General features: G+C 40.9%; 3 protein-coding genes across 7 annotated transcripts; all 3 read left to right on the top strand.

The window, feature by feature from the left end:
- The first annotated feature begins 33,382 nt into the window (after positions 1 to 33,382).
- Positions 33,383 to 45,441, top strand: pdik1l (PDLIM1 interacting kinase 1 like). 4 transcript variants are annotated; one of them, XR_009206214.1, is made up of 5 exons: positions 33,383 to 33,529; positions 36,934 to 37,224; positions 39,596 to 39,880; positions 40,146 to 41,648; positions 41,727 to 45,441. XR_009206214.1 is itself a non-coding variant. In XM_058404601.1 (5 exons), exons 2-4 carry the CDS (start codon positions 36,940 to 36,942, stop codon positions 40,584 to 40,586), a joined length of 1,011 nt encoding a protein of 336 aa, XP_058260584.1. In that variant the 5' UTR covers positions 33,383 to 33,529; positions 36,934 to 36,939; the 3' UTR covers positions 40,587 to 40,604; positions 41,485 to 45,441. The 4 variants fall into 4 exon arrangements, 3 of the variants coding, with proteins under 3 accessions (XP_058260584.1, XP_058260583.1, XP_058260585.1); XM_058404601.1 differs by having other exon boundaries at positions 40,146 to 40,604; positions 41,485 to 45,441; XM_058404600.1 differs by having other exon boundaries at positions 40,146 to 45,441.
- A 138-nt stretch (positions 45,442 to 45,579) lies between these two features.
- LOC131362545 (replication protein A 32 kDa subunit-A-like) lies at positions 45,580 to 54,541 on the top strand. Its single transcript, XM_058404603.1, has 9 exons — positions 45,580 to 47,939; positions 48,079 to 48,137; positions 48,317 to 48,418; positions 49,634 to 49,747; positions 52,627 to 52,701; positions 52,885 to 53,004; positions 53,698 to 53,757; positions 53,951 to 54,045; positions 54,263 to 54,541. Exons 1-9 carry the CDS (start codon positions 47,927 to 47,929, stop codon positions 54,342 to 54,344), a joined length of 720 nt encoding a protein of 239 aa, XP_058260586.1. The 5' UTR covers positions 45,580 to 47,926; the 3' UTR covers positions 54,345 to 54,541.
- A 1,229-nt stretch (positions 54,542 to 55,770) lies between these two features.
- Positions 55,771 to 66,916, top strand: ppp1r8a (protein phosphatase 1, regulatory subunit 8a). Of its 2 annotated transcripts, XM_058404313.1 has the most exons (7): positions 55,771 to 55,889; positions 59,563 to 59,623; positions 62,404 to 62,557; positions 63,259 to 63,473; positions 63,559 to 63,703; positions 65,459 to 65,523; positions 66,017 to 66,916. In XM_058404313.1, exons 1-7 carry the CDS (start codon positions 55,840 to 55,842, stop codon positions 66,374 to 66,376), a joined length of 1,050 nt encoding a protein of 349 aa, XP_058260296.1. In that variant the 5' UTR covers positions 55,771 to 55,839; the 3' UTR covers positions 66,377 to 66,916. The 2 variants fall into 2 exon arrangements, with proteins under 2 accessions (XP_058260296.1, XP_058260297.1); XM_058404314.1 differs by lacking the exon at positions 59,563 to 59,623 and having other exon boundaries at positions 55,792 to 55,889.
- Positions 66,917 to 72,089: the final 5,173 nt, after the last annotated feature.

Raw genomic sequence — 72,089 nt, 5'->3', positions numbered from 1 at the left:
ACAGTTTTTGTTCAGCTGTGCTATTCAGGGTTTTTTTGGGGGTAATTGTAACCAAATATGCTATGCTATGTTAGTAGTTTTGTTGATTACATAAATTACCTTTATGTGTCTCAAGAGCCAAGTTTGTTTAAAGCTAACTCTTTTTCTTTATTCAGTTCCAGTCAGAGGCCATTTACAACTTTCTGCCTACTATGGAGCCTGAGTCCATGTCTGATCTACCACAGTGTCCATCTCCAGCTCCTGCAAAACTCACGTGGGGTGAAATCATGGACGCTGAGGACAATGAGATGGAGAATGTCGAGCCTTTCTCTTTCTATGTAAGACAATAAGCTTGTGAATATGTTGGGCATACATAACATAAGGATGTTGTGTCTTTCATCCTCTCATTCTCTCTCATTTTTTTTGTTTAAACCAGAATCCCTGGAGCATGGATACCATCAGCCAGGTAGAGGAGCAGAAGGTTGAGAAGCAGAAAGTAGAGAAGAACTTAGAGGAGCAGAAGGCAGAGGAGCAGAAGGTAGAGGAGCAGAAGGTAGAGGAGCAGGCCAGAGTCCAGCAGCTGCCTGTTAGTGATAAAAAGTTCCCAAAAGAACGCCTCTGCAAGAATAAAAAGGTACTACAGTAAAGTCTGTCTGCAGATCAAGGCCTGAGAGGACATGCTTTATTTCTAGCTTCATTTCCATATAAGGACATGTTTGTGTGTCTCTATTTAGCATACAGAATTTGTATCAGTTATTGTTCAAACTGTGCTATTCTGTTTTTTTGTTGGTTTGTTTTTAATTAACAAATTGGCGTAATTAACAGTCTGGATGTTGACTCTGCCCTGTTCTGCAGACAGTGAAACTTCTGTTGAGGAACCTTGACTGCAGTGTGGATGACAGACAACTACACGAGGAATTCCGTCCGTTTGGAACTGTCATCAGTGCAGAGGTCAATTTCAATTACTACCTTCACTTCCCCATACTCACTCTTTTAGGTTAAAATCACCGTGCACTTGTAGCACAAGAAGATGAGTGTGTAGCAGAGGGTTTTTTATTGCTAACTATTTAACCGGTTTATTTTCTGAATGTGGAAATCTATTATATTGTTCCCATATAGTGCACGTAATGCTCATTCTTTGCTTTTCGCATCTCTAAATCTGTTTCCTCTGCAGGTCAATATGGAGAATGGCCATCCCAAAGGCACTGGCTTTGTCATTTTCACATCTTCTGATGAAGCCAGAAATGCCATCATGAAGATGAACGGCAGGGTGTTGGGAAGCAGGCCAGTTTATATTAGTGTGGTCCAGAGCAAGGAGGAACATGGAGGAAGGCACAGAGAGAGGGCAGAGAGTAGCCTGAAACCCTGTCCAAATCCACACCAGGCTCAGAAGAACATTCAGGCACAGAGTAAGTCACACTTCTCAATTTGTGTTAAGTTTACAACATTGTTAAGGCCTCAGTAGGTCCCAATTATAATACTGATTGGATGATAAAGTGAAATGTTTGGTTGTGGCTACAGATGCATCTCCAGAATTGAGGAGAAACATGGACAGGAACATATGCAGAGCGCAAACCACACTGCAGTCCCAGGATGCACAGGTATTCTTCTGATTATATTACAGGACTTTAATGATATTTCCCATGTTTTGGTCAGACATTTTTAGCTTAATGATTGTCTTAATACTGAGTGATGGATTACTATAAAACACTAAATCAAACGCTGGATGTTGATTTTGCTCTCTGTTCTGTAGAAGTGTAAAGTCTTTGTAAAAAATCTGGACTACAGTGTGGACGACAGGCGCCTGCATGAAGCGTTCCTGCCATGTGGAAGAGTCATCAGTGCAAAGGTCACCTATAATTACTAAACCCTACATTTTATTTCTTTATTTTTTTACTTCTCCTTACCTGCTCTATTATGTCAAAACCAGTGTGCACAAGGAGAGGAGTGTGTAGTTGGGTGCTTTTTTCGAATGGTTGCTACCTCAAATTACTATTAACACTGAAGAGATTCATATTGAATGTGCAATACCAGAACCCTGATACTAACATATAGCTATTTTCATTATGTTTTGATGTAATGACAGTGCTAGTGTTTCCTCAAGATTAGCCACATCCAGTAGGTGTGTGTAATACCAATTTTTGTGCTTGCTGTATTTCCTTGCTGACCCCTACAGGTGACTGTGGAGAATGGCCGCTCCAGAGGTTTTGGATATGTGAGCTTCTCCTCTCCAAATCAAGCAGAAAAAGCGATCAAAGAGATGAACGGAAGGATGATGGGCAGGAAGCCACTGTATGTGACGCTGGCTAACAACAGTAAGCAGCGCAAGGCTTCCCTCACCCGGACTGAGCAGTGTACAAGAAGCAGCGGTCCAACTGAGCCACACACAAGACCTCACAGCTTCTTGCAGAGGGTCCATTCACATCGTGAGTCACAGCTGACCTTGTAATACTAGAAGATATGAAAAATATCAAGTGTAATGGCTATACAAACTATGATAAACAGTTTGAGAATTACTGTGATATATAAATGAATAGCTACACAATAATTCTGAACACACAGCGTGTATCTGTGACAGTAATAGAGTAATATGACTCTGCTTTTCTCTTTCAGGTCGTCCCACTGTTGCACCGGCCACCAGATGAACCATATACTTCAAACTTCATACTTCCTTTTATCTATCTATCTATCTATCTATCTATCTATCTATCTATCTATCTATCTATCTATCTATCTATCTATCTATCTATCTATGTATATATATTGATTTATATTTATCAATAAATTATTATTATAAATTTTGTTTGGCATGTGAAACTCATATATTTGTTATTTATGAAATGGTTAAGTGTCCAAATATTTATTGGTGCTACTGTGTGTATATAGATGTATGTGTATGTTTAAGGAAATGAATCTGAAGCCATCAAAGTCTCATCAGTAAAATAAGATCATTTGTCTAATTTGTTCATTTCTACACCGTGTGATCGTATTACAGCCTTGGGCTCTAGATCTGTATCCTGCATTTTACGCTTTTGCACCTTTTTTCTTAAACGCTGTGTTTGAAATGTTTATTGGGCTTTATTTATCAGATCCCAGATCAGAAAAATCACTGCACTGGATCACATGAACCGTCTGAATTTTTGGCATATAAACACACATAATGCTCATCCATGTTATGCTTGCATTTATTGCAGAATCATTATTGAAGAAAAATTCATTATGGAAGAACTCATTGCATGTAAAAGCAAATAAACAGGTTGGGGGCGGGGCTATTTCAGCAGTTGATAACATGCAAATATAAAGCACACCAACACCAAAACTCATCGAGCTGACAGGGTTTGATTCCTTTTCACACTGGAATCTCAAATCCTTCAAGGTATTCTGTCAATAGCGATAAAAAGAACAGGAAAGAAATTAATTATATAGTGTGGCACTTAAAATACCTTTCATACTGCGTGTACTGTATGTACTTGAGAACTGAAGTAATTCAGATGACAGATTTAAAAAAAAAAATATATACACTATATTGCCAAAAGTATTTGCTCACCTGCCTTGACTCACATATGAACTTAAGTGACATCCCATTCCTAATCCATAGGGTTCAATATGATGTCGGTCCACCCTTTGCAGCTATAACAGCTTCAACTCTTCTGGGAAGGCTGTCCACAAGGTTTAGGAGTGTGTTTATGGGAATTTTTGACCATTCTTCCAGAAGCGCATTTGTGAGGTCACACACTGATGTTGGACGAGAAGGCCTGGCTCTCAGTCTCCGCTCTAATTCATCCCAAAGGTGTTCTACAGTCATGTTGGAAGAGGAAGTGGCCAGCTCCAAACTGTTCCCACAAAGTTGGGAGCATGGAATTGTCCAAGATGTCTTGGTATGCTGAAGCATTCAGAGTTCCTTTCACTGGAACTAAGGGGCCAAGCCCAGCTCCTGAAAAACAACCCCACACTATAATCTCCCCTCCACCAAACTTTACACTTGGCACAATGCAGTCAGACAAGTACTGTTCTCCTGGCAACCGCCAAACCCAGACTCGTCCATCAGATTGCCAGATGGAGAAGCGCGATTCGTCACTCCAGAGAATGCGTCTCCACTGCTCTAGAGTCCAGTGGCGGCGTGCTTTACACCACTGCATCCGACGCTTTGCATTGCACTTGGTGATGTATGGCTTGGATGCAGCTGCTCGGCCATGGAAACCCATTCCATGAAGCTCTCTGCGCACTGTTCTTGAGCTAATCTGAAGGCCACATGAAGTTTGGAGGTCTGTAGCGATTGACTCTGCAGAAAGTTGGCGACCTCTTCGCACTATACGCCTCAGCATCCGCTGACCCCGCTCCGTCAGTTTACGTGGCCTACCACTTCGTGGCTGAGTTGCTGTCGTTCCCAAACACTTCCACGTTCTTATAATACAGCTGACAGTTGACTGTGGAATATTTAGGAGCGAGGAAATTTCACGACTGGATTTGTTGCACAGGTGGCATCCTATCACAGTTCCACGCTGGAATTCACTGAGCTCCTGAGAGCGACCCATTCTTTCACAAATGTTTGTAAAAACAGTCTGCATGCCTAGGTGCTTGATTTTATACACCTGTGGCCATGGAAGTGATTGGAACACCTGATTCTGATTATTTGGATGAGTGAGCGAATACTTTTGGCAATATAGTGTATATACATCACGACAGAAGAAAATAGTAAGCACTACAGCTGGACAGTCTGACTTGGTAACTCATAAAGAATAACTAATGTGTGCTGGACACTACTGTGTCCTTTTAAACAAATGACCAGCGAGGATCTAAGCAGCTTCACTTTAACAGAAACTTGCTGCTCTACAGATTCAGAGGAAAAAAGTTCAAAGTCAGCAAAGTCAGTATTTCAGTATTCAGTAACTAATGCTTTGGTGTGTGATGGGCAATTACAGTATTTGTGCAGTAATCTTATTCTGCTTTACATAATAAAAAAAACTATAAAAAAGGAATGTTACTTGGTGACTGGTCAAATATCAACAATAACAGTTGAGTTATTGGGTTATTGGGATGCTGTATAACATCAGTAAGGTTAATTATGCTGTATTACATCAGTAATAATGCTGTATAACATCAGTAAGGTTAATTATGCTGTATTACATCAGTAATAATGCTGTATAACATCAGTAAGGTTAATTATGCTGTATTACATCAGTAATAATGCTGAATAACATCAGTAAGCTTAATTATGCTGTATTACATCAGTAATAATGCTGTATAACATCAGTAAGGTTAATAATGCTGTATAACATCAGTAAGGTTAATTATGCTGTATTACATCAGTAATAATGCTGTATTACATCACTAAGGTTAATTATGCTGTATTACATCAGTAATAATGCTGAATAACATCAGTAAGGTTAATTGTGCTGTATAACATCAGTAATAATGCTGTATTACATCAGTAAGGTTAATTATGCTGTATTACATCAGTAATAATGCTGTATAACATCAGTAAAGTGAAGTATGCTGTATAACATCAGTAAGGTTAATTATGCTGTATAACATCAGTAAGGTTAATTATGCTGTATAACATCAGTAATAATGCTGTATTACATCACTAAGGTTAATTATGCTGTATTACATCAGTAATAATGCTGAATAACATCAGTAAGGTTAATTGTGCTGTATAACATCAGTAATAATGCTGTATTACATCAGTAAGGTTAATTATGCTGTATACCATCAGTAAGGTTAATTATGCTGTATTACATCAGTAAGGTTAATTACAGCACGTGCTACAGCTCTACATTTTCACAAAGATGATGTTAGTGAGACAGAGCAGGTATCTGAATATGAAAGAGTCTTTCTTCTGTTCTACATCTTAAAACAAATCCTGCAGGTCAGGTCATGGGTCATGTGTGTGCAGGTAGCGGGATGGGGTCAGGGTTTTTCTACCGAACCGTTAACACTCGCTGCATTTAATGAAACCGGAACGATACCTAGGTTCGAAAACACTGCGCGCGCTGTAGCTCGGTTTGCTGTGCTGTGATTGGACAACTGCTATTTATTTCTTTTTTTCTAATACAAGTAACGAGAGATGTGGGATAATGTAGTGGAATAAAAAGTACGATATTTTTACTTCAACATCTAGTGGAGTGAAAGTAAGAGGTCTCAAAGAAATGTTATATTTTAGTAAAGTACAGATACTGGAAAAAGACACTTAAGTACAGTAACGAATTACATTTACTTCGTTACTGACCATCACTGATAATGACCTTCTGATGACCCGCGAGGGGGGGGGGGGTTATGTTAGTTGGTGGGTGGGGGGGTCAGGTGACGGGTGGGTAGTGGAGAGATCAGCATTGCTATGGCAATGACGGAACACAACGCATCATACAAAGAATCAGAACATGACGTAGTGTTGGTCAGCCACAGTCCAGTTCAGAGCATCGGCGAGTTCGGCAAAAACAAGCAGCAGTTCACATCGCACCGCCAGAAAGTAGATTTGATTTCAGATAGAGCCAACAATTTTCTTGTTTTTATCATTCAGACTTGGTACAACGGTAAGTTGTAAACAAATATGCTAAGCTTTGTTAATTAATAGTTTTGCTGATTATATAAATTAGCTTCATGTGCCTCAAGAGGCGAGTGCCGCCTTTCTCTAACTTTTTCTTTATTCAGTTCCAATCAGAGGCCGTTTCCAACTTGCTGCCTACTATGGAGCCTGAGTCCATGTCTGAACAACCACAGTGTCCATCTCCAGCTCCTGAAAAACTCACATGGGGTGAAATCATGGATGCTGAGGATAATGAGATGGAGAATGTAGAGCCTTTCTGTTTCTATGTAAGACTATGTGAATATGTTGGACATACATAACATAAGGATGTTGTGTCTTTCATCCTCTAATTCTCTCTCTTTTTTCTGTTTAAACCAGAATCCCTGGAGCATGGCTACCATCAGCCAGGTAGAGGAGCAGAAGGTAGAGAAGAACATAGAGGAGCAGAAGGCAGAAGAGCAGGCCAAAGTCCAGCAGCTGCCTGTTAGACACACAAAGCTCCTTAAGGAACGCCTCAGCAAGCATAACAAGGTACTGCAGTAAAGTCTGTCCGCAGATCAAGGCTTAAGAGGACATGCTTTATTTCCATATAAAGACAAGTTTGTGTCTCTATATAGCATATAGCATTTCTAACAGTTTTTGTTCAGCTGTGCTATTCAGGGTTTTTTTGGGGGTAATTGTAACCAAATATGCTATGCTATGTTAGTAGTTTTGTTGATTACATAAATTACCTTTATGTGTCTCAAGAGCCAAGTTTCTTTAAAGCTAACTCTTTTTCTTTATTCAGTTCCAGTCAGAGGCCATTTACAACTTTCTGCCTACTATGGAGCCTGAGTCCATGTCTGATCTACCACAGTGTCCATCTCCAGCTCCTGCAAAACTCACGTGGGGTGAAATCATGGACGCTGAGGACAATGAGATGGAGAATGTCGAGCCTTTCTCTTTCTATGTAAGACAATAAGCTTGTGAATATGTTGGGCATACATAACATAAGGATGTTGTGTCTTTCATCCTCTCATTCTCTCTCATTTTTTTTGTTTAAACCAGAATCCCTGGAGCATGGATACCATCAGCCAGGTAGAGGAGCAGAAGGTTGAGAAGCAGAAAGTAGAGAAGAACTTAGAGGAGCAGAAGGCAGAGGAGCAGAAGGTAGAGGAGCAGAAGGTAGAGGAGCAGGCCAGAGTCCAGCAGCTGCCTGTTAGTGATAAAAAGCTCCCAAAAGAACGCCTCTGCAAGAATAAAAAGGTACTACAGTAAAGTCTGTCTGCAGATCAAGGCCTGAGAGGACATGCTTTATTTCTAGCTTCATTTCCATATAAGGACATGTTTGTGTGTCTCTATTTAGCATACAGAATTTGTATCAGTTATTGTTCAAACTGTGCTATTCTGTTTTTTTGTTGGTTTGTTTTTAATTAACAAATTGGCGTAATTAACAGTCTGGATGTTGACTCTGCCCTGTTCTGCAGACAGTGAAACTTCTGTTGAGGAACCTTGACTGCAGTGTGGATGACAGACAACTACACGAGGAATTCCGTCCGTTTGGAACTGTCATCAGTGCAGAGGTCAATTTCAATTACTACCTTCACTTCCCCATACTCACTCTTTTAGGTTAAAATCACCGTGCACTTGTAGCACAAGAAGATGAGTGTGTAGCAGAGGGTTTTTTATTGCTAACTATTTAACCGGTTTATTTTCTGAATGTGGAAATCTATTATATTGTTCCCATATAGTGCACGTAATGCTCATTCTTTGCTTTTCGCATCTCTAAATCTGTTTCCTCTGCAGGTCAATATGGAGAATGGCCATCCCAAAGGCACTGGCTTTGTCATTTTCACATCTTCTGATGAAGCCAGAAATGCCATCATGAAGATGAACGGCAGGGTGTTGGGAAGCAGGCCAGTTTATATTAGTGTGGTCCAGAGCAAGGAGGAACATGGAGGAAGGCACAGAGAGAGGGCAGAGAGTAGCCTGAAACCCTGTCCAAATCCACACCAGGCTCAGAAGAACATTCAGGCACAGAGTAAGTCACACTTCTCAATTTGTGTTAAGTTTACAACATTGTTAAGGCCTCAGTAGGTCCCAATTATAATACTGATTGGATGATAAAGTGAAATGTTTGGTTGTGGCTACAGATGCATCTCCAGAATTGAGGAGAACCATGGACAGGAACATATGCAGAGCGCAAACCACACTGCAGTCCCAGGATGCACAGGTATTCTTCTGATTATATTACAGGACTTTAATGATTTTTCCCATGTTTTGGTCAGACATTTTTAGCTTAATGATTGTCTTAATACTGAGTGATGGATTACTATAAAATACTAAATCAAACGCTGGATGTTGATTTTGCTCTCTGTTCTGTAGAAGTGTAAAGTCTTTGTAAAAAATCTGGACTACAGTGTGGACGACAGGCGCCTGCATGAAGCGTTCCTGCCATGTGGAAGAGTCATCAGTGCAAAGGTCACCTATAATTACTAAACCCTACATTTTATTTCTTTATTTTTTTTACTTCTCCTTACCTGCTCTATTATGTCAAAACCAGTGTGCACAAGGAGAGGAGTGTGTAGTTGGGTGCTTTTTTCGAATGGTTGCTACCTCAAATTACTATTAACACTGAAGAGATTCATATTGAATGTGCAATACCAGAACCCTGATACTAACATATAGCTATTTTCATTATGTTTTGATGTAATGACAGTGCTAGTGTTTCCTCAAGATTAGCCACATACAGCAGGTGTGTGTAATACCAATTTTTGTGCTTGCTATATTTCCTTGCTGACCCCTACAGGTGACTGTGGAGAATGGCCGCTCCAGAGGTTTTGGATTTGTGAGCTTCTCCTCTCCAAATCAAGCAGAAAAAGCGATCAAAGAGATGAACGGAAGGATGATGGGCAGGAAGCCACTGTATGTGACGCTGGCTAACAACAGTAAGCAGCGCAAGGCTTCCCTCACCCGGACTGAGCAGTGTACAAGAAGCAGCGGTCCAACTGAGCCACACACAAGACCTCACAGCTTCTTGCAGAGGGTCCATTCACATCGTGAGTCACAGCTGACCTTGTAATACTAGAAGATATGAAAAATATCAAGTGTAATGGTTATACAAACTATGATAAACAGTTTGAGAATTACTGTGATATATAAATGAATAGCTACACAATAATTCTGAACACACAGCGTGTATCTGTGACAGTAATAGAGTAATATGACTCTGCTTTTCTCTTTCAGGTCGTCCCACTGTTGCACCGGCCACCAGATGAACCATATACTTCAAACTTCATACTTCCTTTTATCTATCTATCTATCTATCTATCTATCTATCTATCTATCTATCTATCTATCTATCTATCTATCTATCTATCTATCTATCTATCTATGTATATATATTGATTTATATTTATCAATAAATTATTATTATAAATTTTGTTTGGCGTGTGAAACTCATATATTTGTTATTTATGAAATGGTTAAGTGTCCAAATATTTATTGGTGCTACTGTGTGTATATAGATGTATGTGTATGTTTAAGGAAATGAATCTGAAGCCATCAAAGTCTCATCAGTAAAATAAGATCATTTGTCTAATTTGTTCATTTCTACACCGTGTGATCGTATTACAGCCTTGGGCTCTAGATCTGTATCCTGCATTTTACGCTTTTGCACCTTTTTTCTTAAACGCTGTGTTTGAAATGTTTATTGGGCTTTATTTATCAGATCCCAGATCAGAAAAATCACTGCACTGGATCACATGAACCGTCTGAATTTTTGGCATATAAACACACATAATGCTCATCCATGTTATGCTTGCATTTATTGCAGAATCATTATTGAAGAAAAATTCATTATGGAAGAACTCATTGCATGTAAAAGCAAATAAACAGGTTGGGGGCGGGGCTATTTCAGCAGTTGATAACATGCAAATATAAAGCACACCAACACCAAAACTCATCGAGCTGACAGGGTTTGATTCCTTTTCACACTGGAATCTCAAATCCTTCAAGGTATTCTGTCAATAGCGATAAAAAGAACAGGAAAGAAATTAATTATATAGTGTGGCACTTAAAATACCTTTCATACTGCGTGTACTGTATGTACTTGAGAACTGAAGTAATTCAGATGACAGATTTAAAAAAAAAAATATATACACTATATTGCCAAAAGTATTTGCTCACCTGCCTTGACTCACATATGAACTTAAGTGACATCCCATTCCTAATCCATAGGGTTCAATATGATGTCGGTCCACCCTTTGCAGCTATAACAGCTTCAACTCTTCTGGGAAGGCTGTCCACAAGGTTTAGGAGTGTGTTTATGGGAATTTTTGACCATTCTTCCAGAAGCGCATTTGTGAGGTCACACACTGATGTTGGACGAGAAGGCCTGGCTCTCAGTCTCCGCTCTAATTCATCCCAAAGGTGTTCTACAGTCATGTTGGAAGAGGAAGTGGCCAGCTCCAAACTGTTCCCACAAAGTTGGGAGCATGGAATTGTCCAAGATGTCTTGGTATGCTGAAGCATTCAGAGTTCCTTTCACTGGAACTAAGGGGCCAAGCCCAGCTCCTGAAAAACAACCCCACACTATAATCTCCCCTCCACCAAACTTTACACTTGGCACAATGCAGTCAGACAAGTACTGTTCTCCTGGCAACCGCCAAACCCAGACTCGTCCATCAGATTGCCAGATGGAGAAGCGCGATTCGTCACTCCAGAGAATGCGTCTCCACTGCTCTAGAGTCCAGTGGCGGCGTGCTTTACACCACTGCATCCGACGCTTTGCATTGCACTTGGTGATGTATGGCTTGGATGCAGCTGCTCGGCCATGGAAACCCATTCCATGAAGCTCTCTGCGCACTGTTCTTGAGCTAATCTGAAGGCCACATGAAGTTTGGAGGTCTGTAGCGATTGACTCTGCAGAAAGTTGGCGACCTCTTCGCACTATACGCCTCAGCATCCGCTGACCCCGCTCCGTCAGTTTACGTGGCCTACCACTTCGTGGCTGAGTTGCTGTCGTTCCCAAACACTTCCACGTTCTTATAATACAGCTGACAGTTGACTGTGGAATATTTAGGAGCGAGGAAATTTCACGACTGGATTTGTTGCACAGGTGGCATCCTATCACAGTTCCACGCTGGAATTCACTGAGCTCCTGAGAGCGACCCATTCTTTCACAAATGTTTGTAAAAACAGTCTGCATGCCTAGGTGCTTGATTTTATACACCTGTGGCCATGGAAGTGATTGGAACACCTGATTCTGATTATTTGGATGAGTGAGCGAATACTTTTGGCAATATAGTGTATATACATCACGACAGAAGAAAATAGTAAGCACTACAGCTGGACAGTCTGACTTGGTAACTCATAAAGAATAACTAATGTGTGCTGGACACTACTGTGTCCTTTTAAACAAATGACCAGCGAGGATCTAAGCAGCTTCACTTTAACAGAAACTTGCTGCTCTACAGATTCAGAGGAAAAAAGTTCAAAGTCAGCAAAGTCAGTATTTCAGTATTCAGTAACTAATGCTTTGGTGTGTGATGGGCAATTACAGTATTTGTGCAGTAATCTTATTCTGCTTTACATAATAAAAAAAACTATAAAAAAGGAATGTTACTTGGTGACTGGTCAAATATCAACAATAACAGTTGAGTTATTGGGTTATTGGGATGCTGTATAACATCAGTAAGGTTAATTATGCTGTATTACATCAGTAATAATGCTGTATAACATCAGTAAGGTTAATTATGCTGTATTACATCAGTAATAATGCTGTATAACATCAGTAAGGTTAATTATGCTGTATTACATCAGTAATAATGCTGAATAACATCAGTAAGCTTAATTATGCTGTATTACATCAGTAATAATGCTGTATAACATCAGTAAGGTTAATAATGCTGTATAACATCAGTAAGGTTAATTATGCTGTATTACATCAGTAATAATGCTGTATTACATCACTAAGGTTAATTATGCTGTATTACATCAGTAATAATGCTGAATAACATCAGTAAGGTTAATTGTGCTGTATAACATCAGTAATAATGCTGTATTACATCAGTAAGGTTAATTATGCTGTATTACATCAGTAATAATGCTGTATAACATCAGTAAAGTGAAGTATGCTGTATAACATCAGTAAGGTTAATTATGCTGTATAACATCAGTAAGGTTAATTATGCTGTATAACATCAGTAATAATGCTGTATTACATCACTAAGGTTAATTATGCTGTATTACATCAGTAATAATGCTGAATAACATCAGTAAGGTTAATTGTGCTGTATAACATCAGTAATAATGCTGTATTACATCAGTAAGGTTAATTATGCTGTATACCATCAGTAAGGTTAATTATGCTGTATTACATCAGTAAGGTTAATTACAGCACGTGCTACAGCTCTACATTTTCACAAAGATGATGTTAGTGAGACAGAGCAGGTATCTGAATATGAAAGAGTCTTTCTTCTGTTCTACATCTTAAAACAAATCCTGCAGGTCAGGTCATGGGTCATGTGTGTGCAGGTAGCGGGATGGGGTCAGGGTTTTTCTACCGAACCGTTAACACTCGCTGCATTTAATGAAACCGGAACGATACCTAGGTTCGAAAACACTGCGCGCGCTGTAGCTCGGTTTGCTGTGCTGTGATTGGACAACTGCTATTTATTTCTTTTTTTCTAATACAAGTAACGAGAGATGTGGGATAATGTAGTGGAATAAAAAGTACGATATTTTTACTTCAACATCTAGTGGAGTGAAAGTAAGAGGTCTCAAAGAAATGTTATATTTTAGTAAAGTACAGATACTGGAAAAAGACACTTAAGTACAGTAACGAATTACATTTACTTCGTTACTGACCATCACTGATAATGACCTTCTGATGACCCGCGAGGGGGGGGGGGTTATGTTAGTTGGTGGGTGGGTGGGGGGGTCAGGTGACGGGTGGGTAGTGGAGAGATCAGCATTGCTATGGCAATGACGGAACAACGCATCATACAAAGAATCAGAACATGACGTAGTGTTGGTCAGCCACAGTCCAGTTCAGAGCATCGGCGAGTTCGGCAAAAACAAGCAGCAGTTCACATCGCACCGCCAGAAAGTAGATTTGATTTCAGATAGAGCCAACAATTTTCTTGTTTTTATCATTCAGACTTGGTACAACGGTAAGTTGTAAACAAATATGCTAAGCTTTGTTAATTAATAGTTTTGCTGATTATATAAATTAGCTTCATGTGCCTCAAGAGGCGAGTGCCGCCTTTCTCTAACTTTTTCTTTATTCAGTTCCAATCAGAGGCCGTTTCCAACTTGCTGCCTACTATGGAGCCTGAGTCCATGTCTGAACAACCACAGTGTCCATCTCCAGCTCCTGAAAAACTCACATGGGGTGAAATCATGGATGCTGAGGATAATGAGATGGAGAATGTAGAGCCTTTCTGTTTCTATGTAAGACTATGTGAATATGTTGGACATACATAACATAAGGATGTTGTGTCTTTCATCCTCTAATTCTCTCTCTTTTTTCTGTTTAAACCAGAATCCCTGGAGCATGGCTACCATCAGCCAGGTAGAGGAGCAGAAGGTAGAGAAGAACATAGAGGAGCAGAAGGCAGAAGAGCAGGCCAAAGTCCAGCAGCTGCCTGTTAGACACACAAAGCTCCTTAAGGAACGCCTCAGCAAGCATAACAAGGTACTGCAGTAAAGTCTGTCCGCAGATCAAGGCTTAAGAGGACATGCTTTATTTCCATATAAAGACAAGTTTGTGTCTCTATATAGCATATAGCATTTCTAACAGTTTTTGTTCAGCTGTGCTATTCAGGGTTTTTTTGGGGGTAATTGTAACCAAATATGCTATGCTATGTTAGTAGTTTTGTTGATTACATAAATTACCTTTATGTGTCTCAAGAGCCAAGTTTCTTTAAAGCTAACTCTTTTTCTTTATTCAGTTCCAGTCAGAGGCCATTTACAACTTTCTGCCTACTATGGAGCCTGAGTCCATGTCTGATCTACCACAGTGTCCATCTCCAGCTCCTGCAAAACTCACGTGGGGTGAAATCATGGACGCTGAGGACAATGAGATGGAGAATGTCGAGCCTTTCTCTTTCTATGTAAGACAATAAGCTTGTGAATATGTTGGGCATACATAACATAAGGATGTTGTGTCTTTCATCCTCTCATTCTCTCTCATTTTTTTTGTTTAAACCAGAATCCCTGGAGCATGGATACCATCAGCCAGGTAGAGGAGCAGAAGGTTGAGAAGCAGAAAGTAGAGAAGAACTTAGAGGAGCAGAAGGCAGAGGAGCAGAAGGTAGAGGAGCAGAAGGTAGAGGAGCAGGCCAGAGTCCAGCAGCTGCCTGTTAGTGATAAAAAGCTCCCAAAAGAACGCCTCTGCAAGAATAAAAAGGTACTACAGTAAAGTCTGTCTGCAGATCAAGGCCTGAGAGGACATGCTTTATTTCTAGCTTCATTTCCATATAAGGACATGTTTGTGTGTCTCTATTTAGCATACAGAATTTGTATCAGTTATTGTTCAAACTGTGCTATTCTGTTTTTTTGTTGGTTTGTTTTTAATTAACAAATTGGCGTAATTAACAGTCTGGATGTTGACTCTGCCCTGTTCTGCAGACAGTGAAACTTCTGTTGAGGAACCTTGACTGCAGTGTGGATGACAGACAACTACACGAGGAATTCCGTCCGTTTGGAACTGTCATCAGTGCAGAGGTCAATTTCAATTACTACCTTCACTTCCCCATACTCACTCTTTTAGGTTAAAATCACCGTGCACTTGTAGCACAAGAAGATGAGTGTGTAGCAGAGGGTTTTTTATTGCTAACTATTTAACCGGTTTATTTTCTGAATGTGGAAATCTATTATATTGTTCCCATATAGTGCACGTAATGCTCATTCTTTGCTTTTCGCATCTCTAAATCTGTTTCCTCTGCAGGTCAATATGGAGAATGGCCATCCCAAAGGCACTGGCTTTGTCATTTTCACATCTTCTGATGAAGCCAGAAATGCCATCATGAAGATGAACGGCAGGGTGTTGGGAAGCAGGCCAGTTTATATTAGTGTGGTCCAGAGCAAGGAGGAACATGGAGGAAGGCACAGAGAGAGGGCAGAGAGTAGCCTGAAACCCTGTCCAAATCCACACCAGGCTCAGAAGAACATTCAGGCACAGAGTAAGTCACACTTCTCAATTTGTGTTAAGTTTACAACATTGTTAAGGCCTCAGTAGGTCCCAATTATAATACTGATTGGATGATAAAGTGAAATGTTTGGTTGTGGCTACAGATGCATCTCCAGAATTGAGGAGAACCATGGACAGGAACATATGCAGAGCGCAAACCACACTGCAGTCCCAGGATGCACAGGTATTCTTCTGATTATATTACAGGACTTTAATGATTTTTCCCATGTTTTGGTCAGACATTTTTAGCTTAATGATTGTCTTAATACTGAGTGATGGATTACTATAAAATACTAAATCAAACGCTGGATGTTGATTTTGCTCTCTGTTCTGTAGAAGTGTAAAGTCTTTGTAAAAAATCTGGACTACAGTGTGGACGACAGGCGCCTGCATGAAGCGTTCCTGCCATGTGGAAGAGTCATCAGTGCAAAGGTCACCTATAATTACTAAACCCTACATTTTATTTCTTTATTTTTTTTACTTCTCCTTACCTGCTCTATTATGTCAAAACCAGTGTGCACAAGGAGAGGAGTGTGTAGTTGGGTGCTTTTTTCGAATGGTTGCTACCTCAAATTACTATTAACACTGAAGAGATTCATATTGAATGTGCAATACCAGAACCCTGATACTAACATATAGCTATTTTCATTATGTTTTGATGTAATGACAGTGCTAGTGTTTCCTCAAGATTAGCCACATACAGCAGGTGTGTGTAATACCAATTTTTGTGCTTGCTATATTTCCTTGCTGACCCCTACAGGTGACTGTGGAGAATGGCCGCTCCAGAGGTTTTGGATTTGTGAGCTTCTCCTCTCCAAATCAAGCAGAAAAAGCGATCAAAGAGATGAACGGAAGGATGATGGGCAGGAAGCCACTGTATGTGACGCTGGCTAACAACAGTAAGCAGCGCAAGGCTTCCCTCACCCGGACTGAGCAGTGTACAAGAAGCAGCGGTCCAACTGAGCCACACACAAGACCTCACAGCTTCTTGCAGAGGGTCCATTCACATCGTGAGTCACAGCTGACCTTGTAATACTAGAAGATATGAAAAATATCAAGTGTAATGGCTATACAAACTATGATAAACAGTTTGAGAATTACTGTGATATATAAATGAATAGCTACACAATAATTCTGAACACACAGCGTGTATCTGTGACAGTAATAGAGTAATATGACTCTGCTTTTCTCTTTCAGGTCGTCCCACTGTTGCACCGGCCACCAGATGAACCATATACTTCAAACTTCATACTTCCTTTTATCTATCTATCTATCTATCTATCTATCTATCTATCTATCTATCTATCTATCTATCTATCTATCTATCTATCTATCTATGTATATATATTGATTTATATTTATCAATAAATTTTTATTATAAATTTTGTTTGGCGTGTGAAACTCATATATTTGTTATTTATGAAATGCTTAAGTGTCCAAATATTTATTGGTGCTACTGTGTGTATATAGATGTATGTGTATGTTTAAGGAAATGAATCTTAAGCCATCAAACTCTCATCAGTAAAATAAGATCATTTGTCTAATTTGTTCATTTCTACACCGTGTGATCGTATTACAGCCTTGGGCTCTAGATCTGTATCCTGCATTTTACGCTTTTGCACTTTTTTTCTTAAACGCTGTGTTTGAAATGTTTATTGGGCTTTATTTATCAGATCCCAGATCAGAAAAATCACTGCACTGGATCACATGAACCGTCTGAATTTTCGGCATATAAACACACATAATGTTCATCCATGTTATGCTTGCATTTATTGCAGAATCATTATTGAAGAAAAATTCATTATGGAAGAACTCATTGCATGTAAAAGCAAATAAACAGGTTGGGGGCGGGGCTATTTCAGCAGTTGATAACATGCAAATATAAAGCACACCAACACCAAAACTCATCGAGCTGACAGGGTTTGATTCCTTTTCACACTTTAATATCAAATCCTTCAAGGTATTCTGTCAATAGTGATAAAAAGAACAGGAAAGAAAATAATTATGTAGTGCAGCACTTAAAATACCTTTCATACTGCGTGTACTGTATGTACTTGAGAACTGAAGTAATTCAGATGACAGATTTAAAAAAAAAAAATATACACTATATTGCCGAAAGTATTCGCTCACCTGCCTTGACTCGCATATGAACTTAAGTGACATCCCATTCCTAATCCATAGGGTTCAATATGACGTCGGTCCACCCTTTGCAGCTATAACAGCTTCAACTCTTCTGGGAAGGCTGTCCACAAGGTTTAGGAGTGTGTTTATGGGAATTTTTGACCATTCTTCCAGAAGCGCATTTGTGAGGTCACACACTGATGTTGGACGAGAAGGCCTGGCTCTCAGTCTCCGCTCTAATTCATCCCAAAGGTGTTCTATCGGGTTGAGGTCAGGACTCTGTGCAGGCCAGTCAAGTTCCTCCACACCAGACTCTGTCATCCATGTCTTTATGGACCTTGCTTTGTGCACTGGTGCACAGTCATGTTGGAAGAGGAAGGGGCCAGCTCCAAACTGTTCCCACAAAGTTGGGAGCATGGAATTGTCCAAGATGTCTTGGTATGCTGAAGCATTCAGAGTTCCTTTCACTGGAACTAAGGGGCCAAGCCCAGCTCCTGAAAAACAACCCCACACCATAATCCCCCCTCCACCAAACTTTACACTTGGCACAATGCAGTCAGACAAGTACCGTTCTCCTGGCAACCGCCAAACCCAGACTCGTCCATCAGATTGCCAGATGGAGAAGCGCGATTCGTCACTCCAGAGAACGCGTCTCCACTGCTCTAGAGTCCAGTGGCGGCGTGCTTTACACCACTGCATCCGACGCTTTGCATTGCACTTGGTGATGTATGGCTTGGATGCAGCTGCTCGGCCATGGAAACCCATTCCATGAAGCTCTCTGCGCACTGTTCTTGAGCTAATCTGAAGGCCACATGAAGTTTGGAGGTCTGTAGCGATTGACTCTGCAGAAAGTTGGCGACCTCTTCGCACTATATGCCTCAGCATCCGCTGACCCCGCTCCGTCAGTTTACGTGGCCTACCACTTCGTGGCTGAGTTGCTGTCGTTCCCAAACACTTCCACGTTCTTATAATACAGCTGACAGTTGACTGTGGAATATTTAGGAGTGAGGAAATTTCACGACTGGATTTGTTGCACAGGTGGCATCCTATCACAGTTCCACGCTGGAATTCACTGAGCTCCTGAGAGCGACACATTCTTTCACAAATGTTTGTAAAAACAGTCTGCATGCCTAGGTGCTTGATTTTATACACCTGTGGCCATGGAAGTGATTGGAACACCTGATTCTGATTATTTGGATGGGTGAGCGAATACTTTTGGCAATATAGTGTATATACATCACGACAGAAGAAAATAGTAAGCACTACAGCTGGACAGTCTGACTTGGTAACTCATAAAGAATCACTAATGTGTGCTGGACACTACTGTGTCCTTTTAAACAAATGACCAGCGAGGATCTAAGCAGCTTCACTTTAACAGAAACTTGCTGCTCTACAGATTCAGAGGAAAAAAGTTCAAATTCAGCAAAGTCAGTATTTCAGTATTCAGTAACTAATGCTTTGGTGTGTGATGGGCAATTACAGTATTTGTGCAGTAATCTTATTCTGCTTTACATAATAAAAAAAACTATAAAAAAGGAATGTTACTTGGTGACTGGTCAAATATCAACAATAACAGTTGAGTTACTGGGTTATTGGGATGCTGTATAACATCAGTAATAATGCTGTATAACATCAGTAAGGTTAATTATGCTGTATTACATCAGTAAGGTTAATTATGCTGTATTACATCAGTAAGGTTAATTATGCTGTATAACATCAGTAAGGTTAATTATGCTGTATTACATCAGTAAGGTTAATTATGCTGTATTACATCAGTAATAATGCTGTATAACATCAGTAAGGTTAATTATGCTGTATTACATCAGTAATAATGCTGTATTACATCAGTAAGGTTAATTATGCTGTATTACATCAGTAAGGTTAATTACAGCACGTGCTACAGCTCTACATTTTCACAAAGATGATGTTAGTGAGACAGAGCAGGTATCTGAATATGAAGTCTTTCTTCTGTTCTACATCTTAAAACAAATCCTGCAGGTCAGGTCATGGGTCATGTGTGTGCAGGTAGCGGGATGGGGTCAGGGTTTTTCTACCGAACCGTTAACACTCGCTGCATTTAATGAAACCGGAAAGATACCTAGGTTCGAAAACACTGCGCGCGCTGTAGCTCGGTTTGCTGTGCTGTGATTGGACAACTGCTATTCATTTCTTTTTTTCTAATACAAGTAACGAGAGATGTGGGATAATGTAGTGGAATAAAAAGTACGATATTTTTACTTCAACATCTAGTGGAGTGAAAGTAAGAGGTCTCAAAGAAATGTTATATTTTAGTAAAGTACAGATACTGGAAAAAGACACTTAAGTACAGTAACGAATTACATTTACTTCGTTACTGACCATCACTGATAATGACCTTCTGATGACCCGCGAGGGGGGGGGGGTTATGTTAGTTGGTGGGTGGGGGGTGGGGGGGCGGTTATGTTAGTTGGTGGGTGGGGGGGGGGGGGGGTGCAGGTGACGGGTGGGTAGTGGAGAGATCAGCATTGCTATGGCAATGACGGAACACAACGCATCATACAAAGAATCAGAACATGACGTAGTGTTGGTCAGCCACAGTCCAGTTCAGAGCATCGGCGAGTTCGGCAAAAACAAGCAGCAGTTCACATCGCACCGCCAGAAAGTAGATTTGATTTCAGATAGAGCCAACAATTTTCTTGTTTTTATCATTCAGACTTGGTACAACGGTAAGTTGTAAACAAATATGCTAAGCTATGTTAATTAGTAGTTTTGCTGATTATATAAATTAGCTTCATGTGCCTCAAGAGGCGAGTGCCGCCTTTCTCTAACTTTTTCTTTATTCAGTTCCAATCAGAAGGCCGTTTCCAACTTGCTGCCTACTATGGAGCCTGAGTCCATGTCTGAACAACCACAGTGTCCATCTCCAGCTCCTGAAAAACTCACATGGGGTGAAATCATGGATGCTGAGGATAATGAGATGGAGAATGTAGAGCCTTTCTGTTTCTATGTAAGACTATGTGAATATGTTGGACATACATAACATAAGGATGTTGTGTCTTTCATCCTCTAATTCTCTCTCTTTTTTCTGTTTAAACCAGAATCCCTGGAGCATGGATACCATCAGCCAGGTAGAGGAGCAGAAGGTAGAGAAGAACATAGAGGAGCAGAAGGCAGAAGAGCAGGCCAAAGTCCAGCAGCTGCCTGTTAGACACACAAAGCTCCTTAAGGAACGCCTCAGCAAGAATAACAAGGTACTGCAGTAAAGTCTGTCCGCAGATCAAGGCTTAAGAGGACATGCTTTATTTCCATATAAAGACAAGTTTGTGTCTCTATATAGCATATAGCATTTCTAACAGTTTTTGTTCAGCTGTGCTATTCAGGGTTTTTTTGGGGTTAATTGTAACCAAATATGCTATGCTATGTTAGTAGTTTTGTTGATTACATAAATTACCTTTATGTGTCTCAAGAGCCAAGTTTGTTTAAAGCTAACTCTTTTTCTTTATTCAGTTCCAGTCAGAGGCCATTTACAACTTTCTGCCTACTATGGAGCCTGAGTCCATGTCTGATCTACCACAGTGTCCATCTCCAGCTCCTGCAAAACTCACGTGGGGTGAAATCATGGACGCTGAGGACAATGAGATGGAGAATGTCGAGCCTTTCTCTTTCTATGTAAGACAATAAGCTTGTGAATATGTTGAGCATACATAACATAAGGATGTTGTGTCTTTCATCCTCTAATTCTCTCTCTTTTTTCTGTTTAAACCAGAATCCCTGGAGCATGGATAACATCAACCAGGTAGAGGAGCAGAAGGTAGAGGAGCAGAAGGTAGAGGAGCAGAAGGTAGAGGAGCAGAAGGTAGAGGAGCAGAAGGTAGAGGAGCAGAAGGTAGAGGAGCAGAAGGTAGAGGAGCAGAAGGTAGAGGAGCAGGCCAGAGTCCAGCAGCTGCCTGTTAGTGATAAAAAGCTCCCAAAAGAACGCCTCTGCAAGAATAAAAAGGTACTACAGTAAAGTCTGTCTGCAGATCAAGGCCTGAGAGGACATGCTTTATTTCTAGCTTCATTTCCATATAAGGACATGTTTGTGTGTCTCTATTTAGCATACAGAATTTGTATCAGTTATTGTTCAAACTGTGCTATTCTGTTTTTTTGTTGGTTTGTTTTTAATTAACAAATTGGCGTAATTAACAGTCTGGATGTTGACTCTGCCCTGTTCTGCAGACAGTGAAACTTCTGTTGAGGAACCTTGACTGCAGTGTGGATGACAGACAACTACACGAGGAATTCCGTCCGTTTGGAACTGTCATCAGTGCAGAGGTCAATTTCAATTACTACCTTCACTTCCCCATACTCACTCTTTTAGGTTAAAATCACCGTGCACTTGTAGCACAAGAAGATGAGTGTGTAGCAGAGGGTTTTTTATTGCTAACTATTTAACCGGTTTATTTTCTGAATGTGGAAATCTATTATATTGTTCCCATATAGTGCACGTAATGCTCATTCTTTGCTTTTCGCATCTCTAAATCTGTTTCCTCTGCAGGTCAATATGGAGAATGGCCATCCCAAAGGCACTGGCTTTGTCATTTTCACATCTTCTGATGAAGCCAGAAATGCCATCATGAAGATGAACGGCAGGGTGTTGGGAAGCAGGCCAGTTTATATTAGTGTGGTCCAGAGCAAGGAGGAACATGGAGGAAGGCACAGAGAGAGGGCAGAGAGTAGCCTGAAACCCTGTCCAAATCCACACCAGGCTCAGAAGAACATTCAGGCACAGAGTAAGTCACACTTCTCAATTTGTGTTAAGTTTACAACATTGTTACGGCCTCAGTAGGTCCCAATTATAATACTGATTGGATGATAAAGTGAAATGTTTGGTTGTGGCTACAGATGCATCTCCAGAATTGAGGAGAAACGTGGACAGGAACATATGCAGAGCGCAAACCACACTGCAGTCCCAGGATGCACAGGTATTCTTCTGATTATATTACAGGACTTTAATGATTTTTCCCATGTTTTGGTCAGACATTTTTAGCTTAATGATTGTCTTAATACTGAGTGATGGATTACTATAAAATACTAAATCAAACGCTGGATGTTGATTTTGCTCTCTGTTCTGTAGAAGTGTAAAGTCTTTGTAAAAAATCTGGACTACAGTGTGGACGACAGGCGCCTGCATGAAGCGTTCCTGCCATGTGGAAGAGTCATCAGTGCAAAGGTCACCTATAATTACTAAACCCTACATTTTATTTCTTTATTTTTTTACTTCTCCTTACCTGCTCTATTATGTCAAAACCAGTGTGCACAAGGAGAGGAGTGTGTAGTTGGGTGCTTTTTCAGATTCAGAGATTCATATTGAATGTGCAATACCAGAACCCTGATACTAACATATAGCTATTTTCATTATGTTTTGATGTAATGACAGTGCTAGTGTTTCCTCAAGATTAGCCACATACAGTAGGTGTGTGTAATACCAATTTTTGTGCTTGCTGTATTTCCTTGCTGACCCCTACAGGTGACTGTGGAGAATGGCCGCTCCAGAGGTTTTGGATTTGTGAGCTTCTCCTCTCCAAATCAAGCAGAAAAAGCGATCAAAGAGATGAACGGAAGGATGATGGGCAGGAAGCCACTGTATGTGACGCTGGCTAACAACAGTAAGCAGCGCAAGGCTTCCCTCACCCGGACTGAGCAGTGTACAAGAAGCAGCGGTCCAACTGAGCCACACACAAGACCTCACAGCTTCTTGCAGAGGGTCCATTCACATCGTGAGTCACAGCTGACCTTGTAATACTAGAAGATATGAAAAATATCAAGTGTAATGGCTATACAAACTATGATAAACAGTTTGAGAATTACTGTGATATATAAATGAATAGCTACACAATAATTCTGAACACACAGCGTGTATCTGTGACAGTAATAGAGTAATATGACTCTGCTTTTCTCTTTCAGGTCGTCCCACTGTTGCACCGGCCACCAGATGAACCATATACTTCAAACTTCATACTTCCTTTTATCTATCTATCTATCTATCTATCTATCTATCTATCTATCTATCTATCTATCTATCTATCTATCTATCTATCTATCTATCTATCTATGTATATATATTGATTTATATTTATCAATAAATTATTATTATAAATTTTGTTTGGCATGTGAAACTCATATATTTGTTATTTATGAAATGGTTAAGTGTCCAAATATTTATTGGTGCTACTGTGTGTATATAGATGTATGTGTATGTTTAAGGAAATGAATCTTAAGCCATCAAAGTCTCATCAGTAAAATAAGATTATCATTTTGTCTAATTTGTTCATTTCTACACCGTGTGATCGTATTACAGCCTTGGGCTCTAGATCTGTATCCTGCATTTTACGCTTTTGCACCTTTTTTCTTAAACGCTGTGTTTGAAATGTTTATTGGGCTTTATTTATCAGATCCCAGATCAGAAAAATCACTGCACTGGATCACATGAACCGTCTGAATTTTCGGCATATAAACACACATAATGCTCATCCATGTTATGCTTGCATTTATTGCAGAATCATTATTGAAGAAAAATTCATTATGGAAGAACTCATTGCATGTAAAAGCAAATAAACAGGTTGGGGGCGGGGCTATTTCAGCAGTTGATAACATGCAAATATAAAGCACACCAACACCAAAACTCATCGAGCTGACAGGGTTTGATTCCTTTTCACACTTTAATCTCAAATCCTTCAAGGTATTCTGTCAATAGCGATAAAAAGAACAGGAAAGAAATTAATTATGTAGTGCAGCACTTAAAATACCTTTCATACTGCGTGTACTGTATGTACTTGAGAACCGAAGTAATTCAGATGACAGATTTTTTAAAAAAATATATATATATAATAAGCCTAAAAAACATATATTTTTAATTTATTCATTTCATTCACGAGTTCATTAGAACTTTATTTCTTTCCTGTTTAACCAATATTTCTGAAAAGAGGTAAGAAAAAAATAGAAGAAGAAAAAGACTGCCCAGTGGTGCATGTGTAGGACACTGTGAGGTATTTAGCAGTAGTTTTACAAGGATCTGTAAAGGCCGTGGAGGAAGCTTCGACAGTGCAACTCTTCAGTCCATTACTCCTGTAAATGAAAGAACAAGGTTAACATGACCTCTTTATGAGCTGGACTACAAGTCAACTTACTAAGTAAAAAAAGCTTAAAGAACAAACTAAATGCTTACAGTGAGGAGACAGCTGAGAGTGTGTTTGGGGCGTAGCAGTTGGTGTTCTGGGTGAAACCATTGGGGATTCCACTTGAACAGGTTACAGAATCAGCACGCCCAAAGCTCGCATTCAAGATCTCAACAGTATCCGTTCCTGGACAGATATACAGGTAAGCTTACTGTAGACCAGCAGCAACATAAAAGTACTTGTACTGCAACTACAAGGATGAATCGTTCTTACCACAGTCCAGTGCTCACAGACCACAGCTACATCTAAATAAACAAAACAAAACAAATGCATACAAAATAATATTATAATATAATATTACGATATACTGTTATCCAGTCTTGCATAAATGTTTATAATTAATTCTATCTAACTAACATGACGTGATCGCATATGAGCATTGAACAAATTGTTCTAAAGTGTATCACTCTCCTTTAATGTTTTGCATGAGCTGCCAGCAGAAGCTTGCAGAGGATTAGCAAGAGATGTCAGTATCGGGTCAGTACTAGTGTTAACAGTATCAGTATTATTAAACAGTGAACATCTTTGATCCTGCAATCTGATACCAATGTCATAAGAGCCATCGTAAATTCTAACACACTCCCACTCTATAGACTACTTATGGGCATCGATGCAATTGTAAGTGGTGTTGTAGTATTTGTAGATTCCTCTACATGGGTCAGGGGTGCCAAGCAAAATCTGTCTTTACCACACACTCTCTTAGCCCATTGCATCTGTTTGGGTAAACAGACCAAATTCTCTCAGCAGGGTTATAGTGTATATTCAGAATTTGAAATAAACAACAGAAATACTTTCATCATAATTATCACTGAAAAAAATACAATCAGAGTGTGTGTCTATCAAAAGGGGTGAGGAAACTCTGTGAGAGTGGATTTCTCTTACTATCCATATTTAAGTCAGGCCAGGGAAATCTGCTGTGGTGTGATAGAGACTAATGTACAGAGCACACTGTAGCTTATTATCTATTTATTATTTAAGTATAACAGTACTACAACTTTTATAGTTATCTTTACTGTAGAGGAACATCAGGATGCTTTAACAAATATCATATCTTGTTTGTTATAGCAGGTCTAGACTGTCATTTCCTCACCAGCACAAACTCTTTTTGTATTGAAATTAATATGTCAAAAAACAAACAAACAAAAAGCTGCATAACAGTGACAGTGACACTAATAGAATTTATATTAAATCACTCGTTACAATTCTTCTCTTTTGTGTATATATGATAAACTAAAAAATGTTGTACCTGTCAGCAATAGTGGAAATAGTACTGGAACAGCCAGTGTAAGTATGCTGAAGAGGAGGATGTGCTTTATCTAGTGTCCTATAATGATGCAATGTTTTCATACAGCTATACAGAGTGAAAGACATTTAAACTTACCACAAGTGAGGCGCTGGACATCACCATCACAGGTAATCACCCTCTCTGAAACAACAGTTTATTCACACAGATATAAGATGTAAACCTGACTGATTACCTGAAGGAACAAGCAAGCTGACTACTGCAAAACTCGCTGTAAAGCAAACACAAATAGCTTACTATTAAAATAATATCTACTTTGCTATTTCTCCTGTTACTTTGGAAGAGGTAAAAAATTTCAACTGAAAGAAACTTATGAATGAGTAGAGTTTTCAGGAAGCTTCAGGAAACTTACCTCCAGAAACAAGCAAGCCAGGAGCTGCAGTAAGCACTGTAAAGCAAACACAGACAGCAACACACAAATGGAAGAGTGACTCCATTCTCTTGGAGTGACTACTTTGGTGATGACGAACACTTTGAATCAAGAGTCTGAATGCAGCAAGGTAAGGAGTCAGTCCACAGAGGGTTTGGTAGATCGTAGCCTCAGTGTTTCCTATGGGCCTGTACTTACAGAAGATTGTGCCTATTTTCAGAGGAACCCTAAGAAAGGTGAATTCTTGTGTGCTGGTCCTGAAAATCCAGAGTTCATAGTTCAATTCAATTCAATTTTATTTGTATAGCGCTTTTAACAATGGATATTGTCTCAAAGCAGCTTTACAGAACATAAGAAACAAAAAACAGTGCGAAAAGTCCTAGATGTTAGACAAAATCATCCCTAGTGAGCAAGCCTGTGGCGACTGTGGCAAGGAAAAACTCCCTTAGATGGTAAGAGGAAGAAACCTTGAGAGGAAGCAGAGGAACCTGATGCTATACAAGTCCTGGCTTGCAGGCTCCACTCTAATTCATCCCAAAAGTGTTCTATCGAGTTAAAGTCAGGACTCTGTGCAGGCCAGTCAAGTTCCTCCAAACCAATTTAAGATTTTCTTTCACTGGAACTAAGGGGCCAAGCCCAACCCCTGAACAATAACACCTGAATTCAATGATTTGGAGGGGTGTCCCAAAACCTTTAGCAATGTAGTTCATGTAGAGCATATGTCATAAATAATAAATACAAAAGTATATATATTTTACTGTCATTGGTTCCTTGATTTTTCGGATATTCTGTAGATGGAAAGCAAATTACTAATAAATAAAAATAAAATAAAATATATAAATATATCATTAAACTGGTATTATGTGCTTCCACTGTTAGCATGTTCTCTGGCCCCCTCGTTGGCATGACACTGGGAACTTGAGGTGTTCTATCGTGGCATACTATACAAGAAGTGTTGGTGATTTCACGTGCAGTGTAATTCAGCCATTGGTAAAACAAGTTATCTGTCCATTGTTCTTGGTCCATACTGTTCACGAGATTCATCAGTCTCCTAGTATTCAGTCTCTCTTTGTCTGTTGCAGCTTCAAGCATCCATGGAGTGTCTCTGTACCGTCTAACTAATGATACTGATGGGGCCGTGGCGTGGCCCATGTTCGCACTTTCACTGGTTCTAGTTGTACCTGTAAATGTCCACAACTCTATACCTGTCACTGCCAGTATTGTGACTACCAGCAGCTCATAGTTCATATTCGCAGGTTGTTTATGGGTTCTTTCTTTCTCACAGTTCATCTGATCATTTCTGTTCTCTCTCTCCATTCTCTCATTGCTCTCGTCGTGTTCACGCTCTTGTTCTGTAGGCTGGTCCTGCATTTTACACATCTTGTGGTAGAGGTGAATCCTCTGGGTCCTCTTCTCCTGGTTCGTACTCTTCCAGTAGTGGAGGACTTTCCCACGGATGATGGTCTGTCTGCCTTGGGTTGGGAGCCTGTTGTTCTGGAGATCGTGATGTAGGAAATGATGGATCCCACCTCTGTGCTTTGAACTCCCTAATCAATGGGTCCCACTCCTGTTCTTGGAGTTTCTCATGCCTTTCTGCTGCCCCTGGGTCTGGTGCTCTGCAACAGTGATTCAGATGAAACCAGGCGTTTTTTTTTTCCCTCGACCTCCAGTGCTGTAGGTGTCGCCAGGATGACCTTTAATGATCCGACCTTTCTGGGCTCGTTCCACTTTCGCTTGAAGACCTTGACATACACCCACTTTACTGGTTGCACGGTTCTCAGCTCTTCGTCGATTTCACTCGTTCTTCCTTCAGTGGCACCTTTCACCTGTTGGAATATAGCTTGATGTATTTCAGTTAGATGCTTTACATAATTACCAAGTTCATTTTCAAGCTGCTCAAGCGGAGGACCTTTGTAAGGTCCTCGTAAGAATGTTACAGGCATTGGTCATCCAGTAAGCATTTCATCCGGGGTTAGATGCGTCATTTGGTTAGTTTGCATTCTCATACTCATCAATGCTAATGGCAAAGCTTGTACCCAATTCATCTTTCCAGCCTCACAAATCTTAGCCAGTTTAGCCTTCAATGTTCCATCAGCCCTTTCCACCATGCCCTGTGACTGAGGATGATAGACACAACCCAATCTGTGCTTTATCCTTAAATACTAGAACACTCTTTGAATCACGTTGTTCACAAAATGAATACCACTATCTGAGCTAATTTTGTCAGGGATCCCAACCCTTGAAATAACCTCTCTGCACAGAAACTTAGCCACTGAATCTGTGTCTGCCTTACTGTAGCTGTTGGGTGCACCTCAACCCATCTGCTAAATCTGTCTTCTACCACCAAGACATACCTTTTCTTCTCTTTCACCATGCCATGTCCATGAAATCAATAATTAGATGTCTGAATGGTCCGTCTGGTTCCGGTATGTGACCTACAGGAGCTGTGAAGCTCTTCCTGTTATTATATTCAGCACATACATCACAGTTTGCTAACCTGTGGTCAACTGTCTGATCCAAATAAGGTGACCACCATGATTATTGAACTCTTTTGATTACCTCCTCCCTCGCGCAATGGCTCAAGCCATGTGCATCATTAATCAAAGAAGTGAGAAGTGAGAGGGGAGCCAAAAAATGTCCTTGGGGACCACGCCACATGCCAGTGCATGCATTTTTAACCGCCCCCCCTTCTTAACCACTTAGAGATCTTGTAAACCGAGACCGAATTTTGCGCCGCCACTAACAAGGTCAAATCCGCTTCTGGGGTGGTGTCATCCTCAGAGTCCATGACTAGCAAAATGATGGTGTGGCCTAAAGCTGCTAACTTGGCTGCCTCATCCACTGCAGTGTTACCACTAGTTACGAACGAGTCGTCTGTTTTGTGTGCCGGACATTTGACTATGACAAGTTTAGCTGGTAGTGTAATAGCACGTAATAACTCAGTGATAGCCATATCATGTGTGACAGATGTGCCGTCTGCCCTTAAAAGCCGCCTCTGTGCCCATATGGGGCCAAAGTAATGACACACCCCTTAAGCATACCGTGAATCTGTAAAAATTATGCAAGACTTTCCTGCAGCTAGTGTACATGCCGCAGTACGAGCCCTCAGTTCAGCCAATTGTGCGGAACACGGTTGAGCAACAGCTGTAGACTGAATAGTGACAAAATTAGCCAAATCATTACTGTGAGCTACATTAGAATTACCTGCCAAATTACCGTCTGGACCCCTAAAACAGGAGCCGTCTACAAAAAAGGTTAACTCAGAATGAGGTAGTGGCTGGTTTTCTGAATCCTGTCACGCTTTCATGTAAGTGTGTGATGTTAATTGACAGTCGTGTAGTTCACCTTCCAGTGGGGTCTGACATCTCTGAATGCTTAATTCTGGAGAAGATTACATCATAACCAGTTTTCTGTGTATGAGTGATTACAAATGTTGGACTGGTCAATAATGCATACAATGTGTGAGTTGACATATTGACATATTGTAATAGCTTTCTGGTAAGCAAATGCAGCTGCTGCTAGCCCACGATAACAAGGTGGCATGCCTAATGACGGGCTAAAGTATGCAACTGGCTGTTTACATGGACCCTGCTGTTGAGTTAGAACAGCATTAGCAAATCCCCGTTTCTCTGACACATACAAATAACACATGGACGGAGACACCTTTAGAGCAAAATCTACTATCCATTGTCGGCTGTAGCCTATCATTCCTAGAAATGACAACATTTGGCCAACGATTTGCAGTTTGGGAGCTTTCCGAACAACTTAAACATAAGTAGACAGCTTATGGCTGGTGCCATGCAAAACTCTTCCCAGATATTTAACCTGGTGCAGTAGAGAATTGCAATTTTTCCTTAAGCACTTTTTGCCTATTTTCAACCAATAATTTTAGGACCTTTAATGAATCTGCTTGACATTATTCTTCGGTTGGACTACAAATTAAGATGTCATCAACAGAAGTCAAGAGGAGAGTATCAATATCCAAAGAAGCTAGATCCCTAGCCACTATTCGATTTAAGACTGATGTAGGTGTACTGTTGCCCATTATAAGAAAATGCAAACAGATGTTGTGAATCTGGATGTAACGGAATACTAAAAAATGCTGAACATAAATCAGTGACTGTGTACCATTTGGTGTCACCTGGAATATTGGAAAGCAATGTATGTGGGTCTGGAACTACTGGTGCCTCTGCTTCAACAATATGGATTATGATGCGCAAATCATGTACAAGATGCTGCTTGTCTGAATTAGGTTTTCTGAAAGGAAATATTGGAGTGTTACATTAATTTTGTGTTAGGATCAATACTCCAGCTTCTAATAAACCTTCAATTCTGGGCCTTATACCGGCTTGGGCCTGCAGTGTTAATGGATATAAGATGGCAGTGTTGAGATACACGGTGAACTTTTTTCATGTTTAATAAATTACAGCAAGACACACTGTGCCCTAAACCACACTGAAAAGGTACAGTGGCTCCGTAGTAAAAACATGGACATTAAATACTGATCACCTAACTTATCTAACTTAACTAACCTTTTTTTTCCCTGCCAAAACTTTTTCTTTGTGTCTACTCTGGCTGGTTCAACTTATTTCTAATTCAGCAAAGAAATAATACTGACTTCAGCTTTCGGAACAACATTCTCTTCTAATGAATCCATGAGACACTGTGTTCTGTCTCTCCATCTATTCTGGTATTCATGAATGAATTTCACCACATTCTCATCCTCTCTCAGGGTCATGTGTTCAAGCTGCAGTGCATTGTGAGATTTCATATCAAAGATGCTTTACAAAATGGCTCCCAGTAGAGTAAGTGCACTAGATAGTGAGTGGGGTGTGGTCCCCCCCTCGGCTAGTCCTCTCTCTATCTATCTCTTTTTCCTTATTATGCAAACCATTCCAAAATTGGGGTCCGAAAACTAGGCAGTATCTCGTGTGACCACCATTTGACTCACGCAGTGCAACACATCTCCTTCGCATAGAGTTGATTAGGTTGTTGATTGTGGCCTGTGGAATGTTGGTCCACTCCTCTTCAATGGCTGTGCGAAGTTGCTGGATATTGGCAGGAACTGGAACACACTGTCGTATACGCTGATCCAGAGCATCCCAAACATGCTCAATGGGTGACATGTCCGGTGAGTATGCTGGCCATGTAAGAACTGCAATGTTAATTGCATTACTGTTACTTGTGCACACCCATGCGGAATCATGTGTCAAGTATAAACCAGGCTGACATGGATAAATACAGATGTGGATTATTTACCTACAACAACTCATCCCTGCCTCATAGACTGGTAAGTCAGTGCAAGGAGAATTTCTTTGTTTTTTGGTCATACATATGCATACACTATATTGCCAAAAGTTTTGGGACACCCCGCTAAATTATTGAATTCAGGTGTTGTTTTTCAGGGGTTGGGCTCGGCCCCTTAGTTCCAGTGAAAGGAACTCTTAATGCTTCAGCTTCATACCAAGACATTTTGGACAATTTCATGCTCCCAACATTGTATGAACAGTTTGGGGATGACCCCTTCCTGTTCCAACATGACTGCACACCAGTGCACAAAGCAAGGTCCATAAAGACATGGATGAGCGAGTTTGGTGTGGAGGAACTTCACAGAGTCCTGACCTCAACCTGATAGAACACTTTTGGGATGAATTAGAGCGGAGACTGCAAGCCAGGTCAAAACTGGGACATCTGTCTTTACATGCACATGAATGTAATATGCAGTTGGCCCGTTCTTTATAGCTATAACAGCTTCAACTCTTCTGGGAAGGCTTTCCACAAGGTTTAGGAGTGTGTTCATGGGAATTTTTGACCATTCCTTTAGAAGTGCATTTGTGAGGTCAGGCATTGATGCTGAATGAGAAGGTCTGGCTCACAGTCTCCGCTCTAATTCATCCCCAAGGTGATCTATCAGGTTGAGGTCAGGACTCTGTGAAGTTCCTCCACACCAAACTGTACAGTCGTGTTGGAACAGGAAGGGGTCATCCCCAAACTGTTCTCACAAATTTGGGAGCATGAAATTGTCCAAAATGTCTTGGTATGAAGCTGAAGCATTAAGAGTTCCTTTCTCTGGAACTAAGGGGCCGAGCCCAACCCCCGAAAAACAACACCTGAATTCAATGATTTGGAGGGGTGTCCCAAAACTTTTGGTAATATGGAAAATTCATAATATCCATTGGAGAGAACTTTGGAAAACTCCTGATGTGTGGTATCTGAGTAGGAAAAAAAAGTTGATGCTCTTGAACGTGCCTTGAATTTGAACTATTTCCCAGATCTGCGCTGAAGGCTTTCTCTCTCTTTCTTGGTGGCAAATCATTCAGAAGTGAGGGACTGAACCCGGGGACGAATTATTAGACAACAGGACCCTTTGCCATGGACACACAAAATGCCTCCATGCTGAATGGCAATAAATAACAAAGGCCCCCAAAAAGTGATAAACACTCACTTTAAAGCTATTTCTTTCTTGTGTACAGGAATACTTTGGGATCTTTGGTAGTGCAGGAGGCTCGAGCTTTAGGTTGGACCCACATGCAGAGTCACCATTTTCTCTTCTTGTACTATAAGCACATGTGCGCGTGCTTAGTTAAATCTCCCCGGTGTGTTTTTGCAGAGAGAGGGCGATGTTTCTCACATGCATTAGAGGCAGTCAGGGGATTCACGCCTCCTTGTGTCAGATTGTGTGTATTTTTAATTTTTTTTTCGTGAAGCGTGCGCGTGCTGGCGGAAAAGGGGGAAGCTCGCCCTGGGCAACACGCTCGCGCGGACGGGAAGCGCTGTGTGCGTGCGTGCGCGTGTATAATGGCTGCCAGAAACAGCCAAAAAAGGAAACACGTGAATTTGGGATAAAAACTTGACAAAGGTAATTATACGTCTCCTTTATGTGTGTTGAATTGCGGCAGGCCGCAGGACTCTTTGTCTCGGTGTGCAGGTGTCTGCCGTGTGGTAGCTCGTGTCATGTGGGCAGGACATTTAGATAGTTGTCAACATTAGTTAGCATTAGGTTTAGCCTGTTGTCATGATGGAGCTTGCTGAGCAACAATAACATTTAGGTTGTGGGACAGCATGTAAAAGAAACGAACAAACATTCTGGATAATAACCTTGATTTGCCTGCAGTGTTTATCCGATGGCTAAAGGCTAATTATTATTAGCTAATTAGCCAGCCAGCCAGCCAGCTAGCTGGGTGTAAGCTAATGAGCAGCAGGTTAGCCACATTTCCTTATAAAGTGTATTTCATAACATCGGTGTCTGATACAACAAGACATCATTATGACACAATTCTGGGCTGTTTTTGTTAAATAAAATGCCACAGAGCACATTGTTTGGCTTGGCCCAGCCTTAACACAACGTCCAGTGCTCCATAAGGGTGTAAAAACCTGTACATGTTATCAGTAGAGCACAGATCTAGGGAGCAGGAATGGATGTAGGATTCAGTTTTAGTTTCCCAAAGCTTTGTGTCGTCCAACTCCGAGCCTGTGATTTGTTTAAGCTGTCTGTACACACTGCAGCTCATTTTGCTGTAAGACACATGCATGTGGCTGGGGACAGGAAAACAAAAGTAACACGTTTTACCAAACAAGCTCAGGTTGTTTCACTGCTTCGAGTACATGTCATGCCTGGGGTAGCTCCATGTGTTTATACTAGCATAATTCAATGCGAATGCCTTGGGCATGAACAAGTGTTTACCAACACTCTTCAGGGGAAAGTAACTTGAGCGCAAGAAGGCACCGGTGACGTCACAACCACTCATTTGAATATTCATCGCGTCACCATGCTCATTTGCATATCAGTGAAGAAGCCAACGTTGAATAGACCCTTCTTTTCTGTTAGTAAACAATGTGACGTCTTTTTTTTGTTTCCCTGTTAGTAGTGTTCAAGTTTTGTTAGTTTGTTTCCGACTGTGTTAGGTCACTCATTGTCCAGGATATTTGAAAAAGTTCACTAACGGACGGAACCAGATTGGCCGACCCGTTCACGCTCACTCGGTGGATGGACGATGGTGACAGGATGACCCCCGGTTGAGTGACCTGACATCTACACCTATCTGGCAGCTGGAGAGAGAGAGAGAGAGAGTCTCCGGTCGTTAGCTAAATTGCGCGCTGCAAAGTTAGCGTGACATGAGAAATCATTTAACTTGTTCCCGAGTTTCATGCGTAAGAATTATTTAGACACGTAACCAAACCGTAAACCATACCAACACTTGGTATGGAAGTGTACCAACACTTGGTAAGGAACACTTGGAAGTGTGCGCTCCAAACACGAGCTTTTTTGATTATTGTTTTGGTTCAGTCCGCTCGTTTTATTGCGCTTAACCACAGCTGTCCTGGGGTTTTGTCTGGCAGTGGCAGCAGGTATGTGATAAAACTTCAAACTGGATGCTGGCACTCAACAACACAACAAGACGACATTTGCATTTTTTGTGTAGTCGAGTCTGTACTGGTTTGTATTGACCGCCTTCAGTTTTCCCTTTTGCTTTGCATGGGATAAAATACTTAAATATGTGTTGTTACAGGAAAATAACCCGGAAAACAATCCAAGTTGACCATTTTCCAAGAACAGAATGTTCAGAAGTGAATTTGAATATGTCAATGAGCTGAGCTATTAAAAAATAATTAAATTATTTTTTAAATTTTATTTTTCAATTAAATAATAATCTAGTTACTTTTAATGTTGTGGAACATTTGCAGAACAAGTTACTCATATCATCACTCATGTTAAAGCAGCTGTTAGCATTCGTTACCTACTCATTACCCATAACAACAAAATCTAGCTTGTGATGTTACTGAGAGACTGGAAAGTGCCCAGTCTATCCTGAAAACACCCTGATGCCGGAGACTCCTTTGTCCCAGTCGTCCCCAAGCTCCACCCCTTCCTCTCTGTGCAAGTGTGTTTACAGCAGGGTTGCCACGGTAACCTGTTTCTCATGCTCACTTTTTGTCCCCTAAACATTGCAGAATACAAAATGTATTATTTATTATATTTATTTTACTTGCTTATACCTATTATATATTTATTTTAAGATGCTCCGGCGTAAAAAAACCCAACAACAATTGAATAAATATTGCACAAATATTTATTTATTTATTTATTTATTTACGCATTCCTTTAGTTCAGTGACGCTGCATGCTGGCTCAAGTAAGCCTTTTTCTCTGTTTTGGGCTTTTGCCCTGAGAGTTTGGTTTGTTTGGTCAAAGCTGTTTTTGAGCATGGGAGCGGTCCAGAGAACTGAACCCCGGTTCACTTGAAAGCCGTCGTCTAGGGCTTACTTCCACCGAATTGCATGGCACAGACTGCATGGTGTGTGGAATCCATTCACCCTGAGCGCTGTGTGCTGATGCCATTCCTATGTTAACATCCTGCTTTATGTTTTGTGATGGTGATATTATGCAAGACTCCTCGCTCGTACCTTGAGCAATTGCATTAAATGAACCTGGCACTATTAGTTTGTTTTAAAATATGAATATACTTCTCATTGTCAAGTTTTTGCATGCTAAGCGTAATTTGTGGATTGCTTTGAATAAAGTGCAGAGCCAACAGAGCAGAAAGTACAGAGGTGTGTTTCCTAACTACCTTGAGGTGAGGTAGAGAGAGTTAAAGAGCAGCTCCAGTGAAATTTGATGAGAATGTAACAGAAACATGAAGCTCTGTGATTAAGTGGGGGGGGGGATGTGATCTCAGTGGCATGGTTCTTGGTGGCTAAATATTTCAGACTTAAATCTCCTGAGATTTACACACAATAGTCTAGAGCTCATAGGGAATGGTGCGAAAAACATCCAGTGAGCAGCGGATCTGTGGGTGGAAACGCCTTATCAATGGGACAGGTCAGAGGAGAATGACCAGACAAAATGTCTACAGTAATCAGCTACTCTTTACACTCGTGGTGAGCAGAAAAGCATCACGAGTCAGATGAGCTGCAACAACAGAAGACCTCATCAGGTTCCACAGGAATCTAGGCTCGGCAAAACGGTTGTAACCAGGTGTTTTGAACTGCCGTAGACTTCCTGTCAGCCATTCTGGGTATTCTTCTCTGACCTCTCATGTCAACAAAGCGTTTCCGCCCGCCGCTCTCTGGATGTTTTTGTTTTTGCGTGATGCAGATGGTGTTTGAAAACAGGGACGAAAGAAATAAAGCAGCTGGATCAGAGAACAGTTGTATGGTAAAATTTAATATCACGTTGTTCATGCAGCATATCTTTGTCGAGACAAATACATTTTTAGGTGGATTGTGTGTTTTAGATGTTTATTGTGCTCTGTCGAACCCGCAGAAGAGGATGGTGAGCAGCCAAGCCAAGTACGAGCTGATTCAAGAGGTGGGCCGAGGCAGCTACGGTGTGGTGTACGAGGCTGTGGTGCAGCGGACAGGAGTGCGTGTCGCCGTGAAGAAAATCCGCTGCCACTCGCCTGAGAACGTGGAGCTAGCTCTTCGTGAGTTCTGGGCCCTCAGCAGCATCCAAAGCCAGCATCCTAACGTGATCCACCTGAAGGAATGCGTGCTCCAGAGAGGAGGACTGGCTCAGCGGATGAACCACGGCTCTGGCTCCTATTCGTACCTGGAGGTACGTGCATAACTGATGATGATGATCATTTCTTACATTTATATAGTAGTCTGCTTTACACTGAAGGGTGCTAGGCTACACGAGTCCCTTTTCAAACCAAGAGTCATAAGGCAACATTGATAGTGTGACCGCTAATGCGTCGTGATGTGTCCCAGATACCAGTCAAGGGACTTGGCTGATGGACTTTATCATGCAGTAGATAACTGGAAACCCTGTTGGTCCACTGAGACACTTTCAGGGCTGGTGTAAAGGTCAGGTGTCAGTGGCTGACACTTGTTATCAGAACACTGGAGACAGACGTTAATAGCAGGTCTGAACATGGCGTTCTTTTCATGGTGAGACACAGCAATAACTGAAGACACAGAGAATTGCAGTGCACACTGACACTTAACTACTGTGTAGTCTTAATGATTTGCAGCACTTCTGGGACTGTTAGATTTTTTAACAAAACGTAGGGCAGGTTGGGAAAAATATTGTAGCAATGCCGATGAATGTATTCAAAACCTCAGTGCTGGACACTCGAGTTCACCCATAACACACCATGTCTTCATGGAGCTCTGTGCTTTGTGCCCAGGTTCATTGTCATGCTGGAACAGTGTTTGTGCCTCAGTTCTAGTGAAGGGAAATCCTAAAGCTACAGCATACAGCGATATAATTGTGTGCTTCTATGCGTGTGATGGTCAGGTGCCTGTGTACCTTCGGCTATGTAATGTATTCCTCTAGGACTATAATTTCTTTCCCCCGTTTTTCTAATCTGCACGATACTAATCATCCGGACGTCATTGTGAAACAGAGGACTGGTGCAACAAGACCTCACACTCTGCACCAGAGCAACACATCCTGTATGCTAGTGCTGTGAGGACATGCAGAAGAAAGTGTGGACTAACATCACATCACTTCACTTCACATCTTGAGCACAGCTGCTGTTGGTTGAGAAGAAGGCCATTTTGTGCTGTTGTGCTACCAAACACAGGAATCTGGAGGCACTTTAGTGAGAAAAACATTGGCTAACACTTCCGCACTTTTTTTTTTAAACACACGTTAAGAGAGAGAAAAATGTGGCCAAAATGTGTGTGTGTGTTTTATTTATTTATTTTTGCTCCAGATCATGCAGATAAGTAACTCTCATGGTGCTTGTTGCTAATTATTCCAGATATGCGACATTCAAGGAGAATGAACGAACACACACACACACGCTGTAGCAAAGGCCCAAAAGTCCTAGTGAAGCCTAAAGCCATTTGCTCAGCCTGTTCCATCATTTTCTATATCATGCTGATTAAGCTGTGTAAAAAGATGACACTTAATGCTAGCATGCTGGAATGTTTATTGTCTGCAAAAAAGAAACCATTTTGCATTTCTCCGATCACTTTGGTAGCTGGCTGGTGGATACAGGAACTTTCTATGTGGCAGGATGTGGTGAGATGTACCATCACGCAGCAGACACCAGCGGTTCTGCACTTGTTTTGGTTCTGATTCATAAACAGCACTGATCTGCACCCTGATTGGGGTAAAATGTACCCTTTTTTACGCAAACAATGGAACAATGTACCTTATTAATGCGTCATCAGAAGAAGCGTGCGCTGCTGCATGTTCGAGTGTGCACGCACACCAGCCTGAGAGCTTTTGGTAGCCTTGTTAAAGTGAAGCATGCACACTTAGTAAAGCATGCATTAGAGCTCTAACAATGGTCCCGATGCACCGAGTCTCTCGTCTGTTCTTTACTGATAAACGTTGTTCTGAAAGTACCCGGGAGGCTGCCGGTGCACGATTATAGTCTCTCAGTGACGCCCAAACTATTGTCCAACTCCTCGTTAAGCCGTACAAAGCTCACGCTGGCTGCTTTCCCAGAACCTCGTAATATTTATGCTTTTATTCTTTTTATCGTTTTGATTCGCTTTTTATTTTATCCTCTTTTGTCTTTCCCAAGCCTGTCCACATCTAGCAAACGTTAACAAGACAGACTTGCGTCTAATGTTTTTGTGGATTGGATTCTGTTATCGCTATTGATCAGCACACTTTATGGTCCATTTGCACACAAGTTGCTTCTTAAATAGTGGAATATGTCAGGCCGTAGACACGGCAAGTGAGCTTTAATGTGTGTTTATATAGCTCAGGGGTTTCAAACTGAAAAGCTGGATAAGTGACATCAGGATTAGTTTGATGGACCAGAAATAAAAGATATTAATTAAACAAAGGAACAATTCAGTCAGTTAACAACAATGATGCTCTGAAATGAGAGAAGGATGGTTATCGGAAAAAGAAATTATTCACCTGGATTTTTTTTAAAGACTGAAGCATCTTATTTTCTATAGATAAAGTGTACTTTACGATTAGCAAGCAGATGTAACGCTGCCCAATTTTCCCTTCTCAGCTGGTAGAAACGTCCCTGAAAGGCGAGCTGGCGTTTGACGGACGCTGTACCCGCTACCTGTGGTTTGTGATGGATTTCTGTGATGGCGGCGACCTGAACGCGTACCTGCTCTCGCGCAAACCGAGCCGTCGCACCAACACCAGCTTCATGCTGCAGCTGGGCAGCGCGCTGGCATTCCTGCACCGAAATCGCATCATCCACCGGGACCTGAAACCCGACAACATCTTGATATCTCAAGGTCCGGCCGAGCCCACGCTTAAGGTGGCCGACTTTGGCCTGAGCAAGGTAGGAGATCTCAAGGCAAGAGGATACGATGAGAAATTTCGTTACTGTAACGTATGGCTGAATGTTTAAATAGAAACGGATGTACTTAAACATGCATGAGCCTTTTCATAGAAATGTAACAGTTTAGATAGGAGATTTTGCTAGAAATAAAAATGTCATTTTATTTCAGCCTTTCTTAAAGATTATCATGTTATCCTTTATTACCGTTGTATGCAAAGTAAAGGGCACCCTTAATGTTTAAAAACATTTGTGTTATAATTTGAAGGTTTGCTCAGGATCAGGCTTGGACCCGGACGAGCCGGCGAGTGTTGAACGCTGCTTCCTGTCCACAGCGTGTGGCACTGACTTCTACATGGCACCCGAAGCTCGGGAAGGCTGCTACACCGCCAAGGCGGACATCTTTGCGCTGGGCGTGATCATCTGGGCGATGGTGGAGCGCCTCACATTTGTAGAAGCAGGCACACAGCGCGAGCTGCTGGGCAGCTACGTGCGTCACGGTGAGGTCATCGTTCCGCTGGGCGAGGCGCTGCTCGAGAACCCCAACATGGAGCTGCTGATTCCGGCGCGGATGAAGAGCATGAGCGCCGGAATGAAGCGGCTCATCAGGGAGATGTTAGCGGCCGACCCGAGGCAGCGGCCAGACGCCTTCGAGCTCGAGCTCAGGCTGGTCCGTATCGCCTCCAGGGAGCTGGACTGGGACACGTGAGGAGTGTCCAGAGAAAATGTGAATAGAATTTTTTAATTTTTTTTTTTATTCCTTTTTTTTTTCCCTCATTTAACCAAGCAAAATGAACATACAGATAATTGCAGGTGTTAGTACTTGTCCTCTTTTGTTCACAAGCACAAGTGAGCGATGTTTTATGAGGTATACTGGGCTTTTAAATGAATAAGCATTTTATATATGCTGTGCTTGGTGTGCATTGCCTCCAGAGGGACGCCACTGATATGTGTAAGGAGGTGCATAGAAAACCTCTTCCTCTTCATCCATCCATCCATCAAACCAAACAATACACATTTCCTGTCTTTTTTTTTTTCCTCTTTTCTCTTCTCCACATACACCTAAGTAGGCAGTCCTGTAATATTTACTACAGTAAATAAACGATGGCGTAATTGTATGGTAAACATACAATATAGACAATGTACATGGGCGTGAGAAGCACATAGGAACTTTATGCCACACTCTGGAATACAGCTGCTGATCCACACTTTTTTTTTGTGTGTGTGTATTTTTATTTGTCTTTTGTTTCTGGACTACACACAGATGCGACTTTTTGTCCTCAAGCTAATCATACTGGCACCCGCACGGAGCACAGCGGTTTAATTGGCCGTATCGCACACTGCTTTGCAAAACAAACCCGTTGACAGGTTTTCCCCCGGTGCTTCCAGCTTTTTTTTTTGTAGGGAACATTGATTTCGTCCACTCCGACAGCTCTCCACAGTTTTTGGCCTGCCTCGCCTCCTGGTGCTAACGTAACCTCTGATGCAACGCAAATCCAAACACACTCACCTCTATCATGTTCAAACCCTTAAACGTAATCTTCACTGTATTACTTTCTCAGGATTATACAATTTGTATATTTTAAACATTTACTCACTTTTTGTAGTGTATCTCAGCGTGAATCGCAGGAATGCCGTGGATGGAGGTTTGCAGGCAGAAGGTGTCCGACAAATCGTGCCATAGAGGAACAGAAAAGCAGAGTAAGGGCGATAATTTCATTTGCTTCCGGAATAACATTCAGAGATCGTGCCAGCGAGGAACATTTGCAGTGTGAGTAGTTGTTTTTCAGGGTGAATGATGTTCCTAGCTCTTCCATGTATTCATTTTTCTTCATTAATTTTATTCCAGAGCGAGAACCAACTCAATCATCGAAAGATATATGTTTGTTTGTTTTTTTTTTTTGTCCTTTCCTCTTTATAATGTATGACGTACGTTTACGTCAACCTGTTTTATTCAAGGAATAGAAAAGAAAGTGCGTAACAAAGAACGAATGCATTCATCGAGAATGTCGGCTGCTTTGCATCGTACCATTGCCATTACTTGAATTTGCTCACTTGAAAGTCATTCTAAGACAGAAACGCTGCTGTTAGGCCGGATCAAACTGACGTTCATACGCGACAGCACTCATCCCCTATCTATCGGTTCAGCACCTTGAACAGCGCAGCCTCCTCACGTGTCCCGCCTGAATTGAATATTGTATATTTGTAAGCGTCCACCTTGCCTTCAGGGCGACATTCGGTCAACACCAGCACCCACACTTTGAACACTGCGTGGGAATATATTTATATAAAGCCCCGAATGTCGCCGCGAGCAGAACCTCGAACTCTCGCTTTTCACTCGCCGTAATCCCCTCTTGTCAGGCGAACGCTAAGCCTGTTAAATTGCCATCACGGAGAAAAAAAAAAAAAGGGATTGAAAATGCCATTCAAGTCAGCATCTTGTACTGAGACTAAAGAATCCACAGACCTCACCGCAGCAAGCGCCGTCTCCCTGCTGCAAAGTTACGACTTTTTAAGTATTAATATTTAATACTCTTCGAAGCAGACATTCAGGTTACCCTTTTTAGTGGTGTACTTACTTCAAAACCAGCAAACATTCAGTCCCGAGATCACGTAAATTCCCACCCCAAAGTTGTACCAACGGTTTTGGATCACCAGAATACTGTTGAAGCTCTTTGCTACGTTCACAGCACAAGTGACACAAATATGATTCGGTCTTCATGTCAGGAAAAACACACACAGAAAATATATATATTGATTTATACCCAGTTTACTTTAATGTGTGTGCATATAAATAAATATAAATCATTGTCATTGGGATTTAGGGAATCAAGTCAAATAAAACCCTGCCATTAGAGTGAACGTATAGATAGAAGATATATCTATAGTATAGAAATATCTATAGAAGATATTTGACGTGGTGATCAGTGTAAACTCTCAAGATCTCAAAATTGTGGAATTGTGCAGCGAAGCTTATATTGTGAACGTAGCCTAATTTGCCTTTTTTCATCGACCAGAATTATGCCTTATTTTAATATCCTGTTGCCTCTGTAAGCACATTATTTATTCTTATAAGACAACAATGGCCTTGATTTAAAACAGCTAATTCATTCAAAGTATACATACACCCACTTTATTTGCTTTTATGGCCCACCTTTTAATACGATGGCCATTATTTGTGTTTGATCAGTAATTCGTCAGTATTAATTATCTCGGTCATTACAAGTTGGACTACTAGTCCCATAAATGCTTAAGTAGCAGTTGTGAACAGAACTGGTAAATAAGCCACCGTCAACCTCTAAGAGTGTTAACTAGCAGGTAATAGGGCGTGTTTAAAATGTTTTACAACCTGTATTCATGGTGGCCAACCTACAGCAATTTGTTTATTTTTGCTTTTCTTAAGTTCTAATTTGGGGAATTTTTTATTTTTATTTTCATGGATTGGACTGATCTTTGCTGCACATGCTCCAAGGACATATACACTATGTTGCCAAAAGTTTTGGGATGTGCACATGAATGTAATATGGAGTTGTCCCAGCCTTTGCAGCTTCAACTCTTCTGGGAAGGCTTTCCACAAGGTTTAGGAGTGTGTTCATGGGAATTCCTCTAGAAGCTCATTTGTGAGGTTGTTAGACGAGAAGGTCTGGCTCACAGTCTCCGCTCAAATTCATCCCAAAGGTGTTCTATCAGGTTGAGGTCAGGTGAAGTTCCTCCACACCGAACTCGCTCATCCATGTCTTTATGGACTCTTGCTTTGTGCACTGGTGTGCAGTCATGTTGGAACAGGAAGGGGTCATCCCCAAACTGTTCCCACAAAGTTGGGAGCATGGAATTGTCCAAAATGTCTTGGTATGAAGCTGAAGCATTAAGAGTTCCTTTCACTGGAACTAAGGGGCCGAGCCCAACCCGTGAAAAACATCAACGGGTGTCCCAAAACTTTTGGCAATATAGTGTATATCAGCAAGGTGTTACTCAAATCAGATACTTCAGCAGTTTTTAAGCTGGATATAAGCTCCACTTTTCCCAACCGACAGCTAGAAAGATTTTACATCATTCCCTTCGATCTGGATGGGAAGTGATTTCTTTGTTGCCCCTTCATTTACATCTTCAGTTAAGTTCTTTGCACTTGTAGATACTGTAAATGGACGACACACACATACACACACACAAGGTCAGAGAGAAGATCTTGAAGTCCAGTCTATAAACAGTGGTGTTTTTGTTTTCTTTTCTTTCTTTTTTTTTTGTTTGTAATGAATGATGACAGGCAGTACTAAATATGTAAATCTGTCAGATTTAGGCTGTAGGATGTTTTGATTTCTTTTTTTGGTCGTCGTGAAATATGTACAATGATTGGTTACAGCCTCTGGATGTGCGTATGATGTGCTTTAAAACTGTGAGCAGTTTTGAATTCCACTTTTCTTTGGTTCCTACCATTACGGGGAAAAAAAAAAAAAAAAAATCTTGTACAGGGAACACAGGGATCATGTATGAAATACCAATCAGCTACCTCTATAGCGTTTAAAGCAGGGGTGTCAAACTGGTTTAAGGTCACAGGCCGTGTTCTGTTTAGTCGAATGGGCCAGACAAAAAAATAAAAAATAATAAAATAAAATCAGTTTAGTAGTGAAAATGTGTTTGGCGTTTATTTATCACTTAGATAAGAATTTTTAAGGTTCAAATAATCTAAAATGAATAGCGTGAATCAATATGCAAATTTACAAATCCATTTTTTATATATATTTGGTTGCTTGGTTTCTGTCTTGAAAATCGCTCTGTTTTTTAAGTAGACTTTCAATCAATTTATGCTTTAAATTAAATTTAATTAAAATGTCGACTCTTATCGGGCTGGTCCCAGGCTGTGGGCCGTATATGTTTGACACCCCTGATCTAAAGGCTTGTGTCACTACCAAGGTTAAGCCTAATACTGGATTACAAACCATTTGGTGGGCAAATGCATTCATTCATAAAGCTGCCTTTCTCGACCAACTTTAGGTGCTAACAGTGTGAGACACTGGCCCGATATGTCCTCCATATTATGCCAAAAGCACTGGAATATCAGGAAAAGCACCATCAACGCTGTGCACGAGGCGGCTCAAGCTCTCCCAGTCTGTGTTCACGTTTGTACACGAATGTCCTCGACCACGCTAGAGATGAAAGAATGAAAAGGGTGGAAAGTGAAAGCAGGCCACAATGCAAGCACTTTGGTAGTAGTTTCCCTGTTCGGGCAGAGACCTGCCTTCATTAGTGGACCGTTTGATATAAAGTTCATCTATTAAAGAATGATACAGGAATTGTTATTTCTAGTCGATGTACAGGAGAAGAGTCACTGTGTCCTGCTCACACAATCACACCTCTCGTCTAATCGTTTGCTTTGACATCGGCATTAAGAAGTGTATTGATAAACTGGTGTACTTTGTGGCTTGTTTTCTTTTTGTTCGTTTTTTTTTAAACTAACCATTTCCTTTTGTTTGTTGTACAGTATTTTTATGAGATTTGAGATTTACAAGAGGCTGTAAATGTGTAATTTATTGTCGGGCTTTATAAATAAAAACAAATGGACTTGACTTCTTTGGCTGGTGTGAACTTTTATATTGTGTCTATGCAAATTTTTGTTGGCTTTTATAATTAGTGACGCCGAATCGGTAAAGTTGTAAAATGTTGCAATAGACTGCACTCGCATTATAACTAATCCTGACGTGTCTTGGTAACTCATACTGACTCTCAGCTAATGAGATCCTTTTCCATTTTTAATAATAACTTTGATGCCTGACCACGTCTTCAGTGTCTTGTTTTAACTTGGCCACAATTAGGCAGGGTTCGAGGCTCATATACTGGGCTTTAGAGATCAGATTTTTCTCTCTCTCTCTCTTTTTTTTTTAATGTGTACACACAAAGTTTATCTGGTGTTAAATCTATGTAAAGTTTTATACAAGGCACCGAGCAAAGCTAGCAAACTCTTACTAGGCTGAAACAATTGCTTGGTTCCTTTCTCTCATCAAACCAATTTTTAATGCTTATTGTTTAACAATTACAGTTTAAAATAAACTTCTTTGTAAGAAATCTCACAAGCCATGCTAACAAAATGGTCCTACGTCCTTTCACACTGTTTAGTCAACACAGAACCTGTGTGTAGTTCCCCTCTGGTTCAACTGCTTTAGGTGCCGATGTGTGTGAGGTACTGATACGTCACGTTATGCAAATAAGTCGATGTCTCGGTCTTCCATGCTTTCCTGAGTTACAGTCAAACCCCCAGTTTCCCAACCAGGCATAACATTATGACCAGCTGCCGTTTGGTTCCCCCTTTTGCTGCTCTGACCTGTCATGCACTGTGTATTCTGACACCTTTCTATCAGAACCAGCATTAACTTCTTCAGCAGTTTGAGCAACAGTAGCTCGTCTGTTGGATCGGATCACACGGGCCAGCCTTCACTCCCCACGTGCATCAGTGAGCCTTGGTCGCCCATAATCCTGTCGCCGGTTCACCACTGTTCCTTCCTTGGACCGCTTTTGATAGATACTGACCACTGCAGACCGGGAACACCCCACAAGCGCTGCAGTTTTGGAGATGCTCTGATCTAGTGGTCTAGCCAACACAATTTGTCCCTTCGTCAAACTCGCTCTCCTCTTTGAGGACAAAATGTTCACTTGCTGCCTAATATATCCCACCCACTAACAGGTGCCATGATGAGGAGATCATCAGTCTTATTCACGGCACCTGTCAGTGGTCATAATGTTATGCCGGATCAGTGTATGTTTGGGTTTAAAATGTGAGTAAAATCCACAAGCATGGAGAATTTTAGCACGTCAACAAATGCATTTATCATATTTAAGTTTTGTGTTACTTCCAGTTGTTTAATAACAGTGTGTTTGTCCTGATTGTGAAAAAGTGAACAGTTTCTACATTTTTTCACTAAGCTGGTTATTTATTGCGTCGTTTCTTTGCCCATGGTGGAATTCTGACAGGCCCAAACTTGAGCTGCAAGTTTTTCCAGCTTTCAGTCTTCTTGGATCTGCTGCATGTTTTTCTAAGACCTTAAAGACTTTATCAAAGACTGAAGCATATCTAAATCCTCACATTGTAGTGATTATGAATTGAATTAAAAAGGTCTATTCATAATTATTTTGCAATTTGTTACTTGATTCTGAAAGTATTGTTTCACGATTATTGCATCATGGAAGATTAACTATATATTTATATAATCTCAAACCTTTTAATTATTATTGGATACAGAATCACTCCTTAAAAATGCCATAGAAAATTTATATATTAAGGAAAAAAAAAATTAATGACCAAGTTCTTGGCTAGGAAGGTGCTTATTATGCTCACTTTCATTTACTGCTTTATCCTGATCAGGGTCATGGAGGATGCTGAGCCTTTCCCAGGAGTGTGAGGTAGGATTACATCCTGGATGGGAAGCCAAGTTTGGGACTGGGTGAGATTGCTCCTTCATGCGAATCTCAACCAAATTACTACTAGTATGTCTGGGAGGTGGGAGGAAACCACAGAACCTGGAGGAACATGCTCAGAAACCTTCAGTAGAATGATCAGTAACTGGTCTCTGGAATCTGGAGACTATCCCAGGAAAACTGGACACCAGGGCAACACACACTCATACACAACTAGAGAACCCAGATGAAACCTGAAACCAAGAAACTCCTCACAGACTTGAACCCAAGCTCAGAATCGCACCACTGCACCACTAGTTTGCATTAATTCATTGTGTTCATTTCTAAAAGTGTAATTTTTTTTATTTGCATAATACCATTTAAAATATAAACAATCAAAGTGTAATTTTTTTTATTTGCATAATATCATTTAAGATATAAACAATCACACGTGCAGATACACACTTTCACCGCTAGAGCTTTGGACCTGCGTTTGGTCTGATTCGAACTTGCGAATCGATTCTTTGAAAAGAGTCATTCAAGATGAACCGAATCCAAATAAGCTCAATAGGAAAATGCAGCGATTTTGGTTCAGGAGTTAAATACAGACGAAATAATTTAGTACGCTTTGGCTATTTTAATACACTTTAGTGCTAATACATCATGGGGAGCCAAGGTTCGTTAGATTTGGTTTATATATTGCCTAATTGTGTAACACTTTATATTTAATCCAATTAAGCCTGTGTCCTATATACACTACTTACCGAGTTCACACTAGTGCTTAAAAATAATAAACTTCATTTTATTTCATGTAGGTTACGGGTGTAGCTCATATCCAGGCGGATTTTCATCGAAAAATGAAATTAAGCCAAAGGTAGGTCTAATTAACTCTATTGTTATTGTCCTCTAGGTCTAGAGGCTTCTTCAGTGTTAAAGCAATTAACTCCACTTTATGGAGTTTCTGAGAGCGAATCCAGCATGAATCGAATTAAACAGTTCAAATCTGTATCTAAACCATATCTGTCCATAGCAGTGTGATGTTTTTGTTCACAGACAGCAGGAATACTCCGTGTAATGCCATGCACTGTGTCTCAGCTTCTGTCCTCCAGAGAACACAGAGACTCCTTCTTTATACGAGACATGGAGCTCAACCAGGTCAGAATACATAATATTAGGCTGATTACAGTGTTTTAATGTCCACTTCGCATAAGCTTTCTTGAAATATAAAAATACACTATATTGCCACTATATTCCAACATTCCAAGGTCCATAAAGACATGGATGAGTGTGTGCAGTCATGTTGGAACAGGAAGGGGTCATCCCCAAACTGTTCCCACAAAGTTGGGAGCATGAAGTTGTCCAAAATGTCTTGGTATAAAGCTGAAGCATTAAGAGTTCCTTTCACTGGAACTAAGGGGCCGAGCCCAACCCCTGAAAAACATCCGGGTGTCCCAAAACTTTTGGCAATATAGTGTATAACACTACATTATTGTGTATATGTTCAATGTGTTTAGGACTATACTTTTCAAAGGTGAATTATTTGCAACATTCTCATTCATGGCCTCAATAAGTTAAATTTCAACAATGTCCAGTTTTATACTGACAGCACAAATTTACACTACAGTATTTTGGCCAAATGTTTACAAATACCTGAGCATCACATGCATATGTACCATCCCGTGATTTCTCCACTGTGCTGCAATGACAAGCTCCAATCTTATGGAAAGATTTCCAGAATTAGAAAGGAAGTTGTCTGGAAACTTTCTGGGCAAATAAACAACCTGTCTCTAATCATTGAGTCTTCCTCATTAAAGAAGCAGGAAATTTACCAGGGATGTTCTTTGCCAGGGTTGCCAAGAGAAATGGCAGAAAATTCCGGGAGAAAATTGACTTTGCACTGATCAGTGAAGGTAAGTGTTTGTTAATTGCCTGGTACTCACTTTAAAATGCTCATGACGTTGGACTACTGATCGGAAGGTTGTGAGATCAAATCCCAGGACCACCAAGCTGCCACTGCTGGGCTTTTGAGCACTACTCAGTTGTATAAATGAGATAAATATAAGTCGCTGAGGGCGTCTGCCAGATGCCATAAATGTCTTCTGGAAAGCTTTCCACTAGATGTTGGAGCATGTCTGTGGGGATTTGTGTTCATTCAGCTACAAGAGCATTAGTGATATTAGACACTGATGTTGAATGAGGAGGTCTTCTAGTTCATCTGAAAGGAGTTCAGTAATGTTGAGGTCATGGCTCTTTACAGGACACTGAAGTTCTTGCTTTGTGCACAGGGGCATTGTCATGCTGGAACACGTTGAAAAGAAAATAAGCTTTACCTTTTTTTCAATTTAAAAACATCACAGTCTCTTTACACAGGTGACTGTGGTGGGTATGATCAGAAGAACCGAACTGACGTTGACACACATCGTGTACTCTGTGGATGATATGACTGGCCCCCCTCTAGACGTCAAGCAGTGGCAGAATCTTGAGGTAAAAAAAAAAATCTGCATGTACACCGATTAGGCATAACATTATGACCTGCTTAATATTGTGTTGGTCCCCCTTTTGGTACCAAAACAGCCGTGACCTGTCGAGGCATGGACTACACTAGATCCCAGGTGTGCTGTGGTATCTGACACCAAGATGTTAGGAGCAGATCCTTTAAGTCCTGTAAGTTGCGAGGTGGGGCCTCCATGGATTAGACTTGTTTGTCCAGCACATCCCACAGATGCTGGATTGGATTGAGATCTGGAGAATTTGGAGGCCAAATCAACACTGTTGTTGTGCTCATCAAACCATTCCTGAACCATTTTTGCTTTGTGGCACGGTGCATTATCCTGCTGAATGAGACCACAGCCTTCAGGGAATACCGTTTCCATGAAAGAGTGTACATGGCCTGCAACATCGCTTAGGTAGGTGGGACGTGTCAAAGTAACATCCACATGGATGGCAGGACCCAAGGTTTCCCAGCAGAACATTGCCCAAACCATGACACTGCCTCCGTCGGCTCGCCTTCTTTCCATAGTGCATCCTGATGCCATGTGTTCCTGAGGTAAGCAAAGCACACGCACCCGGCCATCCATGTGATGTAAAAGAAAACGTGATTCATCAGACTAGGCCACCTTCTTCGGTTGCTCCGTGGTCCAGTTCTGATGCTCACACGCCCATTTTTGGCGCTTTTGCTGGTACGCAGGGGTCAGCATGGGCACCCTGACTGGTCTGCGTCTCTGCACTGTGTATCTGAATCAGCATTAACTTTTTTAGCAATTTGAGCAACAGTAGCTCGTCTGTTGGATCGGATCACACGGGCCAGCCTCCGCTCCCCACGTGCATCAGTGAGCCTTGGCCGCCCATGAACCTGTCACCGGTTCACCACTGTTGCCTCCTTGTACCACTTTTGATAGATACTGACCACTGCAGACCGGGAACACCCCACAAGAGCTGCAGTTTTGGAAATGCAGTGGTCTAGCCATCACAATTTGGCCCTTCGCTCAAATCCTTACGCTTGTCCATTTTTCCTGCTTCTAACACATCAACTTTGAGGACAAAATGTTCACTTGCTGCCTAATATATCCCACCCACTAACAGGTGCCGTGATGAGGAGATCATCAGTCTGATTCACTTCACCTGTCAGTGCTTATAATGTTATGCCTGATCAGTGTATAGCCTTTTTATGGTCACACACAATTTCTTTTTTAAACCTTTACTGACTCTTAAGGGACATTTTGGTTATTTGTATTCAAGTGTACCCTTCAGCTGGAGCCTTCATTCAAGAAATTGCCTATTCTAATTTTGTATGGACCCATGCAGCTTTTAATAACAGGCTCTAATTATCAGCAGCAGATATAAAAAAAACTGCTTGGTTGACATTTATTTTTTGTAGCATGCATTTAAGTTTGCTCATGACCAGCAAACAACCCCCTGTAGAGTTTTTTTAATGGTATTATTTGTGGTGTCACACAAACATTGATTTGCAGACTGCTATGAAAATAATGCAACAGCTTACTAAAAGAATCTGTTGCTAACTGATAGGTGTGTTTTCTCTCTGCATGGTAGGTAGCACTTATCTTTCATCGTGCTCCCTCTGCATTGTCTTTTATGAGTATTCACATCTGAAATCACACCAAAAGCAAGGCCTTGGTTGCATAGCCCCTAACATGAGTGAATTTTTTTTCCCCCTCCATACCACATGTTGCTTTTTTGCTGATTCTGCTAAGTTAGCTGGATTTCCATTAAAACACAGCACTGGGGCTGAAATCTCTTTTCCGCCAAATACACATCACTTGTTTTTGTTCACATGGATTGGATTTCCCCCATTTTATCACAGTACACCGCAAGTGGTTAGTCAAAAGAGCCACGCTGCAAGATTTGTGCTCATGAGGCTTGGGATCTGAAGATATGGCACCAGCTATGTGGTCACTGCTAGCGGATTTAAATCCTGGTTTGAAGCTGAATCTGACGAAACCCCTGAGGTCTAAACGGTTCCTAGCTGCAAACTTTCATACATGGTGATGAATGATAAGCATAACAGGGACGTTGTCTGGTTACTTTCCAGGCAAATGAACAACCTGGTTCCAGTTATTGAAGTGTACAACTTCAGCAGAGTCTTCCTCATTGAAGAAGCAAGAAATTTAGCGTGGGTTTTCCTTGCCAGGGTTGCCAAAGATAGAAAATTGCAGAATTTTTTAGTGCAGAAAATTGACTTTGTACTGATCGGGTGCTAAATGTTCCTTAATTGCCTGGAACTCAGCGACCGGTGACCGGAAGGTTGTGAGATCAAATCCCAGGGCCTTCAAGCTGCCACTGCTGGGCCCTTGAGCACTGCTCATTTGTGGATAATGCCATAAAAATGTAAAATCTCATTCTGTTCATCTGCTATGGAGGGAAGACATGGGGTGAGGGGGTCTCAATTTTCTCTAAATAGAAACTAGCCTCTCAATTTGAGCACCTCTTCTGTTATTCCTAAATTGTCTTATATCCCATGACATTGTCATATAGGCGATTCTCACTGCCTAGTGTTTAGGATGGACATTAAATACCTTCGTTTCTTACAGAACTGGCTCCGATCCAGCAATCCACGGAGTGTGAGATGGTTCCAGGGAACGATGGCTTGCGTGAATTCAGTATTAATTGCAATTATTGTGTCATATGTAACTGTGTGACTTTGCTGGAATGGATATTAATTGTTATCTGGAGTTCATAAAAACCACATTTAGTTATCTAAATATATTATCTTCCTTCAAAGCCTCAAGAAATGTTCATTAAATGTACAGGATGTACATAGGATGCGTTAATATCATCAAATCAAGAGTGACCACTATGAATTAATCACTTTCTTTAACAAACTTTATTTTTTTCCCCCTCACCAGGATGTCAATATGAATCATTATGTCATTCCTTCTGGGACGTACGTCAAAGCTGTAGGAAGTCTCCGCTCCTTTCAGGTGTCTTTGCTGCTTCTAATGTGCTATACGTAACGTAATATAGTAGAAAGATAGAATAAGACAGTTCTATAAGAAGCTGTTATGTTTAGTCAGTCATGCACCTTTATATTACAAGAAAGATGCTACAATACCTGCTGTATGAACATGTACAATTTTTGACTTGTTGAGTTTTTCTCCTGCCAGCACCACAGATCCATGGTAGCGTTCAACATCCGCCGACTGGATGACCTTAATGAGATCACGTCGCACATGCTGGAGGTGATTCAGGCCCATCTGGATAGCGATAGCAGCTCGTGTAGTATGGTGAGAGTGGTGTCATGATGCACTGTTACACAGTGGCACTTGTGGTGGTTGTTGGCTTTATTGTGTTAACACTAGAGGTAGCTTAGTGTCTAAGGCACTGGGTGACTGGCTTGAAAGGTTGAGAGTTCAAGTCTCAGGTACACCAGACTGCCACTCTTGAGGAGCAAGGCCCTGAGCTCCTAACATGCGCACTTGTATCCGGTTTTAGTTATAAGTCAATTTGCATAAAAGCTGTTTATAGTTTTGTGTCTGTGAAGATTCTCAGTCATTCAGGTTTGGAAGATCTGGAAGCTGAGTTGATTTTGTATTTTAATTTCTTTTTATTTGAACAGACCAAATTAAAAAATCATCCAAATTAACCAGAGTTAGCTGTGTTTGTATTTGGGTTGTACTGCTGTCATTGGATATGTGCAATATTTACACCGCACCTATGCTGCTAACGCCTTTGCACCCTTGTAATTGTATACATTATACTGTTTATATTTTGTACTTGTATTTGATATTGCTTATTTTTCTCGTGAATGTGTGTGAGAATTGACTTTAATGCATAGTTAGACGCTGCCACGTGCACAATGATAATAAAATACTTCTTGAGCTTGATCTTCTCCATCTTGGGTTTTATGGTGCTATTGTAATAGTAGCAGTTTTAAAACCAATGACTTTTTGTTTTGCATGCACCATGTCTTGTTCCAGATGAAAACATCACATGCAAGTGACCCAGCCACCGTTGGTTTTACAGCCAGTCAGAGGCAGGTAGGTGGACATCCTTCTTACAGTGGTGTGTGACACACACAAATGACCCAGTCTGGTGCATTGAAGTTTCGAAATGATGATAATGCTCTGTTTTTGAGGTTTACTTTGACAGATATAAAGTCTAGTACTGTAGATGTATCCTTAAGTACAATATATTGCTTCGTATATTGTATTACCGTGAAATGTTCTGTAGGTATATACTTCGATTAAGAGCTGTCGCTTGGCTGAGGGCATCAGTATGCAGCGGTTAAGGAACTCACTTAAACATCTCTCCGCCTATGACATCAGGTAGAGACAAGTGTTTTTCATTGATGATTGCCATGCCGTGATTGATGTTAAAAAGGTTTATTGGACTATTAATATTAGACGGAAAATACTGATTGTTATAAACTGTTATACATTCTTGTATACGTGGAAAATTTCGTGATATTCTTATTGTTTATTTAAACTTGTTTCAGCAATTAATACATTTGATATAAACCAACTAATTGTTTTTGTGTTGTAGGAATTGCCTGCAGTTTCTTATAAACGAAGGACATATTTTCTCCACAATTGATGACTACCATTATAAGTGTACTAATGGCTAAAGTCTTGTGGTGGATTAAGCACTTTTTTCCCCTACTGGACAGTCAAAACAAATCTGTCTGCTCTTGTATATTTCAATTGTTTACATCGTAGAAAATCATAATCTATAATTCATTTGTTTTCCATGTTTGGTTATGACTGTTCTTGCAAATGTTTTTGTGTTATTCTTACCACTGGGTGTATTGTGTGATCTGGTTATTTGGGGTAATAAAGACACCTTGAAATTGTTTTTGGCTTGTTTTATGTATTTATAAAGAAAAGTGAGAGAAACTGGACGGTTGTATCGGGATAAAACAGAAAGTAGTACATAGTAAAAAATTAAACAACCTTCCTCTAAGACCCTGGTGCTACATACACTATACTGCCAAAAGTTTTTGGGACACCCATTCAAATCATTGAATTCAGATGTTGTTTTTCAGGGGTTGGGCTCGGCCCCTTAGTTCCAGTGAAAGGAACTCTTAATGCTTCAGCTTCATACCAAGACATTTTGGACAATTTCATGCTCCCAACATTGTGGGAACAGTTTGGGGATGACCCCTTCCTGTTCCAACATAACTGTGCACCTCAACCCCATAGAACACCTTTGGTAAGATTTAGAATGGAGACATTCTAAAACTGGGACGCCTGTCTTTACATGCACGTGAATTTAGTATTAAGTTGTCCCACCCTTTACAGCTATAACAGCTTCAAATCTTCTGAGAAGGCTTTCCACCAGGTTTAGGAGTGTGTTCATGGGAATTTTTGACTATTCCTCTAGAAGCGCATTTGTGAGGTCACTGAAGTTGGACGAGAAGGTCTGGCTCACAGTCTCCACTCTAATTCATCCTCATGTTCTGTCGGGACTCTGTGAAGTTCCTCACTCATCCATGTCTTTATGGACCTTGTTTTGTGTACTGGTGTGCAGTCATGTTGGAACAGGAAGGGGGTCATCCCCAAACTGTTCCCACAATGTTGGGAGCATGAAATTGTCCAAAATGTCTTGGTATGAAGCGTTCCTTTCGCTGGAACTAAGGGGCCGAGCCCAAATCCTGAAAAACAACACCTGAATTCAATGATTTGGAGGGGTGTCCCAAAACTTTTAACAATATAGTGTATACAAAAAAAAAAAAACCCCAGTAGATCAACACGGCCTGAAATAGCCAAACCAGCCCATCTGACACATCAACAACCATTGCCTGGAAAAATGTCAAACATCACAAGTGCAGGTTTTTCCCTCTTATTCTGATGTTTGACATGAACACTTGACATGTTTCTCCATGATGATTCTTCACAGCTGCCATATTGGCATGCCATAACGTTCCTATTAAAGTGGCCAGCGCGTGTAACACCACACGCAGTGAGTTTCTACAGATATTTTAACGTGCAACTAAAAGATTTTACGCACAATGTCTTTGTTTTTGGCGGCTAAACGCCCGAATAATGCACAAACTACGATTCCCATCACTAGGGCTGCAGTAAACACCATTACCCAGGGTTCATGAGCTCTGCCTCGGCAAGATGGCGGCGACTCCGAGCGCAAACGCCCCCCGTTTTGACTGTCCGTCATGGTAAGCCTTGCGATTCCCAAAACAAAACGCATATGACAAAGACGCCGTGTTTAGTGGTGTACATGTTTACATGGTTCTTGTATAGAAATAAATATAGCCGAGTTCTTTTTTGGTCAGCTGTGGTAACTTTGTCAACAATCTGCAACGCTGTAGGTTTTAATGGAGTGGTCAGGCAGTGAGCTGCTTATTACTCTAACACTGTATATGTGGCTTTATCATGACACTCAGCTGGGGAACTGGACACAATCTAAATCTATTTTCTGGTTTCTGCATCATCACAATATTGCATTCAGTTATAAACCCAGTGCAAAACAAGCAAACAAACAAACAAAACCCTATTATAATATAATATAGTCACTATAAGTCTTTACAGAAACAGAAGAAAATTCCTACAGAAGCATATAGAAAGTGAGTGTGTGTATATTTATATATATTCATTGCTGTAATATGATTGACAACAGCCTAGAATATTTTAGAAATATTTACAATTATAGAAATATATGTATTATAGTATGCATAAGATTGTATAAACATTTTAGTTTCTTAATATTTCTATCCTTTTTTTTTTGCTGTAATGTAATATCAATAGTAGGCAGTGGAACTGGGATTAAGCCTGTCTAAATCTCTTTTCTGGTTTCTGCATCATCACAATATTGCATTCAGTTATAAACCCAGTGCAAACAAACAAAAAACCCTATTATAATATAATATAGTCACCATAAGTCTTTACAGAAACAGAAGAAAATTCCTACAGAAGCATATAGAAAAGTGAGTGTGTGTATATACACTATATTGCCAAAAGTATTCGCTCACCTGCCTTGACTCGCATATGAACTTAAGTGACATCCCATTCCTAATCCATAGGGTTCAATATGACGTCGGTCCACTCTTTGCAGCTATAACAGCTTCAACTCTTCTGGGAAGACTGTCCACAAGGTTTAGGAGTGTGTTTATGGGAATTTTTGACCATTCTTCCAGAAGCGCATTTGTGAGGTCACACACTGATGTTGGACGAGAAGGCCTGGCTCTCAGTCTCCGCTCTAATTCATCCCAAAGGTGTTCTATCGGGTTGAGGTCAGGACTCTGTGCAGGCCAGTCAAGTTCCTCCACACCAGACTCTGTCATCCATGTCTTTATGGACCTTGCTTTGGTCACTGGTGCACAGTCATGTTGGAAGAGGAAGGGGCCAGCTCCAAACTGTTCCCACAAAGTTGGGAGCATGGAATTGTCCAAAATGTCTTGGTATGCTGAAGCATTCAGAGTTCCTTTCACTGGAACTAAGGGGCCAAGCCCAGCTCCTGAAAAACAACCCCACACCATAATCCCCCCTCCACCAAACTTTACACTTGGCACAATGCAGTCAGACAAGTACCGTTCTCCTGGCAACCGCCAAACCCAGACTCGTCCATCAGATTGCCAGATGGAGAAGCGCGATTCGTCACTCCAGAGAACGCGTCTCCACTGCTCTAGAGTCCAGTGGCGGCGTGCTTTACACCACTGCATCCGACGCTTTGCATTGCACTTGGTGATGTATGGCTTGGATGCAGCTGCTCGGCCATGGAAACCCATTCCATGAAGCTCTCTGCGCACTGTTCTTGAGCTAATCTGAAGGCCACATGAAGTTTGGAGGTCTGTAGCGATTGACTCTGCAGAAAGTTGGCGACCTCTTCGCACTATGCGCCTCAGCATCCGCTGACCCCGCTCCGTCAGTTTACGTGGCCTACCACTTCGTGGCTGAGTTGCTGTCGTTCCCAAACACTTCCACGTTCTTATAATACAGCTGACAGTTGACTGTGGAATATTTAGGAGCGAGGAAATTTCACGACTGGATTTGTTGCACAGGTGGCATCCTATCACAGTTCCACGCTGGAATTCACTGAGCTCCTGAGAGCGACCCATTCTTTCACAAATGTTTGTAAAAACAGTCTGCATGCCTAGGTGCTTGATTTTATACACCTGTGGCCATGGAAGTGATTGGAACACCTGATTCTGATTATTTGGATGGGTGAGCGAATACTTTTGGCAATATAGTGTATATATATATATATGGGTTTTCATTACTGTATATTATTGACAATTACCTAGAATAAAAATATTTAGTTTCTTAGAATTTCTTAGTACTTCTCTCATTTTTTTTTGCTGTAATGACTGTGTATCAATAGTAGGCAGTGGAACTGGGATTAAGCCTGTCTAAATCTCTTTTCTGGTTTCTGCATCATCACAATATTGCATTTAGTTATAAACCCAGTGCAAACAAACAAAAACAAAACAAAAACAAACCCATCATAATATAATATAGTCACCATAAGTCTTTACAGACTACCGCTCAAAAGCTTGGGATCACTTGCATATTTCAGCTTGATCTCAGCTATGGAGGAAGACTCCATCAAGCCAATCCATGTTGTGGGAGATGCTCCAGGAAGCATGGGGTGAAATCTCATCATCAGATTATCTTGAAAAACTGACAGCTAGAATGTCCAGGCGATAATTGCTGCAAAAGGTGGGTTTTTTTTTGATGAAGGCAAAGTTTGAAGAAAACATCCATCATTTCCATCAAAATCATTATTTCTAACTCAGACATGTCAGCATGCCCGGTTCTTTTGCTATATTTTCTATTCAGACTCAATTCGTGTGTGTTTCCTTGGAAAACAATACTATTTTTGAGTGATCCCAAACTGTTTTTATATTTTAAATTATTTTTTTTGATATTAGCATTCTAATTTGCAGTTTTCACATTATTACATTATATAGAAATATTTATATCTATAGAAATACGTATAGTATAGTATTGCATAAATATTTATTTTCTTAGTATTTCTATCCCTTTTTTTGCTGCAAATGACTGTGTATCAGTAGTAGGCTGTGGAACTGGGATTAAGTTTATCTAAATCTCTCTGTTGGTTTCTGCATCATTACAATATTGCATTCCGTTATAAACCCAGTATAATATCAATATAATAATATTAGCATAACGACCTAGAATCTATTTTAGAAATATTTATATCTACAGAAATACGTATAGTATAGTATGCGTAGTATAGTAGAAATATTTACTTTAGTTTCTTTAGCATGGAACAATACATGTTCATATATATTGAACATTTACTTTCATAGTTTCTTTAAAATTGAAAATTCATTAAAGTAGTCCCAGATTTTCAGTGTGGTCGCAGACTCCACTAAAAAGGAAAGAAATGGAACGAAAAGACATAAAAATCAAAAAAATTCCCAAGAACAAAAGTTGTTAGAAAGTATGTAATAAAGTAAGTTATTATCCTACTTCCAAAGTTCTAGGTTATAAGTGACCAGAGTCTAAAAAGTGATGAAAGAAGTTACAGACTATCAAATTTCTAAGGACATGCACATTGGAGCTTTCTGTTATGTAGTGCAAAAATTATGTAGAGTGTCAAAAAAACACCCTTGCCCAGACACAGTATTGCAGCTCACTCTGCCAGATGTTGTCGAATCTGATAGCAGCTGTGAGGGATGACTTCCTGTGGAGCACCTCGGTGGTCTCAGCCCTCCTGCTGTAGGTGCTTCGGTACTGTTCCACTGTGCTGTGTGGTGGGCTAGACCCTTCCTGTGTAACTGATCTAAATGATCGATCATCAGAATGACAGGACCCTACCACTGACAATGTATTTCTCACTAATTATTATTTCCTGCTTGGTCTCAGGGCAGGAAAGCCACCACCAGGACTCCATTTGGATGTAGTTAAAGGAGACAAGTTGATCGAGGTAAGACTGTTTTGCCGAAAAGAGAACTAAGCACCGGGACACGTTATACTGCATTGTCCCGTCAGAGATATATCGGTGTCTCTGCTGCTGTTTGCGTCACTTTGACGTTTCGAACTAATTCCTCACAACCGGTTAGACAGGTGTAGAAGACTAACGGTCATTATTTAAGTAACAAACATGACCAGAAGATGGAGCCTTCTCCTGAGATGCAGCTGTCATTATTGTCTTCAGAGAGTGCTTATTTCTGAAGTCTGAATATGATGTAGAGCTCTGAGTACTGAGCACACTAGCAGATGACAGATACTGATTTGATCCTCTGGTAGAAATGGGCTAGCTGGGCCTGTCGATTTTTTTAGAGAGAGACATCCACATCGGATAATTTGCTGGTAGCGGACGTCTTTAAGCAGATTATTGTGGACTTTTGTTGAACTACTCCGAATGAAAGTCAGTGGTAGTAAGACTGAGTACATGTGTGTGAATGAAAGGGAGGGAAGTAAGCTTACAGGGTGAAGAGGTGAAGAAGGTGCAGGACTTGGGGTCAACAGTCCAGAGTAATGGAGAGTGTGGGAAAGAGGTAAAGAAGAGAGTGCAGGCAGGTTGGAATAGGTGGAGAAAGGAATGCTGTATGGTTTAGAAACAGTGTCACTGTTTCAAGAGACAGGAGTCAGAGCTGGAGGTAGCAGAGCTGAAGATGTTGAGGTTCTCTTTGGGAGTGACACGGTTGGACAGGAATAGGAACGAGTACATCAGAGGGACAGCTCATGTTAGACGTTTGGGGGACAAAGTTAGGGAGAGGCCAGATTAAGATGGTTTGGACATGTCCAGAGGAGGGAGAGTGAGTATATTGGTAGGAGAATGTTGGACATGGAGCTGCCAGGCAGGAGGCAAAGAGGAAGACCAAAGAGGAGGTATATGGATGGTATAAATGAGGATATGAAGCTAGTGGGCGCAAGTGTTGAGGATGCAGAAGATAGGGATAGGTGGAGAGAGATGATTCGCTGTGGCGACCCCTGAAGGGAAAAGCCGAAAGAAGAAGAAGTTGAACTACTCAGAAAATGTCACAGAATGCTCTGAGGAAGCGAGGCTGCACATCGTCAGCAGTAATGCAGAAGGTTCTTCTGTAACCCTTTTGAAGGTGTAGTGATCATGTTGGATTATTTACTCGATCATGCTATTTTTTCCCAGAAAAAGCCTTCAGAAGGGAAACTAAGAGTAGATACATAGACTAAGCACAGAGCGTCCAATCAAAAGACATATAAGGACAATTGTTTCAAGGGTTAAAATGATTAGAGCCTTTCTGTTTGGAGAAAACATGCCATGAATCCAATAAGTCATTACAGACTTGAAACTCCTGTGTTATTGTTATAATGATGGAAGAAATTACAGACTGCCTCAACCTAGATTGCGCTCCACAGTACAGAGCTCATTCCCCAAAAGGCGCATAGAGAAATATGTTTATTTCAATTCAGTTTATCTGTGTAGTATTTTACATAGGTTTAAGCCACCTTACCAAACACTTAATCCAATTAATTATTAGTAGGGGAGCGGCATCAGTACATTAAGGACCATCATTGAACGTGATTGGTTTTTGGTATCGCCCGACCATTTGGGTGATAACACCTGTAACAACACCAAACCAAGGTGTACGTGACCGTGATTACCATTTAAAGACATCCGGCTAGACGATAGCATCACCCTGCCGTTTGGGTGATACTCAGTTCTTACACTCAGTTTACAGTGAGCAAAATTACAAACAGGAAACACAGTATAAAGTGTTGGAGCAGGATTTGTCTTTCTGACTCCAGTGAACCCAAAGATCTTCGCCGCCCTTAATTTTTCATATAGTGCTGTTGATGATATAATGCATTTAGCACCTACACCGATCAGGCATAACATTATGACCAGTGACAGGTGAACACTGATGCTCTCCTCATCATGGCACCTGTTAGTGGGTGGGATATATTAGGCAGCAAGTGAACATTCTGTCCTCAAAGTTGATGTGTTAGAAGCAGGAAAAATGGACAAGTGTAAGGATTTGAGCGAGTTTGACGAAGGGCCAGATTGTGATGGCTAGACCACTGGATCAGAGCATCTCCAAAACTGCAGCTCTTGTGGGGTGTTCCCGGTCTACAGTGGTCAGTATCTTTCAAAAGTGGTGAACAGTGCTGAACCGGCGACAGGGTCATGGGCGGCCAAGGCTCACTGATGCACGTGGGGAGTGAAGGATGACCCGTGTGATCCGATCCAACAGACGAGCTACTGTTGCTCAAACTGCTGAAGAAGTTAATGCTGGTTCTGATAGAAAGGTGTCAGAATACACAGGGCAGGACGGGTCAGAGCTGTTCTGGCAGCAAAAGGGGGACCAACACTATATTAAGCAGCTGGTCATAATTTGATGCCTGATCAGTGTATAATGTGCTAATAATGACATTGTCAGGCATTTAATAGATATTAGCTCAATAAACAAACGCTTAATTTGATAATGCCATTATAAGGACTTTCCCAGCTTCTGTTTACGATATTATGAGAATGTCTGTCAACCTTAATCACATTTATGTTACAGATAAAAGATGTTATATCGTTAGTTTTGAAATACAGCTCAGATCTGCCCTGATGCTGATCCAGCACTCCGGGTCAATAACAGTCCATTACCACTACCTATTAACAGATTGCTACTTCCTTAGTGTTATTTACTCAGACAAGACTTATGATGTCTTTAAAGATCCAGTAGCTGGTCTACTTTTGCTTCTCATAACTAAGACACAGCTTTCTATCCTTAGAAACTAATCATCGATGAGAAAAAGTTCTACTTGTTCGGGAGGAACCCAGACCACTGTGACTTCACGATAGACCATCAGTCATGCTCACGTGTGCATGCAGCACTCGTCTATCACCGGCACCTCAAGAGGGTCTTCCTCATCGACCTCAACAGCAGTAAGTGTTCATTCTGACACGAGCGCTGAGAAACACAACAGGCCCCGATTTCTTCACTGAAGGCTAAAATTAGGTTTAGAAAACTCATTTGTTTGCAGTAAAACCCATTTTTCGCCCCTGACAGCCAACATCTATAGTTTCACAAGGTCTAGTTTTGGTTTACTGCGCTGTTTTTAAGATGAGAGGTGAGCAGGTATGTAAATATATGTATGTGATGAAAATAAGTAACATGAGATAAAATGTATTTCAGATCGACAATAATAAATCACCATTAATACAATTAAAGATTTACTTGCCTATAAAGCAATGGGTGAATGCATCAGTATTTGCAGTAATACAGAACAGTTACAAAGCATTAAATGAGATTTTTTTTTTTTTTTTTTTTTTACAATCACTGGCCACTTTATTAGAAACAGGTGCTTTTTCATGTTAATATTTAAAAAGAAACAACCAAAGGTTTCAGGTTGTCAGGAAAGCTAAGGTAAATAATAAAACCGTGCAACCGTGGTGAGTAGAAAAGCATGTCAGAACCATAAAACACCTCAAATCTCTGTTAGGATAGTATACAACGGTAGAGCACTACTGTGATAGCCTTGAGGACATTTTGTTTGATTGTTGTTATTAATGCTGTCCTGCCCTACCAAAATCTATGCTCACAAAAGATATGCTTCTGTAACTGCTCATATTTTTTCCTTGTCCAGCCCATGGCACCTTCTTGGGCAGAATTCGCCTGGAGCCCCATAAACCTCAGCAGGTGCCCATCGACTCCACTATGTCGTTTGGGGCATCGACACGAGTTTACACGCTGAGAGAGAAGCCTCAGACGCAGCCCAGCAATACAGCAGGTGACAGCGGCGTGGAGGACGAAGAGCTGAAAGGACTGCTCGGCTTACCGGAAGAAGAGACCGAGCTAGATGTGCGTTTTTCTATTTGTAATATATTTAATGTTCTACGAAAGAGAGATTTCTCCAGGGTTTGTTCTTATTTTAATGCTCTTGTAGAACCTGACCGAGTTCAACACGGCACATAATAAGCGCATCTCTACTCTCACCATCGAGGAGGGCAACCTGGACATCCAGAGACCCAAGAGGAAGAGGAGAAGCTCTCGAGTGTCCTTCAGCGAGGATGAGGAGATCATTAACCCTGGTGTGTATGGAGTACATATACACAGATATAATGGTGATCTTATAATCCTTATAATTAAGCAGAAATAGTTCTTAGAAACCACACAATGCATGCCTGCCTGCTTAATAGCACTGAAGCTGTATAGTTATTCCCTTTTTAGTAATATTCATGATTTCTGTCTTTCTTAATTAAATAAACATAATCGAATATGACATTTGGTCAGCTTGGTTAACTCGCCAGGTCAGAATGCCAGATTGTTAGGGGGCTGCTGTTTGTTTGTTTATTTATTTATTTATAAACTGGGATTAATGATCTGTCTAAGGAATAAATGCTTGTAATGTAGACTGGTCTGAAAGTATTCTTTTTCATTAATACTCTCTAGTGATAAGAGGAACTAACTTGTTTCATGGATGTTCCACAACTTGGAAAAAAAAACAAAAACCCAAAAATTCAGCAGTAAACTTGTGTTCAATTAACAAAATAAATAATTGAATGCTGTAAATAGTACTGACTTATATTGTGCATTAATTTTATTTAATTCAATTTATTTATTGGCAGGGACATGTACACGTACAGTATGAGAGCAGTACGAACATTACTTATAACACTGGGTTTCCATGGAGACATGGAAACATAGAAAGATAGAGAGATAATAAAGTAGAAATGAATCAGTCTTGAATGAATGAATGGATCAGGTTGGAACGGGTGGAGAAAGGTGTCGGGAGTTCTGCGTGAAAAATATCGGCAAGAATCAAGGGGAAGGTGTACAGGACAGTGGTGAGACCGGCCATGCTGTATGGTTTAGAGTCAGTGTCACTGAGGAAGAGACAGGAGTCAGAGCTAGAGGTAGCAGAGCTGAAGATGTTGAGGTTCTCTTTGGGAGTGGACAGGATTAGGAACGAGTACATCAGCTCATGTTGGATGTTTGGGGGACAAAGTTAGGGAGAGGCCAGATTAAGATGGTTTGGACATGTTCAGAGGAGGGAGAGTGAGTATATCAGTAGGAGAATGTTGGACATGGAGCTCCCAGGCAGGAGGCAAAGAGGAAGACCAAAGAGGAGGTATATGGATGGAATCAATGAGGATATGAAGCTAGTGGGTGTCAATGTTGAGGATGCAGAAGATAGGGATAGGTGGAGAGAGATGATTCGCTGTGGAGACCCCTGAAGGGAAAAGATGAAAGAAGAAGAATAATGAATGAATCTTAAGAAATAATATTAATAATAATAATAATAAGAGATTATTATAATAATAATAATAAAATAGATAATAATATCTATTTTATTATTATTTAAATAATAATAAAATAGATATGTACTATCCTAAAACGCTAAAACACAGCTCTGCTTCATTTCTCATTTAATTTTTTATCAATGTGCCATTCTTCTTTTTTCCCTGTATTTTCTGGACGTTCACTGGCTATTTCCTGTTCGACAGGAAATTATTCTCGAACACTACACGTATCTTGTGCACGGCACGGTATGTTAGATAGTATAACAATGCACGATATCGATCCATACGCGGTCAATAAAGTGTTTACACTGATCCTAATAAGCTTTTACACAGCCCGGCAAATATATTGACATGTTAGAGCCCTAGCTATATTATATTTTAGATTTATTGCATCATTATACACAATAAGGCGCACACACACATGTACACCAAGAACAAGTGTTCCGTTCATCATTTTTATTATATTTTTAAAAAAAATATTATTTCCTCATTTTGTCAGATTAATGTGACTGCCGCCTCTCTTCTCCGTGTTTGTGTTCTCAGAGGATATTGACCCGTCGGTTGGCCGTTTCAGAAACATGGTACAGACTGCAGTCGTACCCTTAAAGGTAGATACTGGCTTTATTTAATTAAGCAATAACAGATGCTTGCTTGTAATGTGATTGTACATATTCAGTACATGTACTATACAGTGACCTGTATGCATTTAGGTCCACTGTTAAAAGGTGAGAATTTGTATTGGAACACAACAGGTCTAGGATCAGATTGGTTGTTGTTGATGGGGCTGGGGTTTTGGGTCTGTCACGGGGCAGGAGCACAAGCACAATCTGTCCCAGAACTTTAAAGACACTTTAAATTATTAGATCCTATAAGTCAAAAGACTAAACTAAAGCTCACACGACTGGTCAAATATGAAGCTGATGCTTTTAGATATGATATATGTGCTACTCATTCCATCGAAAACAAAATCTCACATGCCAGTACAAACAAAAAACAAGTGGTCAAGCTTTCTGCTGGAGCATATTAAAAAATGGTTGTGTGTTGACTTTCATTGCACACTCACCCTTCTGTGGACTGTTTTTTCCCGCATTTTCATTACAGAAGAAGAAATCCGATGGGCATGGCGCTCTTGGTGTGGAAGACAGCGTGGTACGCCGTTTCCAGAACTTTCCCCTCAGGTCAGGTCTTTACGGTGACCTTCCGCCAGCCAGTCATGAGGCGAGCACCCAGGACAACGAGCACCAAGCAGGCTCGGCCATCTTGAGCGGCCTCCCTCTACCCTTCCCCAACCCGGCTCCGGAGGTGGACGTCTTCACCCCCGCATCACAGCCGGCAGTCATGTTGAACCCAAGCCCCGCTCCCGGACCATACACAGCTGATACTATAAACGAGCCACGCAAGAAGAAGTACGCCAAGGAGGCGTGGCCTGGAAAGAAACCCACACCTTCACTACTCATCTAACGCGTGCTATCGGATGATGTGCACTTGACTTTTATGCACTAAACGTAAAACTTTAAAGTTCCAAAACTGCATTTTTAAAAGTTTCAGGATCTTTAAAACGGGAAAACTAATCCAGTATTTATAGCTAAGGTTATACCAGAGGAGCAGTGTTTACCAGACTTACATAAACAACACTTTATTTATCATTGTAGGTTCTTTACTGAGGCATTTTTTCCTACTGTTACGGACATGCTAACTACACAATGCAGATCATAGCATTAAAATAGCCGAAGACTGTAAGAATAGACTCAAGTAGTTTAACGCTTTATGTTAAGTCACTAATACGGAATACTAACTACTTACCTGAATTGTAACCTTTCACCTTTCCTAGAATGTAAATATCAACGCTACAGTTTCTGTTACGCAATGACCGGACGAATCCTTCTCACTCCGTTTGGTCAGCGGATACAGTTATCTCAGTGTGTAGACGTGAGTTTGTTTTGTGTGCGTTTTATATTTTTATATCTGAGTATATGAATAAAATAGTGTGTGGAAAAAGTGCAGAGAGAATCATCGTAGGAATTCCTAACTTTGTTTATTTATCTAATAAACAGGATTCCTTTCTATAAGCCCGGATGTGTGGGTTGAAATGGAGATGGTTCCTGGAAGTTGAGCTGGACGTTTATTCCCCCGAGGCATCTCTCGCTCCTCTAATGGGTTTCTCTGTGTGCCATTTCGAAAATGGACTAGTTATAATTTATCCTGAGGTAATGAGGCAAATGAAAGTATCTGGGGCTTTAAGAATTCCCTGTGGACATCGTATTGTCAATGAGTAGGAGTTTTTCCTTCTGGTTTATATCATTGACGATGTTCAAAATACAGTATTCGGAGCTACTGTTGATATTGTGCTTTGCGCCTGTAGTAGAGTGAAAGCTGTCTATTTACTGGGGGGGAGGAGTGTAATAGTTATCAGTCCATCTGTTTTAATGTGAATTGAATGTGTGAAGCAGAGGAAAAAGGAAATGCCTGGCTGAGGTGGGGAAGTTGGGTTTTTTGCGTCCATTTGGGAATGTTTACGTAATATTCACAGTTTAATGAATTCATTAATTAATTCATTTGTTGATTCGTTTATCTTCATTAGCTGTATTGGTTCAGGGTTGCTGTAAATATGGTGCTTGTTGCGGTAATACACCCCAGAATCACAGGGCACCACAGAAATGCACATTCATACCTAGGGGTAATTTAGAGTTGCCAGTTCATTTACTGGCATGTTCTCCCAAATCACCCCTTCACCATCCCCCAACCAGTTGATGCCTCCAGTACAGTAGTATGCCACTATAATTCCATAGTCACACAATAGTTAATAGTTAATTCCTTTTGTTTTTGGTTTTTGAAATCCACTTACTGTTACCATTGAGGAGATCCCTCTTGTCAACTGATAAGGACTATTTCCAGTCTCATATATCAAACCATTGCAACAAAAATGATCTGGACATCTTATGCTTCTTTCCTGTTGATATCCTAGACTATGCAATTTATTTATTTATTTATTTATTTATTTATTTATTTATTTATTTATTTATTTATAGATATTCAGTGCGTCTCACCCCCCCCCATTGTAAAATTTCCACTTGTACTTCCTTAGGCGTCCAGCAGGGGTCTCCCATGTACCTTATTGCCGGCTCCTGCTTTCCACCTCAGATAAATGACACCTCATTAATCAAATCTGCATGAATGCGCTCAGGTTGCCATGGCAATAATTATCAGAGCTGCCTAATTAACTTTCTCAATTGCTTAATGATATACGACCCTATGAACTCACTCATTTCTTCTCTCTCTCTAATTCGAGCATGCATCTTTCCCCCCACTCCTTCCCCCCCCCCAACTCTCTGTGTTAACCTATGACCGATGTTTTATTAAACGCAAAATAAGAACAGATTGTCAGTTACGGGGATGCAAGAGGAGATTTTGCGTCCTGGCTCTTGGCTTTAACCTTTCTTTCTTTTTATGTGTGAAAAATGGAAAGCTGGATAAACTTCCCTACTCTTCAGGGTTATATCTTGAAATAAGTGGCTTTAAATGTTAGAGTCCTCATAGAAATCAGTGAATCTCTGCTTGTTTAATAGTAATTTGTGTATAATTTCAAGAGATAATCTGGGTCAAGATCCTTTAGTGGCTCTATAATATGCTTACAGCAAATAAAACACACAATGCTATATTCAGGTATTCAACCCCTCAAGAAGTCCAGATTCTCTATAGTGTTCAAGCTGGAATTAGACGTTTAGGTGCAAAATAAAATGGAAGAAAAAGCAGATATTTGTTGGTTGCACAAGTATCCTTCTTGCTCCGCATTTGGTTGAACCTTTGGCTGTGATTACAGCTGCAAATCCTCTGGAATATGTCTCCAGCAGCTTTGCACATCTGGATCCCCCCTTTTTTTTGCCCATTCTTTAAAAACTTTTTTGTGAACAAAAGTTAAATTTAAGTCTTACCCCAAGTTCTCAATCAGATTGAGGTCTGTTCTTAGACCGGGTCATTCTTACAAATTTAGGTTCTTATTTCTGAACCTTTCCTGTGTAGCACTGGCTTTACTCCTGTCTTTGACATTGTTTTGTTGGGCTGCTTCAATCTTACAGGATTTCTCTGACCACTGACCTGTTTTTCCGGTCCTTACTGATGAAAAGCTTTCTCACAACACGCTGCTACCACCACCATGCTTCACTGGGGGCATGGTGTCCTCAAAATGGTGAGCGCTGTTGGACGGGGCTTTATGTTGAGGTCAAACACTTTGGTCTCATCAGACCAGAGAACATCTATAACCGAGCTGTGGATCTTTCCAGGTTGGTTTCTCGATTTCTGGTCACTGACATTTAATGGACCGGCTCCATCGATTGTATTCAAATTGGCTAGATACCTTTATAGAAGCTCTATGGTCCTCTGAATCATTCTAGGAACAGGTGTATTTATATTTACCTGGTTGAACTCTGTCCACCACATGATGTGATTTCTAATGGTAGCTGGTGGTAGAGACTTCATAGCTTGAGATTTGTAGCACTGTACAAGTTCATGGAGGGTGAATATATGAATCTGTGCGGTTTCAGAGGGGTTACTGGGATTATGGGTGGGGCTGGTTGCACGAGAAAACAAGTTCATTTAGGAAAAAAAATCGAAAGTGAGTGATTTGTTTAAGAAAGCTGGAAACATGAGGTGCTGTGCTAACAAAATGGATGGAGGGATGAGAACGGACAGATTAATGGAGAAGGTAGTTGAGTCTATATTAGAGGAGAAGATAGCTGAGGGCCTCATTGGTAAAGATCATTTTGAGTTAGTTGTTCGTAAATACAGAGTAAGTAGGAGTGTAAAATGGTGGCGAGACCATGTGTTAGGAAAGAAAAAATAAGTCTAAAAAGTGTGCTTAGGGTGGTAAAGAAGATGCTGCATGTGTAAAGTGACAGGGCTAACGTTAGGTGACCTTGTCTGACAGTCTGAGTGAAGGTACTGTCATTGCCTGTGTTGTGAGCCAGCCAGCCAGGCGGAACTTGCCAGAACACCTGCTGACACTGTGCCTGCCCGGCTGCCTCCACATGACACTCTGTACAGTCGTATAACTCACTCCTCACATACAGGCATCACTCCACTCACACAGTCCCCACAGATCTTTGTGTGCACAGCACATTTTACTTGCTAACACTGTGCTTGCTTGTGAGAGTTGGAAATCTATTAACCCCCTACTGCCTACACACGCACACACACACAAAAGAGTTAGCTCTTTCCTCTCTCGACACCTTCGGTGCATGTGCGTGTGTTCACACATAATTATCATGAATCCAACACATTTCACAGTCACTCTACCTGTCTCTTCATCTATTGTGATATCTCTCCTTTCTTTCCTCCCCTTTGTCTTTCTGAGGCACATAAAATCCTGGCAGAATTTGGCCTTTACGCAAACTACAGGCCCCAGAATCTTTTCAAACTCGGTACCAGTCTTGACGTATCTTGTTTTAACAGTTTGGATCTTATGAATTCAGCTAGATGAAGAACATAATCACTGTCATGATAAATCTGGACAGATTGGAGACATGCACCTGCATTCTGTTCCCACTGTTTGAGTTGCTGCTTTAGTGTAGTGGGAGATCTCAGACGAGATTAAGTGCTGATTTGTGCTGGATAAAGCTTCCCAATTCCGTTCCCTGTGAGAGAGATCCCTTGCAATCCCTTGCGGATATCTTGTGTTTCGACTAATATATATATATATTTTTTTCTCTCCTAAATTAAGTGAGATCTCCAAAAGTTGTTTTCATGGTAAGAGGATGTAAGGGTGCCCTGCTGAGACATGGTCAGCATCACTTAACCTCAGAGAGAAGGAAAAGGGCAAATGCAACAGAACACAATGCACACAGCCAAGCAGGAAGTATTAGTCAGTGTTATGCACAGTCAGTGTAGAGAGACAGAGTTCCAGCACTGTGGCTTTGGCCGGACTGCTGTAGTTATGTGCCAAACACGTCTCTCCCTTTCTCCCTCTCTAACTCTTTCTCTGTGACATTGGAAGACCACATGGTTGGCAGAGGCCCAGGCTTGTGGAGGAGGCTCATTCCTGGGATGGCCATTGGCGCAGAAACACCCAGATGCATGCCTTTTGCAATTCTACGTACTAGTACTCGGAGATAAAGGGAGCTAGGGTGGGTTTGATGAAAGACAGGACGCTCGGACAGTGCAAATAGATATTACAGGGATCGAAACTGAGACAGTCTAAAGGCAACAAAGTGAGAGCCCAGAGGAAACCTATGCAGACATGAGGAAAATATTCAAAACTCTGCACAGAGTAACCCAAGCCCAGCTATGAGGCGGCGATGCTACCTACCTCACCACTGTGCCAACCAATTTAAGACATCTATCTATGCTATTAGTGCAAAAATACCTTACCAACTTTGACAAATTTAAGCAAAAGCACTGTGTCAGTAAAGAAGTATGCATGGTCACAATCAGGGGCGGACTTAGTGATTTGGGGGCCCTAAGCGATTCCAGGTATGGGAATCTCGCGCATGTGCAGTACGATAGGAACGTTCCATGATTCATGAATCATAGGGGGGGCCTGCATTTGAAAAGATGTAATAATAACGTTAAAATCTTAATGGTTATAGACCGACCATACAATATATGATAAAAAAGTAACAAGTACTATATGATTTATATAGGCTTCTTGGTATTGGTCGGGGCCCCCTAATTCCCCGGGGCCCTAAGCGGCTGCTAACCTCGCTTATTGGTTAAGTCTGCCCCTGGTCACAATTTTAGCCATACATTTACTAAACACTCAAGATCACCAGTGGAGCTTAAGATATTATGATATAAAGTTTTTTTCCCCCATATATTCGTTTCAATGAACAGAACTGTGGAACTCTGGAAGGTCAAATAAACTCTATGCCCAGCATATGTACAGTTTTGTCCGAAAGGCAAAGCAAAATCCCAGATGATGACAAAGACCTGAAGGAATATTTATCTGACACGAGTGGTAGTTCTTCTGTGCACAAACATGATCTGCATGGAAGAGTCATCAGAAGGAAACCTAACTAGTGACCTTCTCACACAATGATTACACTTTGGGGTTGCACTGGTAGATGGAAAAATGGATTCCAGTATATTTGAGCAAATTCTGGAAGAAAAATGTGACACGGTTGTCAGAAAACTTCTACAGCTTGGCAATGATCTAAAACATACCTCAAAATCCACCACGAGC

Source organism: Hemibagrus wyckioides, linkage group LG12, assembly GCF_019097595.1.
Source record: "Hemibagrus wyckioides isolate EC202008001 linkage group LG12, SWU_Hwy_1.0, whole genome shotgun sequence".
In the NCBI taxonomy this organism is placed as follows: Eukaryota; Metazoa; Chordata; class Actinopteri; order Siluriformes; family Bagridae; genus Hemibagrus; species Hemibagrus wyckioides.
Note: the sequence above shows the minus strand (reverse complement) of the source record. Positions and strands in the feature narration are given on the sequence as shown.

What these genes read in the sequence shown, in the direction of transcription:
- pdik1l (XM_058404601.1), top strand. Translation starts at nt 36,940, where the DNA reads ATGGTGAGCAGCCAAGCCAAGTACGAGCTGATTCAAGAGGTGGGCCGA. An exon ending in GCTCCTATTCGTACCTGGAG is followed by an intron (nt 37,225 to 39,595) that starts GTACGTGCATAA and finishes TTCCCTTCTCAG; the next exon opens with CTGGTAGAAACGTCCCTGAA. An exon ending in CCGACTTTGGCCTGAGCAAG is followed by an intron (nt 39,881 to 40,145) that starts GTAGGAGATCTC and finishes TATAATTTGAAG; the next exon opens with GTTTGCTCAGGATCAGGCTT.
- ppp1r8a (XM_058404313.1), top strand. Translation starts at nt 55,840, where the DNA reads ATGGCGGCGACTCCGAGCGCAAACGCCCCCCGTTTTGACTGTCCGTCA. An exon ending in CCTCATCGACCTCAACAGCA is followed by an intron (nt 62,558 to 63,258) that starts GTAAGTGTTCAT and finishes TTCCTTGTCCAG; the next exon opens with CCCATGGCACCTTCTTGGGC. An exon ending in CTGCAGTCGTACCCTTAAAG is followed by an intron (nt 65,524 to 66,016) that starts GTAGATACTGGC and finishes TTTTCATTACAG; the next exon opens with AAGAAGAAATCCGATGGGCA.
- LOC131362545 (XM_058404603.1), top strand. An exon ending in ATAGCAGCTCGTGTAGTATG is followed by an intron (nt 53,005 to 53,697) that starts GTGAGAGTGGTG and finishes GTCTTGTTCCAG; the next exon opens with ATGAAAACATCACATGCAAG. An exon ending in TTACAGCCAGTCAGAGGCAG is followed by an intron (nt 53,758 to 53,950) that starts GTAGGTGGACAT and finishes AATGTTCTGTAG; the next exon opens with GTATATACTTCGATTAAGAG.